The 71,255-nt window shown below is 45.4% G+C and overlaps 2 protein-coding genes and 1 long non-coding RNA gene across 4 annotated transcripts; 2 read left to right on the top strand and 1 right to left on the bottom strand.

Annotated features, from left to right (window-relative positions):
- Positions 1-3,677: 3,677 nt before the first annotated feature.
- Rprml (reprimo like) lies at positions 3,678-4,708 on the top strand. The gene has a single exon (XM_090351625.1). It carries the CDS (start codon positions 3,926-3,928, stop codon positions 4,286-4,288), a length of 363 nt encoding a protein of 120 aa, XP_090207751.1. The 5' UTR covers positions 3,678-3,925; the 3' UTR covers positions 4,289-4,708.
- Positions 4,709-31,259: 26,551 nt separating this feature from the next.
- Gosr2 (golgi SNAP receptor complex member 2) lies at positions 31,260-53,003 on the bottom strand. 2 transcript variants are annotated; one of them, XM_090350020.1, is made up of 6 exons: positions 52,913-53,003; positions 44,667-44,731; positions 42,869-42,977; positions 41,941-42,073; positions 37,531-37,671; positions 31,260-33,716 (listed from the first exon to the last, which is right to left on the bottom strand). In XM_090350020.1, exons 1-6 carry the CDS (start codon positions 52,939-52,941, stop codon positions 33,555-33,557), a joined length of 639 nt encoding a protein of 212 aa, XP_090206146.1. In that variant the 5' UTR covers positions 52,942-53,003; the 3' UTR covers positions 31,260-33,554. The 2 variants fall into 2 exon arrangements, with proteins under 2 accessions (XP_090206146.1, XP_090206147.1); XM_090350021.1 differs by lacking the exon at positions 37,531-37,671.
- Positions 53,004-53,046: 43 nt separating this feature from the next.
- On the top strand, positions 53,047-59,528 carry LOC150051222 (uncharacterized). Its single transcript, XR_016538418.1, has 4 exons — positions 53,047-53,224; positions 57,222-57,500; positions 58,274-58,381; positions 59,293-59,528. It is a non-coding gene; the product is annotated as an uncharacterized LOC150051222 (long non-coding RNA).
- Positions 59,529-71,255: the final 11,727 nt, after the last annotated feature.

Genomic DNA, 71,255 nt, shown 5'->3' with positions numbered 1-71,255 from the left:
CACCCACTCGCTTCCGGTAAGCAGAGCAGGGGCTCACCCACAGAACAAGCTGTGTTTATTTGAATTTTGTACCAGATGTAGTAAAATGTCAGTAGCATCCCTTTGCCAACATGAAATGTGAGACTGTTTGGAAAGGAACTGGGCAGAAGGCAATCTTTGCCTGCTCCAGGAAGAGGCTGCCAAAGGAAGAAAGGAAGAAAAGGAAGGAGAGAAAGGAAGAATGAAAAAGGAAGCAAAGGGAAGGAAGAGAAGGAAGGAAGGAAGGAAGGAAGGAAGGAAGGGAAAATAGGAAGTAAAAAAGAAAGAAGGAAGGAAAGAAAGAAAGGAAGGGAGGAAGAAAGAGGGAGAGGGAGAGAGAGGAGGAAGGGAGGGAGGGGGGGAGAGAGAGAGAGAGAGAGAGAGGGAGAATAGCATAAATAGGATCAAATAGGGGGTTGTTTAAAACCATTTCCCCAAATTAATTCTGTTCAAGGGCTCTCAGGCAGGCATCCCGGAAGTACAGTGTCTTGTCAGACATCTATTTGCATTTTTCTAAGCAGGAGGGGGATATAGTTGAATATGCAAATAAAATCATTTGTACTTCTTCATTACAGTGTGGGGGGGGAGTATTTTATTAATCTCATTTAGAATGTATGTGTTTAACAGTAGCCTCCAAAGCAGACATTTCAGTTCCCACTCACCTAACCAGCCAATGGTGCTAATTAGGGAGGTCTTATCAACCTCTTGGTGAGGGGAAGGGTACTTCATATTGACCCTCACGGGCCAGCCATGCCCCAGGGCCTAGTTCACTAAGAACCAGCTGCAGGGACAGCAGGACATTAGAGCCTCTCCTGGGAAACCAGACTGCCCACATGGCCCTTCCAGAGCCGGGAGATGAAGCTGTCACTGAGGGAGAGATTAAAAATAGTCCCGTGTGGGTGGCAGCTAGGCCCAGAGGCCCCTGCTTCTCCAGAGAAGGGGAGACAACCTGATTTGCACCCCGCAACTCCTCAGCCTTGGACTTCCGGTGTTTCCCTGACAGCCAGATATTCTCCACACTCACGCCTAGCAAATGCTGGTAAGTGTTTGGACTCATTTGTAAGATAACTAAGAGGGTTTAAATCCTGGCAGTGCCCAAATCCAGCTATATGACCTCAAGCAAGATTTTTCAGCTGGGCTGGTGGCTCATGCCTGTAATCCTAGCTACTCAGGAGGCTGAGATCTGAGGATCAAGGTTCAAAGCCAGCCTCAGCACTAAAGACCTGAGACTCGTATCTCCAATTAACCACTAGAAAACTGGAAGTGGCACTGTGGCTCAAGGGGGAGGGTGGTAGCCTTGAGCTGAAGAGCTTAGGGAGCTATCCCAGAGTCCAGAGTCCAAACCCCAGGAATCACACACACAAAAAAATTTCTCCTTTCTGCATTGCCATTTTCTCATCTGTCAGATGGGGTTAGCGACCTTCCACAAGGCTTGCTTGATAAAGAACGGGAGTGAACGCTTCATTCTGCAGCCTCACTCTTTCCTGTCACCAGAGGTTTACCTTCTGGCATATTCTTCAAGAGGGTTCTGAGAGCTGGGTGCTGGTGGCTCACATCTTCAATCCTAGATACTCAGGAAACTGAGATCTGAAGATTGCACCCTGAAGCCAGCCACAGCAGAAAAGTCTATAAGACTCATCTCTAACTACCACCAAAAAAACCCAAAAACAACAACAAAAGATTCAGAAGTAGAAGTGTGGCCCAAGTGGTAGAATACCAAACTTGAGTGAGAAACCTCAGGAACAGCATCCAGGCCTGAGTTCAAGCTCCAGGACTAACAAAAGGACAACAACAACAACAAAAATGATTCTGAGACAAGGCAGCTGCTGTGACATGAGGTGAGTGGAGCAGCCCCAAGGAGAAGCCAATAGCTAATGATAGGAGACTAAGATCTCCCGCCACCAAGTAGCCAAATATGGAGGCTTCTTACTGTCATCCCAGTGAAAGGGCAGTCTGAGGGGTCCATCCGCTACCCTCAATCCAGCTTTCAGGAAGGCTGTGGCCCTGGCCAAGATCGTGACTACAACTTCATGAGGAATTCAGAACCAGAACCACTCAACTAAGTCATTTCCAGATTTCTGGCTCTTAGAAACTGTGTGGGGTTTGCAATGCAGTAATCAAGGGCCCTTGCTTTCCAGGGTTAACACAAGACTGAAGCGTTAATGCACATCCATGGCAACGAAACAGATTGGGTCCAGTGGCCCCAGAAAGGATAGAAGAGAGAAACAGAAAGAATGAACACTGGACAGGAGCAGCTGGCTGTGTTCAGGCAGGAAGGATCCCCATTCCTACCTTGCAGAAATGGCCATACTATGTGTGCCCTCTGATCAAACACCTGCTACGATGACAGCCCAGGAAGCCATCAGCCCTAAATAGCCAGGACTTCATCAGTCAGCTTCCTTCATTTTGTCCCTAGTTGCAAAGTAAAATAAAACTGGAAAAAAGTAAATATAACATCCATATTGTGTGTGTGTGTGTGTGTGTGTGTGTGTGTGTGTGTGTGTATACACACACCCTAGTACTACAGCTTGAACTCAGAACCTAGGCACTGTCTCTTGGTCTTTTTCTCTCAAAATTGGTACTCTACCACTTCAGCCACACCTCCACTTCTGTCTCTTTGCTGGTTAATTGCAGATAAGAGACCACAGACCTTCCTGACCAGGCTGGCTTGGAACTGTGATCCTTATATCTCAGCCTCCTGAGTAGCTAGGATTATAGGCATAAGCCACCAGTGTCTAGTAAATACCTCCTTTCTTTGCAGCATGCATCCATTTTTCAGCTGGATTCAGTCAAAGGCATGGGCTCCAAATCCAGCGTGTATTAAGGTCAGAAAATGGGCAAAGGCCTGAACTGAACACTTCATGAAAGAAATCAAATTTAGTCAAAAGCAGAGGACCAACTGTCCAGATCAAACTGCTTTGCTGAAGAATTTGTACCTCGATGATAACACTGACCTTTGCTAGATGGTAGAATCATGAGATTTTATGGTTTTTTTTTTTTGTAAACCCGTGCTTTTAAACTAATCGACCAAAATTTTTGTCAATTTGTTTCATTAAAGATTAAATAAGATAACCCTTCTGTACATCATCTTTATAATAACAAAAAAATTAAAAATAAAGGGTGGTGTGGGGGGCGGGGGTAGGATGTGGTGACTGAGCCCTGGTTAGAGAGCAGGAAAGGGGCCAGCTCCCCGTGCGCTTCTCCCCTCCACGCCCCCACCCCCTCCATCCCCCACACCGCCTTCCAGCCTTCCAGGTTCAGCGCAGAGGCCAGGGCCACAGCAGCAACCTAAAGCTCACCCAATCTTAAGAGAGCAGACCTCCAGCAGAACTTAACCTGTAAGAACACCAGATACTGGAATGGGCACCTTGGGAAGATTTTCCTGCCCAGGACAGGCAGCCACTTGGTTGGAGGGAGGCGGAGCCGTCGCAGGATCCCGACCCCTTCCAGCCCCTTTTCGCCCGTGGGTGGGTTCTCGACAAAGGCTGCAATTCCGGCGGGATTCCAGCCCTTCCTCCTCTTCCCCCCCGCCCTCCCAACCCTGGTCTTCCCACCCCGACGCCGCTCGGCTGGACTGGGCGGGGCGGGGCGGTTGCCAAGGGGCGGGGCAGCCCGTCAAGCTCGGAGCTCCGTGGGCGACGGCTAGGCGCGCCCCTCTCTCGCCTAGCGCTCCAGCTCCCGCGCCGCCGCCTGTTGCTCGCTCCTCCAGGCCAGCGTTTCTCGCCCAGGTGCCCAGAGCTAGACGAGCCAAGAGAGTGCCCGCGCGTGGGCAGCCTCTCGCCTCCCTCCCCTCCCCGCGCACGAGCGATCCGAGGGCCCGGAGCGTCCCCGCGAGCGCGCGAACGCGGCGAGCCTCCCCGCGTGCGCCCCCCGGACCGCGCGCAGAGACCCCGGGCTCCGAGCGGCGATGAACGCGACCTTCCTCAATCACAGCGGCTTGGAAGAGGTGGGCGGCGCGGGCAGCGGCGCGGGGACCGCGCTGGGGAACCGCAGCCACGGCCTGGGCACGTGGCTGGACTGCTGTCCCGGGGGCGCGCCGCTGGCCGCCAGCGACGGGGTCCCCGCGGGGCTGACGCCCGACGAGCGCAGCCTGTGGGTGTCGCGCGTGGCGCAGATCGCCGTGCTCTGTGTGCTGTCGCTCACCGTGGTCTTCGGCGTCTTCTTCCTGGGCTGCAATCTGCTCATCAAGTCCGAAAGCATGATCAACTTTCTGGTGCAAGAGCGCCGGCCCTCCAAGGACGTGGGCGCCGCCATCCTGGGGCTGTACTGAGCGCCGCGCCCCGCTGCCACGCTGCGCGGGGTCGGTGGGGGGGGCCTCGACGTGCCACCCGGGGCTGTGCTCGCGCGGAACCCGACGTGCCTCGGGGTAACCCCGACCTGGACATCGTGCGACTCGCTGCAGTGGCGGCATGGGACTTCCAAGATCAGCTGGGTCCTGTGTGTACTTCATCGTGGCATGGGGGGGCAGGAGGGTTCTGAACAGGTCTTGTTTTACACAGAGTTGGGGACTCTGGGGCTGAGGTGGCTCGCAGGGGAATTTTGTGTGTGCTGGTGGGGGCGGGTAGTGGGAGGACGGTGGAAGGAGAATCCGGAGTGGTGGTGGAAGTCTTCATGACCTGATTTTGCATCTGAAATGAATTTTGTAATAGTAACAATAGTAATAATAAAAAGCCGTTGGGCTTCCAGCAGATTTCTACCTGTGCTTGGGTGTGTGGGGGGGGAGGGGTCACCTGGGAAGCTGTGGGAGCAGGTGAAGGGAAGAAGGGGTCCTGGAGAAAGAAAAGGGAAAGGTAACTATTTTCTACCCTGACAGTGGAGGATGTAGATTCTTCCAGGTAGACAGACTATTGGTGAGATTAATTAAATCACCCAAACTTTGTGTCCCTTCTGTGAGATGAAACTATCTGTCTCTGTATGTCTGTCTGTCTGTCTGTCTAGCTATCTATGGATTTAGATACATAGGTGAATTGAGTCCAGAAAGGGGAAACAGTAAAATCAGAGTGTCAGGCTACTGAACAAATAAAATTCAATTGCGTTGGAGAAAAAGCTATGTTAAATTTTTTGATTAGGCCTAAAGCCAATCCCAGGTCTTGTTTTACTCTCACGGTTAAGAGAGGTAGGTGAGTGGACTCCACAGAAAATGCCTGGCTGTTAGGTGAGTGATGATGGTGGCAGTGGGGGAGACCCAGAATATTTAAAATGGAGAAGCAGTACCCCCCTCACCAGCTGCAGTCATATTCCAGGGACTCCTGCTACCAGCTGCCCTGAAACCCGGCACCTCCTGAAGAATCCTCTTCCCATGAGTCCGAAAGTACCTTTGGTGCTTGCCTTACTGGCCAAGGGAAAGAAGAGAAAGTGTTCTGTGTACAGAGCTGCTTTCAGCGAGATCTGGACTCCAGGATGGCCTGAGAAGAATCTGGGTTTTGAAACCTGTGCACAGTGCCAGCCCCACCCACCCTGGTATCTGAAAGATTTTTGGGGGGGGGAAGGGGCATGTTCTAGTTGATTCTTCCTGCTCTTTCCTTCATCATGGGTGGAAATGGAGGAGAAGAGGAAGGAAGATGGATGAAGCCTACACTGGCTTTAGGACAAAAAGCAGAGGGAACCTTCTCCTGCCTTTGTTACCACTTTAATAAGAGAGGATATGGTATTAGAAATATCTAAACAAAAGTATAAGTGTCACTGAGTCTGAAGTATCTGGCATCTTCCTGGCTCTTAGAAGTGCTGCATAATGTCCTGTGGCTCCAACCTGACCCAAGGATGCATTCATTCCGTAGAAAGAGATAGGCCAGTGAGGCCAGAGGCCAGAAATCCCTTAAGTATCTTCCCCCACTGTGGAGATTGTTGCTGTGATTTGCAGGTAGCCCGCCTGATGGGGGTGGAGGGGAGCAACCTTGACAGTGTAAGCAACCTAGGCATGTGGCTTCAAGTAGCACAGGTGCCTGGAGTCTGAGTGGCCAGGATGCTGATAAAGCAATCATATCAAACCCCAAATGAGTACAAATGAGGATTTTACTTTTCTGCCTGGCCAGGTTAAGTGAACATTCTGAGAGCTTCCTGTAGTAAATGGTCTGCTACTAAATGTGGCTGGGGCTAGGGGGAGGTGGTTAAGAGTTGAGTTTCCTGAATTTGCTGTCACTGTGTAATATATATCTGTAGCTGGGTGCTGGTGGCTCACACCTACAATTGTAGTTATTCAGGAGGCTGAGATCTGAAGATCACAGTTTAAAACCAGTGAAGGAAGACAAATTTGGGAGAAACTTACCTTCAGCTAATCAAAAATTCAGAAATGGAGGTATGGCTTAATGGTAGACCACCAGTCTTGTGGGAGAGAGCCGAATGAGAGCAGGAGGCCCTGAATTTAAGACTCAGTGCCAGAACACACACACATGCACGCACACACACACACACAAAATGCCTGTAGTACCATTGTGTTTGACACTGTCCCAAGATGTACAGTGTGTACTCAGCACACACACACACACACACACACACACACACCACACACACACACACACTGGTGTGTGTGGTCAGTATGCTTAAACAGGCAGGCATCTGGAAAGACCACAAGAAGGAAATGGCAGTAACAGTGTCATGGGGAGAGGAAGAAGGGGAGAGGTCATACTTATAGCCTTTTTTACTTCTCCCAGTAGTTTGGAGGATTGCAGTTTACTGAGATGCCTTATGTGAACCGCAAGCAAATGTGGGAACACTGCATTATGTTGGAAGAAAGGGCCGGTGAGGCAGGGCACTCCAAAGAAGAGACACATAAGTAGAATCCTGAGCCTTAGACAAGAGAGAAAATGGAGCATGGTTGTCAAAAGCCCTCCTTTGGCTAGATGCTTCGTGGCTTACGCATATCATCCTAGCTACTCAGAAGGCTGAAATGTGAGGATTGAGATTCAAAGCCAGCCTGGGCAAGAAAATCCATGAAATTCCTATTTCCAATTAACCACCAGAAGACTAGAAGTTGAGCTTCAGCTCAAGTGGTAGAGTTCTAGTCTTAGTAAAAAAAAAAAAAAAAAAAATTCTAAGAGACTGTACCCAGGCCTTAAACTTAGGAGTTTAAGCCCCAGTACTGGGTTTGGAAAAAATAAGCCCTCCTCCTACTGGCATCCCTCATTTCTGCACAACATAAGTTCTTCCTACCAAGACCTGTCCACAATATAGAGACCAAATCTCAGACAATTCTGGAGTCAGAAGAGAGAAGCCAAGAAACTGATCTCTGAAATCCTAGCTGCTGTGCTTCCTAGCTCAGGAACTTTGGAGAAGTAGCTCGACTTTTCTGTGCCTCAGTTTCCTCATCTACAAAATGGGTGATGTCGGCCTATAGCTCCCATGACAAATAACAAGGCATGCAAAGTAGCCAGTCCAGGAGAGTCTGGCATTTAATAGCCATCCAAAGATTTTTTTCTTCCGGTCATGGGACTTGAACTGTGGGCCCGGACATTGTCCCTGAGCACTTCAGCTCAAGGCTACTGCCCTACCCCTTGAGGCACGGCACCACTTCTGGTTTTCTAGTGGTTAATTGGAGGTAAGAGTCTTTAGTCTTTAGTGCCTGGGCTGGCTTTGAACTGTGATCCTCAGATCTCAGCCTCCTAAGTAGCTAGGATTACAGGCATGAGACACTGCACCCAGCTCAAAAATAATTAAGATTATTAACTATGATTTTTTTTGCCAGTCTTGAGGCTTGGACTCAGAGCCTAAGCACTGTCCTTGGGCTTCCCTCAAAGCTAGCGCTCTACCACTGGAGCCAGAGCACTACTTCTAGCTTTTCTATGTATACCAAGGAATTAAACCCAGGTCTTTGTGCTTGCTAGGCAAGCACTCTACCCTAGGCCAAACTCCCAGCCCCTAGCTATATTTATTGTATGGACTCCTTCCCAGCAAAAATAGTATTGTTTCACTAAAATAGGATCCCAGGACAGAAAAATAATAATTTATCTTTACCCATTTTGGTAGTTTTTAAAGCATTTTCATAAGCAGGATGGAGATGATGTGTCAAGTGTTCAATTTGTCATGAACTGACTTCTCACTCTAGTGAGGAAGCTTTCCTTACTAATCTCATATAATGGATGAGCAAACAGAGGCCCAAAGCCATTGCCTGACATCCTGCAACTGGATCCTTGGTGAGTAAGAGGAGTAGAGGAGTCAGAAGTTTCCTGATTATAAGAGAAGCTTCCTTTAGTGGACTGACACAAGTCCTTCCTTGCTTTATACTGTGCCAGTGGAGAGCAAAAGTCTGGTCCTAGCCTGCAGCCCCTGAAGCCTTGGGCACTAAGCCCTGGGTGGGGGTGGCTGGGACTAAGTCAAGCTTTTCATGCATTGTTCTCATGGGTCAGGGTTGAACTTGTGGAACAGAGAAAGAGCCTAGGTCACAACATCCACTTGCTGTTGCACTTGTTTGTCCTGTCCAAGTTCACACAGAGGACTGCATAGTTGTGACCCCAGAGCAGTAGTGGATCAAGAGCAGCTTTGAGAACTAGTGATTGATTCAAAGGGAAAGACAAGTGAGGAGTGATGGGTTCCAACAGAAATGCTCTGCAGCCAGAATTCTGATTTTTGGGAATACATGCACATACATGTGAATAATGCACATGCACACACAAAGGACCGGGGGGGGTGGATTTCTGAGTAGCCTGCCTTGATACTAGCTGCCCATCTTCTGTCAATCAAGATCATGCCAAACACATCATAATGTCCACAATGGCCAAATCCCAGTTCCGGCAGGGCAGGCTTCTCCTATGAGAGCAGTCCCTGCTTCTCCTTGCAGAAATAGCTCTGCAGCCTGAGCTTGACATCCTGTGATAGATACATTCCAGTCCATGGGGAACATAGCCACTCAGCTCTCCTAAGATTGTCATGCAAATCACACTCAGAGACAACAGGTGGTAGAGGTTGACATATAACCCTGGGTCTCATTAATGCTTCAGCCGGTGCCAATAATTCCTGAACATGTCTATGGATGCTCCCGGAACTGGTACCCACGAGGTTGGTAAGATGGAGATAGCTCAGTCTCTACCGTTGAGGGCAACTGACATGACTAGAGATGATTGCACACAGACTTGGCCAGCTTGCCTTCTGTATCTCCACAGTTTGAGGGGTGGGCCAGTAACTAGCACTAGCCAGTAGGGTATGGAGTGTGCTGGGATCCTGCAGGCTAGCTGAAATCCTGGGTTTCTCCTGGGACCTCCTTTGCAGGGGAGAAAGCCTGGGACATGGATCCTGGAGGATGACAGTGACAACTGTCTCAGCCAGATAGTCAGAGGCCAACATCTGTCACCATGTTCCAAGCTTCACAGACTTCTGGTCCTCTGCTAAATGGGGCTGGCAGCCATGAACTCCATCTCCAAAGATAAAGCCCAGCAAGGACTCCACGGGTCCTGTATGCAACCTGTATTCCCCCCCATTACTGGAGTCCTGTCCTCTCCTAGCATCTCCTGTCTTGGCCAAGAGCCAGGCTTTGTGTACAAGGACATCTTTACATTTGCATCTTTTAGGGGGAGGAAAGGAGACAGGAAGAATGTGGAGAAAGAGCAGTGAAAAGATAGGATGGAAGAGAAGGCAAAAGAGAAGGAAGAAGATGATGGCAAAACAAAGCAGAAGGCCCAGAGGAGCCTGCCTCCCCTCCTTGCCTTAGGCCCTAGGTTCTGTCAATACACAGACTGAGCTGACCATAGCCATTGCTGTGTCTTAGCAGGAAAATAAGAGAAGCAGCCACACTGAGGCCAATAAGCCTGCCTGGGGTGGTCCTCACCTTCCCTCATGGGGTCTGAGTCTTCTTCCTACCCCACCAATTCCAGGCCACCATAGGAGCAATTCTTCAAAGCCCTGGATCCTGGCCCTCTATCCCTGCTACTTCCTAAAGCATCACCCTCAGCAGAAGAGTGAAGACACCTTCTGTGTGCCTGTGCCCAGCCTTAGAGCAGGTGAGCTCAGCAAAGCCTGGATGAGCAGACAAAGAACATGGGTAGGTGTGGACAGGACATTAAAGCAGAGCCTGGCTCAGAACCTCACTCCTACACTTCCTAGTTATCAGGGAAAATCACCCACCCTCTCAAAGCCTCAGTTTCCTTATCTATAAAATGAGGCACATTCACTAAACTCTGAGTAGTTGGGAAGTTAAATGAGAACATGTCTGGCAATACAGTGAATACCTTGTTTATACTGACGTACTAGAGATTGAACTTAGAGCCTCACACATGATAGGCAAATACTCTACTACATAAACCACATTCCCCAGTCCTTATGTCTCTATCATTTTAGTATTTATGTATTCAGCCAGTTCCGGGGCTTGAACTCTGGGCCTGATGAGTGCTAAGCTCCTTTTGCTTGAGGCTAGTGCTCTACCACTTGAGCCATGGTACCATTTCCAGCTTTTTCTATGATTAATTGGAGGTAAGAGTCTCACGGATTTTCCTGCCTGGGCTGGCTTTGAACTATGGTCCTCAGCCTCCTGAATAGCTGGAACAGTTTTTAGGTGGCATCCACCATCATTTGGCTTCTATTTTATGTTTGAGATAGTCTCACTCATTTGGTCTCATCTGGCTTCAAATTCACAATCTTCCTGCTTTGTTTGCTGTGTAACTGGGATACCATGGACCAGTGGCATCTGTAACAACCTTTCCCAAATCTCCTGCACATCCTCCTCTGGCACCAGCTCTTTCCTTCTGCCTCCCTCAAACCATATCCCTACCCCAGAGCCCCTGGGGTTCTGGTGAGCTTCCATTCAGAAGGGCTAACCTTCTATCTTCTTGCCCAGTACTTTTCCCCCAGTACAGGCAGCACTGAGCCTTTGCTATGGGCAAGCTCCTTCCTGAGGGAAGGGGCTGTCACAGGAAAGGTGGAATTATTTGTGCCCATGGTGCACTTAATGTGAATTGAGCTGCAAAGACTAGAAGTTTTCAGTAGTAATGAGAAGGCAAAACCACCCCCAAGACCACATGCATCCTTTTTTCTAGGCCCTGGGTGCTGTCTTAGTCTGGCTGAAGACCTGGATGAGATATGCTACTTCAAAAATGGGATTTTACATGAACTTTTTTTCTGGGATATATATATGGGCACTCACATATGTACATACAAGAGGGTGAAAAACTCTAATGAATTGCCATGGAGATAAAAATGAGGATGAGGTTACCATGGCAACGGAAGTATCTCTGAAGGCCATATCACCTTGGAGAAGTAGGAAGCTCTCTAGTTAAGTGTTTGTAATGAGGCTAAACCACAGACCTTCTCCTCAAGGTTGGATGTTCTTTCTGTTTCTTGGTTATTCGTTTTGTTTGTCTGTACAGGGGCTTGAACTCAGAGCCTAGAAGCTGTCCCTTAGTTTTTGCACTCATAGCTGGTGCATGACCCTAGAGCCTCACCTCCACTTCCAATATTTTGCTGGATAATTGAGAATAAATCTCATGGATTTTTCCTGCCTGGGCTGGCTTTGAACTGCGATCCTCAAATCTCAATCTCCTGAGTAGCTAGAATTTACAGATGTGAGCCAACACGAGACCGTCTTTCAATTTCTCCTTTGTCTTGTGTTCTCCTCATGAGGAGAGCATGAGATTTTGATTTGGGAGATTCAATTCAAGCCCTACTGTGACACTAAGAAGTTGTGAGGCCACTAGCACAATCATCTTCATTGCAGTATTATTACCACAGCTAAGATATGGAACCAACCCAGATGCCTCTCAGTAAATGAATGGATCAAGAAGATGTGATACTTATACACAATGGAATTCTATGGCATCGCCCCATTCGTAATATGATTTTTGGGAAAAAATCATATTAAGTGAAGCCAGACTCAAAGGAACATAGGCTCAATGGTTTCTCTCATTTGTAATAATTAGTACACATCTAGGACTTTCCTAGCAGAGGATTACAATAGCTGAAAAACCTATATACATAAGGTCATTTAGGATGAGACTAAATGAAATGAATCTCATGTTGTTACTGTAACTGACTTTGTTACCTGGTATTTTATACATACGTTTGTTTATTTGAAATAGGGAAGGGAAGGAGAGGAAACAAGATGATTAGGAGGAGGTGGGGGAGGGAAATGGGGACAAAAACATGAGAAGGAGTATTATTGTGCGAGCAGTAATGCACCTACCACCTGACGAATGTAACCCTCTTTACATTATCCTAACAATAAAAAGAAAAAAAGAAGTTGTGAGGCCAGGCATCTGTGACCCTAGATATGTAATTTCTCTTTCCCTGCATTTCCTCTCATGCAAACAAAGGAAACCGCTCTCCTTTTTTTTTTTTTTTTTTGCCGGTCCTAGGTTTGAGCTCAGGGTCTGAGCACTGTCCTTGGACTTTCTCAAGGCTAGAGCTCTACCACGTGAGCCTCAGCACCACTTCCAGCTTTTTTCTATGTATGTGGTACTGAGGAATTGAACCTGGGTCTTCATGCATGCCAGGCAAGCACTCTACCACTAGGCCAAACTCCAAGCCCACTGCTCTCCATTTTTGTCTTGTTGAGCCAGCCTCCCACCTCTGTCTCCCTGGCAGGAGGACAGGTGAGCTGTCCGTGGTGCTGAGTGCTTGACTGTAGCGCTCCTAGATCATGTTCTGTTCTCAACAGATCTTGGCTGTTCTAGGCATTCTCAGAGCTTGCTTAACTCAGAACATCTCCATGCAAATCCCAGGAGCCTTGGAGGTTCCTGAGAATATACTGTGCTCAAGTACACTAATCAGCAGCCCTCTGCTTACATAGAGTATGTAAAGCCATGGATTCAATTCCCTGCACTGCAAGAAGCCTGGAAACCTATTTGAAGCTGGAGGGGAAAAAATCTAGAGGAACTTGAGGAGGAACTAGAGGAGGAACTAGATGATGTGTCAAGCTTTTGGTGAAGCCATTCCTCTACCATGGGACCTTTTTCCCTCACTTGTGAAGCAGTCACTAGATAATCACTTGATGCCTCATGGATCCAGAAGCTGACTAGAGAGAGCACATAAAGATTCAGCCCTTTCCTCACCCCTCCTGAAGCTCAGCTTCTTCTGTGGGGACTACAGGCAGGTAACAAGGCACAGTTTCCTATTAGGAGCATGTGTTTGTTCTTTCTAGAAGGAAGGGGAAGCAGGAACAGATGCAGCAATCGCATGTTCTCAAATGAGAAATCAACACCAAGGATGATTAGAACTTGTGAAATGTGACAAAATGATCATCAAAATCTCAATTATGTCATCCATCTACTTATCAGATCATCTTTTCCAGAATCCACTTCTCCCCTCAGGATGAAAAAGGAAAAGGGAGAAAACTTAAAGGGAGCTCAAATTAGAAGGGTCACAGACATGGAGATTGCTTTGACATGTCTGTGTATTTTACCCTTCAGTGCCCCTACTTGGCCAGTTAATGCAATAGCTGGAAGCATGGAGTTGAGTTCAAAATCAAAACTCTTGATTTGCTAGACATGATGGTTCATGTTTGCAATCTTATCTACTTGGGAGGTAGAGACCAAGAAGATCATGGTTCAAGGCCAGTCTGAGGGAAAAATGAGTTCTCATTCAAGAAATAACTGGACATTATAGTGTATGCCTAGTGTATTCCAGCTCCCAGCTAAATGATAAGCATAAATAGGAAGATTGAAGTCCACGTCAGCTGGGCACAAACACAATACTCTATTTGAAAATTAACAGAAGCCAAAAGGGCAAGAGAGGCATACCTCCAGGAGAAATGTACCTGCCTATCAACCTCAAAATCCCTAAATTCAAATGTTAGTACCACAAAATAAAGAAGACTCTTTTTTTGCTGAAGTATGGTTGAAGGGATTAAGTAGTATTACTTAAAGAAATGACTTCTAGGCACTGCGAGTCTGGCCTAGTGGTAGAGTGATTGCCTAGCATGCACGAAGACCCAGGTTCGATTCCTCAGTACCACATACTTAGAAAAAAGCTGAAAATGGTGCTATGGCTCAAGTGGTAGAGATCTGGCCTTGAGAAAGCCCCAGGACAGAGCTCAGACCCTGAGTTCAAGCCCCATGACTGGCAAAAAAAGAAATGACTACCAGCAGGCAATATCTAGTATATCTTCTAAGTGATTATTTTGATTATCTACATGTGTATAACAACCTCTCCTTAGATTTTGTGATTCAAAAGAATCATTTTTCTTATCTCTTACGATGCTGGGTGGGTGTGGGTGGGCAGTTCTGTTGCTGTGATGTTGGCTGTGGCTGCTGGCATACTGTGGCTACAATGTCCACATCTAACATCTTGGAAGACTAGTAAGCTGAGCTCAGCCATGATAGCTGGGCCCCTTCTTCTCCTCTACTCTCATGGTGGGTGGTGCCTTCTTGGTGTGGCCTCTCCACTATCTACATAGCAGGAGAGTTCTTACATGGTGCAATTCTTTCTTTCTTTTTTTTTTTGCAAGTCCTGGGCTTGAGCTCGGGGCCTGAGCACTGTCCTTGGACTTTCTCAAGGATAGAGCTCTATCACTTGAGCCTCAGCACAACTTCCAGCTTTTTTCTATGCATGCAGTACTTAGGAGTTGAACTGAAAACATAGAAGTTTCCATCTTTGGCCCCAAATTGTCATATGTTTAATAAATATTGGCATACTTATTAAAATGAGTTACCAGTCCAGATTCAAAGTGGGAGGAGATTAAGAAAGACATGCATATTGGGAGATATGGTTTATTGGGGTATCTGCAATCCTCAGATCCCGTCCTCCTGAGTAGTTAGGATCACAGACTCAAGCCACTGGCATTTGGCCAGTATTGTACTTTTTTTTGCCAGTCTGGGCTTGGACTCAGAGCCTGAGCACTGTCCTTGGGTTCTTTTTTTTTCTTCTCAAGGCTAGAGCTCTATCACTTGAGCCTCAGCACCATTTCTGGCTTTTTTTTTTCTATGTATGTAGTACCAAGGAATTGAACCCCGGTCTTTGTGCATGCTAGGCAAGGGCTCGACCACTAGACCAAACTCCCGGCCCAGTATTGTACATTTAAAATATTTACAGTTGTGAGATCATCATCCCAATCAAGATAGGAAACAGTTCATCTGGAAAGACTCCTTCCTGTTGCCATTTTGTAGCTAATTCTCTCTTCCTTCCTCTGACCTCCAAAGACCACTAATCTATTCTCAGCCTCTGTGATTTTTCTTTTCCTGAATGTCAAATGAATGAAATCATGCAACAAGTCACCTTTTCAATCTGGCTTCTTGCAATTTACCTTCATGCATCCACAGTTGTAGTAATAGTCAATTAGGTGGATGTATCACTCACAAGTCACAAGTTTGATTTCATTGTATTCTCTCTCTCTCTCTCTCCCTCCCTCCCTCCCTCCCTCCCACCCTCCCTCCCTCCTTCCCTTCCTCCTTTTCTCTCTTGCTTTTTTCTTTTTTTGTACTGGTACTGGAGCTTGAATTTAGGGTCTCTCACTCTCACATAGCTTTGTTGCTCAAGAATGGTGTTCTAACATTTGAACCACAACTCAATTTCCATTTTTTTTTGCCTGTTGTGGGGCTTGAACTTAAGACCTGAGCACTGTCCTTGGGCTTTCTCAAGGATAGAGCTCAACCACTTGAGCCACAGCATTACTTTCAGCTTTTTCTATGTATGTGGTACCAAGGAATCAAACCAGGGTCTTTGTGCATGCTAGGCAAGCACTCTACTACTAGGCTAAACTCCCAGCCCCTCTAATTTTTTACTAGTTAATTTGAGATAAAAGTCTTGGGAACTTTCTTGCCTGAGCTAACTTTGAACCTTGATTCTCAGATATTGGTCTTTTGAGTATCAAGTACAGGCACAAGTGACCATCACCCAACTTCATTGTGTTTTTTGAGGTGAGGTTATGCTATGGTGCTCAGGCTGGCTTTGAACTCACATGATTCTCCTGATTCAGCCTCCTGAGTGCTGATATTACAGGTACATCCCACTGTACCTGGCTGGGTCACAGCTTTTTAAATATAAACTTTTATTTTTATCTCTTATGGAAGAATTTTTGGGTTGTAGCTAGGCTTTGGTAACTATGAATAAAGCTAAACATAAATATACATGTACCATTTTTATGTATGTGTGAACAAAAGTTTTCATTTCTCTTGGGCAAAGTGAGATTACTGGGTCATATATGCTTCACTTTATAAGAAACTGCCAGACTGTTTTCTTCAGTGGCTGCTCCATTTTGCAATTTTACCAGTGCTATACAAGTGTTGTGGCTGGTTTGCATCCTCCTCGGCCCCTCAGTATTATTGCTGGACAGTTTTTTTGTCTTGTTTTATTTATTTTTTGGTGTGTGTGCCAACATTGGGGCTTGAACTCAGAGCCTCACACTCTCAGATTTCTTTGGTCAATTGAGCCATACATAGCCTTACATAGGTTAACTGGAGATAAGAATCTTATGGCCTTTCCTGCTCAAGCTGGCTTTAAACCGTGATCCTCAGATCTCCGCCTTCTGAGAAGCTAAGATTACAGGCATGAGCCATCAGTGCCTGGCTAAATTATTGGCATTTTGTATTTGACTTTGTTTGCCTTTTAAGTGTGCCTTGTAGTCTGTGTGGAGTGGGATCTCTCATTAGGAGCTGGCTGTGTCATTTTCCTAATGAATGGTGATCTTGCTTATCTTTTTATGTACTTCTTCGCTATCTTTACATCTTTTTTTGTGTCTTTTGCTCCTTTTTTTAAATGGGCTGCTCTTATTCTTTTTGCTGATCTTTGAGAGATCTTTGGACCACGTCTTCTGGGTAGATACCTCAGAAAGTCACATTCCAGTAGCAGCACCCTGGGTTTGGCCATCAGGAGGATGGAGGACTCAGTGCTGAGAGCCTGAGCACTCTGGAGGTACCCTGTCCAAAAGAGTTTCTACACCCTACTGCTGAGAACAGAATCGGACCACCATAGTCACTGAAAAGCTATTCCAGAAGGGCCCAGACAGCCCTTTTGTTTTGCATCTTTCTCTTCCTGCTCAGTCCAGATGGGAAGGGAAGAAAGTCCACTCTGGGGTGTGGGAGTCGGAGAGGGTGGGGGGAACAAAGGGTCCCTGAGAACCTTCAGGGATGAGAGGACTTTCCATCTTTAGAGACACAAATGGATAGGACATGTTTTGGAGATGGAGAGAGAAACAGCCAGAGACCTTGGAAAAGAAAAAAAATGCTCAAGAAACACTCTAACACTACCCATTCCTGTGCTAAGTTAGTATGAGATATTGCTGGCTAGGAAAATTAGTTTGGAAGTTCTGGGTACCATCTGCTTTGTAGACTCAAGGACAATCACATAGCTAATATGCTTTAAATCTTCATAAGCTCCTGAGAATGGTTTACTTTAAAAACAACAACACTGGACTTTTTAGTGCAGGCAAGACCCAGTAGGGCCTTTTCCTTTGCTCTAAAATCACACAAGTGGTAGAGCACCAGTCCTGAGTAAAATAACCAAGTGTGAGTGCAAGCCCCATTGCTGGCACAAAGAGAAAGAAACATACACACACACACACACACACACACACACACACACACACACACAGAGAGATAGAGAGAGAGAGAGAGAGAGAGAGAGAGAGAGAGAGAGAATAAAGCTGCCTTTTTTACTTCATCCCCCAAATCAAGATGCACAACTTTTTCTTTCCCCCAGATACATTAATGAAAACTGAGCTCTAGGATCTGAAAAAAAAAATACCCAGTAGCTCCTGAGCACTAACTACCAGAGAAAAAAACCCAGAAAACCCTGTGGGGAGGGGTTGAGGAGGGTTGAATTTAGATTTTTCCAAAAAGGAAAGCTGAATGCTTTCCCTTTTCTGAGCCAAACTTCTTTCATATATATATATATATATATATATATATACATATATATATATATATATATATATATATATTGGAAATTGAAGGCTACACACTTTGCTGCCTGCCTTTGAGTTCACGCTGCCAGTCTATCCATCTGCTTGCTGGTGGGAAGCAGATGACACTTCAGCTGCTAAACCAGCCCCTTCCACTTGCCCCTATCTCCCCTCTATCTTTCTGGTCATACTGTAGTTTCCCATCCTATTCTTCATGCTGATTCTCTTCAGCCTAAGAACCATCTCTGCTAGCTGAGGTGATACTTGGGTGTGTCTAGTTTTGTTCTATATGGCTTCTCAAATATCCCTTGACTCTGGGTTGGACATTTCTTTAGGAAAAAGATTTTCCAAAGCCAGGAGCTAGTGGCTCATGTTTATAATCCTAGCTACTCAGGAGGCTGAGATTGTGGTCTGAAGCCAGCCCAGGAAGAAGAGTCTGTGAGACTCTAAGTGACCACCAAAAAGCCCAGAAGTAGAGCTGTGGCTTAAGTGGTAGATCGTAAGCCTTGAGTGATAAAACTAAGGGACAGTGCCCTGGTCCTGAGTTCAAGGCCCAATATCAGCATGCACCCCTTCCCATCCCCACACATAGAGTCTTTTACTTGTCCCTAATGGTTAGTCTGTTCATCTCGAAAAGAACATAGGGAAAGCTTGGGGAATAGGGGTGGAGCAGGCTAGAACTCACGCCTCCCAATCCATGTTACCAGTGAGCCTTTTCTGGGTTATGCTCAAATCCTAAAGCACTTGCACTTCTTCTAGCCTTTGATGTCTCCAAACGTTGGGGCCATCTTCAGTGCCCATTCTCTAAAGCCTCTTGAAGTCAGGAAGAAACTCTTATCCTCCAGACAGGTTATGGGAGTACAGTGCCCTCTGGCCCTGCCTGAGTTTCTGAATAGCACCTGCTCCGGGAATCTTCTAGCCATGAAGACTTCATCTTTAAGGCTCCTAGCAGATCCTGCTGCCAGTGACTCTGCTTCACTTAGGCAGGCTCTGGGTTGCCTGGGTCCCTGCCATTAGTACTTCCCTCCATTTAAGAATAAAAGGAAGCCATTCTCTGAGCCCCCACGCATGTCTCCCACCCTCGGAGTCTTCTTTGCTAGCTCCTGCTGTTACGGCTGTCAGGAGTAGATTTTTGGGTAATTGTTGCTATGGAGACCCTGTCTTGGGTTATTGTGCAAATGTGTCCCATCTTTTTCCTTATTTGGTATGGGATATGGATTCGCAGAAAATGAAGCAGCTGAAGACTCTTTGTGTTTCTCCTTTGCCCTCCAACTTGGCTTATCTGAGCCAAAGCTTCTGGGAAGCCTGCTCATGACCCTTCCTCATTTCCTCCTGGACACACTTGGTCAATCACTGCCAATGGAAAGAAAGCCCTGGATGATTGAGGTCTCTGCTCTGCTAGGGTCACAAATGAGCAGTCCTTAACCAGTGACACAAGCAGCAATATATGCCTAAAGCAGCAGCTAACTCCTGGGGCCATTGATCTTGTGGGAAGACTAAGCCAGTGCTCTCATTAAAGGACAAAGCCTGTGTAAAAGCTGAGAAGTCACTCCGTGAGCTTCCTGAGATTCCAACCCTTCTTGCTTCCATAAGTATACTATATGTGTATCCCCACCACAGTGCCCTGGGCAAGGCCCCTTGCCTCTGTTTCCTGGCATGCTCAGTCTCCATTTGCAGATATCTGGGCCCATTAATACTATTTTTTGGAGTGGGAGTCAGTCCTGGGATTTGAATTTAGGGCCTGAACACTGTCCCTAAGCTCTTCTGCTTGAGGCTAGTGCTCTACCACTTTGAGCCACAGCCCCACTTCTGACTTTTTCTGAATAGTTTATTGGAGATAAGAGTCACACAGACTTTCCTACCTGGGCTGGCTCTGAACTTGAGATCCTCAGATCTCAGCCTCCTGAGTAGCTGGGATTATAGACGTGAGGCACCAGCACCTGGACATTAATACTATTTTTTTGCCAGTCCTGAGCTTGAGCTCAGGGCCTGAGCACTCCCCTTGGACTTTCTCAAGGCTAGAGCTCTACTTTGAGCCACAGCACCATTTCTGGCTTTTTCTATGTATGTGGTACTGAGGAATTGAACCCGGGTCTTCGTGCATGCTAGGCAGGCATTCTACCACTAGGCCAAACTCCCGGCCCCATTAATATTATTTTTATTGTCTATCTCCTGCCCAGGCTGTGGCCCATTTCCCCATGGATTTTCTCTATTGAGGATAAAGAGTCACCTTGCATTTAAAGGCTTTCCTGACCCCCACCTCTCCACATAAATCATCTTCTTGTCCTCGATGCTTCAGCGCCCCTCATCTTTGCTCCCTGCTCTTCATGGTTCTAGAGAGCTCAGCTGACCTCTGGTGGGCATCCAGACCTTCCTCATGTCTATGGCCTTCATGCAAGCAGCTTTGCTTTCCTGTGGTGCTTTCCTTGACTCTCAGGAATGAATTGCCTTCTTCAGCATCTTGCCTTAGTATCTTCCCTCCACAGTGGCTCACTAGTGAAAGGACTTAGTGTTTGGAGTTGGGCCAGGCTTACAAAGACAAGGCAGTGTATTGAAGAGAGAAGGATGGTGGGGTTCTCTTCCACTGGCTTGTCAGCTAGTCAAGGTACTTCCTATCCAACAGGAGCCATGAGACAGCAGACACATGGCCGCCCCCTCAAGTGTGTCTACTTGGATTTGACAAGCTTCCCAATAAAGGGAGTCATTGTTACATAACATTCAAAGAATGGGAGAAATAAGAAAAGCCTGTAAGATAGAACCCTGGCCCCATGTGGAATGTCTATGTTCTACTGCTATCCAGGGAGGGCCAGGGCCTGAGGTGAAATATCACAAGAGTTGCCGAATAACATATCCCGCTTCAGGACCAATCTTGGGCTCTTGATTCGTTCCCCCTATCCCCTACCAGGGTGGTGATGCAATGTATGTGGTGCATCCGATTTGCATTTAGCATCTTATTATGTGGAGTAGTGTAGTAGGCAGAGAACAGATAGGCAAAGACATGGTTTTGCTCTTACGGAGGTTTTCCATCAAGACTCTTTCCCTCTTGAGACATAAATCCACTGCTTAGGTAGGAAAAGGATTTATCCTCTTCCCAAACTGGGATATTGCAAAACTTTAGGTATGGCTCAGTGCAAGGTTAACTGACATTGTTTCTTCTTCCTCCTCCTCTTCCTCTCTCTCATTCTAACTACTTGATGGGTTTCACTCCCATGAAGCCCCTCCACATGTCTGGAATAAAAACTTTAAGGTTAGGATACTATGATCTCAGAAGATTAGAATGATTTTCTCAGATGTCCCTTCTAGCAACTTCTACCTACATCTTATTGACCAGGACTGAATGACATGATAACCTCTAGCTGCAAGAAAGTCTGGAGAATAAGTATCTTTACCTTCATTTGCTCTTGTTAATTAAGAATCAATACTAGTCAGGCAATCAGCAATGTCTAGATGAATACCAAGGGAAGATTCTGATTGGCTCTCTGAGGTTACGTGGTCTGAACCTGTCCAGTCCTCTGATTGGCCAGAATGTTTTGGGTTCTTACCCCTGTGGGAGGAGGCAGCTTAGCGGAGTCTCATGAAATAGGGTTTTGTTACCAGAAGAAGGAGATAAGGACTTGTAGTCTAAAAAGGGGGTGTTGGGCAGATAAACAACATATGCTCGCTTTACAAGAATTTTCCAGCATAGAAACAAAACATACTGAAAAAATAGCTTCAGAAAATAGCTTCAGGACTCTCTCTCCCCCTACCCTCCCTGACGCAACACATACCAAGTTATGTTGTGGGTACCAAATATAGCCACTTGAAGATGACACAGAAAATAGTTTAGAAAATGAAGACTTCCTGGTGGGAGTGATTTTAGAGCTGGATTATGAAGGAGGTGATGTCTAGCAAAGAGAACGGAGGCAGAAACCTTGGGGAAAGTAACACAAAGGAGCCAGGAAGGGACCTGAGAATTCCCACCTGAGACCCTGAGTATTTCCTTCCTGTGGGTGGACATCTGAGCCTCCTCGCCCCTCCCAAAAGAAAACAACAACCTGGAAATGTCCTTTTTCCTGTTGTATCTGTAACTAGCCTTGGGTCAGCATTCCTTTGGCCTGGAAGAATTGACAGGGAAACAGTGAAGACTGCTAAGGCCAAATCCGAGAGGACAGAAGGGCAGAGAATTCCTGGAAATGGGCTGCTAACTCAATTAAGAAATGATCATGCTGAATGCCAGTGGCTCACGCCTGTAATCCTAGCTACTCGGGAGGCTGAGATATGAGAATCATGATTCAAAACCAGCCTGGGCAGGAAAGTTGGTGAGACCCTTATCTCCTTATCTCCAATCAACCACCAAGAAGCCAGAAGTGAAATTGTGGCTCAAGTCTCAAGTGGTAAGGTTAGTAGCCTTGGGGGAGGGAGGGGAGTTCAGGGACAGCACCCAGGCCCCTAAGTTCAAGCCCCAGGACAGGCACAGTAAAAATACAAATTAAAAAGTGACCATGTGAACATTTGGGAGTATTACCCAGTTATATGGCAGCCCTCAGAAAGCCCTATCTTGTGGCTTGATGGTTCACTGTTAAACTTGAGATTCTGAGCTGTGGGCTGGTAAGTCAGTTGGAAGAGGAGCCTGAACCCAGACAGCTAGGGTAGGAATCTTTAAGGATGAACATGTTGGGGACGGATCTTGCTGTTGCCATGGCAACTGACTCTGGGTAGATGAGACATAGCCAAATGTGTAAGTATGGGGAGAATGCCACCCACCACCAGGCTTCACTGTGGGTGGCCAACAGGCCCTGCTGGAACCTGCTGTTCTAATCAGTTTGTGGACTCTGTCCACCTCTATCTGCCTCCTTGGAAGCCTTCACAATTTGGCCTCTGAGGGCTCTGAGGATAATGCCCTCCAACCAGAAAACCCTTTGGTGTGGCAGTGCCACTCTGGGTTGCCTGTTGGGACTATGATGTGGAATATGATGCAGGGCTATAGCTGTGGCCAGAGCCACAGACCAAGGCTGGCAGGATGGCAGGATGGCATTCTTACCCATCAGGATAAGAACATCCCTGACAGCAGGGTAAAGTGGCAGGAACACTGGGTTGTGACCCACACTGATTCCAGATATGTTGTCACTAACTGGCTGGGAAGCCCTTGGCAAGTTGATCTCTCCAGGTTATCAGGCTTGGTGGGACCCAAGAGTCCTTCCAGCCCCATTTATTCTCTGTTTTGGGACTTGAAACCAGGCCAAGTTTTACAGCAGGCTCTATGTCTCCACTCACTGAACTACTCCACCCCAGCACAGAGAGGGCAGTCTAGGCCTTTCTCAGGCCACTGAGCAGGATCTACAGCAGTTAAGATGCTGGGGACCCCCACCCCCCACAGCCCCTCCTCCCACCCTTTGCTGGCCTTTGCTGAGCTCAAGGTGTCTGTGCTCACACAGGAAGTTTTCTGGCTCACAGCTGCCCCAATTGCTTCTAGAGATGGGCCTAATAAGCTGCCTGTTGCAATTTTGTTTCCATTTGTAATAGGTGCTATTTTAATTGGGCCTTTCCCTAGGATAAGCATGAAGGAGAAAGCAATTTGCTGGATGGCTTTTGGCTCTGGCACTGAACATGCATTTAACAATTTCATTTTCTTGGCTCTCCCTTTCTTCCTGTTTTTCCTCTCCTCTCTTCCCCTCCCTCTTGGCCCTGTCACTCTCCCTCTGTTGCCTCCTCAGCCAGTGGCTTCTTCCCAATCCTACAAGGAGCAGCTGAGAGCATGGGCTGGAGTCCAGGAGGGAAGGAAGTGGAGCGGACCTAAACATCTGGCTGGGGGTCAGGGACAGAAAAGAGAGGTGCTACCAATTAATGTGGACCCTTGGACACATTGAAATAGTGAGAAGACAAACATTAAGAAAAAACGCCCAGGGCTGGGAGTTTGGCCTAGTGGTAGAGTGCTTGCCTACCATGCACGAAGATCGAGGTTCGATTCCTTGGTACCACATACATAAAAAAGGTCGTAAGTGGTGCTGAGGCTCAAGTGGTAGACCTTTAGCCTTGAGAAAGTCCAAGGACAGTGCTCAGGCCCTGAGCTCAAGCCCAGGACTGGCAAAAAAACAACAACAAAAAAGTTAAAAATGTTGAATCAGGAGTTTGGCCTAGTGGTAGAGTGCTTGCCTAACATACATAGAAAAAAGCTGCAAGTGGTGCTGTGGCTCAAGTGGTAGAGCTCTAGCCCTGAGAAAAGTCCAAGGACAGTGCTTAGGCCCTAAGTTCAAGCCCCACAACTGGCAAAAAAAAAAAAAGAAAGAAGGAAAGGAAAAGAAAGAAAGAAAGAAAGAAAGAAAGAAAGAAAAAGAAAGAAAGCCCAGTGTGATGGTGCATGTTAGTAATCCCAACTACATACCACATGTAGGTAGGAAGATTGAAATCCAAGGCCAGACCTTAAACAAAAAATCATGAAACCCTATCTGAAAAATGAGTACCTGCATTGCAAGCTTGAAGTGCTGAATTGAAATCCCAGTATGGAAAGAAAGAAAGAAAGAAAGAAAGAAAGAAAGAAAGAAAGAAAGAAAGAAAGAAAGAGAGAAAGAAAGAAAGAGAGAAAGAAAGAGAGAAAGAAAGAAAGAGAAGGAAGAAAGAGAAGGAAGAAAGAGAAGGAAGAAAGAGAAGGAAGGAAGAAAGAAGGAAGGAAAGAAAAGAAAAAAAATGAATTGGAAAAAAAAAGGGAGAAGGGAAAGGGCCCAGGAGCGTGGCCTAGTGGTAGAGTGCTTGCCTAGCATGCATGAAGCTCTAGGTTCAATTCCTCAGTACCACATACACAGAAAATGATGGAAGTGGTGCTGTGGCTCAAATGGTAGAGTGCTAGCTAGCCTTGAGAAAGCCCAAGGACAATGCTCAGGCCCTGAGTTCAAGACTGGCAGGGAAAAAAGGAAAAAATATATCACTTCTGAGTGATGGCTCAAGCCTATAAATCCTAGGTACTGGATAAGTAGAGATTTGGGGTCACAGTTCAAGTCCAGCCCAGGAATAAAAGTCCATGAAGACTTTAACTCAAACATTGCCTGAGTGCCACTGTGTATACTTACTATCCAAACTACAGGATTAACACAATGGCAAGTGCCTGTTACCCCAGCAACTTGTGAAAGCACAAATATAGGATCACAGGCCAGGATGGCCCAGGCTAAAGTGAAATCTTACTTCAAAGATAACTAACATAAAAAGGGGCTGAAGCTGTGTGCTGGTGGCTCACACCTGTAATCTTAGCTACTCAGAAGGCTGAAATTTGAGGATCATGGTTCAAACCAGCCCAGGCAGGAAAGTCTGTGAGACTCATGTCTAAGTAACTACCAGAAAAACCAGAAGTGGCACTGTGGCTCAACATGGTAGAGTACTAGCCTTGAGCTGAAGAACCCAGAGACAGTGTCCTGGCCCAGAGTTCAAGCCCTATGATAAAAAAAAAAAGGTTGAAAAACTCAGCACTGGTAACTCATAAGCTATAGCAATCCTAGCTATTCAAGAGGCTGAGATCTGAGGTTCACAATAGGAAGCCAGCCTGTATAGACAAACCTGTTTGACTCATCTCCAATTACCCAGCAAAAAGGTACAAGTGGAGGTGTGGTTCAAGTAGAAGAATAGTAGAATGACAGCTGTAAACAACAGCAGTAACAACAAATACTGAGCAAGAGCTTGAGGATCTGAGATCCTCCTCCTCCTCCCCCCTCCAAAGAAAACATACAAGAAAGAAAAAATGTCAAGTTCCTTTAGTAAGAAGATCCTACTGCCTTCATTTCAGGATGCCTTTAGGAAACCTAACCTCATCTGTCTCTGAAGTATGGTTTCCTGGCTTCAACACTCCCTGCTCATTCCATTTTCAATCAATATTTATTAAGTGCCTGCTGCGTGCAGACAGGGGATAGAGGAAGGCAGAAGCCTGTTCTCCTTAGCTTCATATATAAGCCCTACCCATCAATCCATGCTCAACCTAACCTGCGTTCTAGCCACAGAATGCTCCTATGCTTTTCCACAGCTATTTACTCAGTTTTTCCCCGTGCCCTAAGATGAGCAGATGCTGCTTCTACCACACCTCTAAGTGCCCCTGTGTGTGTGTGTGTATTATTGTAAGCTCCTTAAGTATCTTCTTATTTAGGAGAGTGTGGCTGGCACCCATGTGCTCATTTCGTCATATTTGTTCTTCTCTTTCTATTGGGAAAGAGGTGTCTTGGAAACTGTGGCTGTCACAGCCCAAGGCAAAATGATGCCTGCGAGTTCTGAGCCTTGATCACATAAGCACGATTCAGATCCCACCCGCCACTCACCCTTAGACCATAGTCACCATGCTATGAGGAAGCCCTGGCTACATGGACCAGCTGGTTGCCGGTGCTTGGGCAGACAACTCCAGGCCAGGCATCAAGCTTATTTGTGAACATTCAGATGATTCTCCTCCTCAGGCTTGGGATCCTCCAGCAGACGTCCCTGCTGTCCCAGAGCAGAGACACAGAGTCCTAGTCATGCCCTGTCCCAAATCCTGATCCTCAGGAACTGTAAGATATGACAAGTAAATGCTGTTGTAAGGCCCTGTGTTTGGTGGTCATAGCATAGTTTGGTGTCACATAGCAATCAATCACTGACTCAGCCAGGGCTGTGAAGAATCGTTTGAATTCCAGAGTCTAACCCCATGACTGGTATCTAGTGATGCCCAGTATTTATTGAATGACTAGAGGAGCAACAGTTTAAGTCTGGTTCTTCTATCATTGTTGGCTCTCCTTCATCTTGTCCCCAAGGTTCTACAGTGCACAAGGAACACAGGTAGGTCCAAGCCGGCTGACACCACTGAGCTAAATCAGCCAGCCCTGAAAAGCTATCCCATACCCAAAGGTTCTTACTGCCAAAGCTCTTTGTATGGTTACTTTTTTGTTTGTTTAATTGCAGCCTAGAATCTCCTTATTGACTTACAAGTTGCCCTTCCCAGATACTGGCTGCATCCTTTCCCAACCTTTCTAGACTCTAGTCTAGAATGATGCCTGGATGGTGCCTAAGGATTATTCACTCCAGCCTCCCAGCCCTTCTCCACCTCCCTACCCTTCCCTCCATTACTGCTTACTGCCCAACCCAGGAAGTCAAAAACTGAGCTCCCACTCCTCCCTCCTCCCTTCTGTCCAGCTGGCCCCTCTTCTGCGGTTACTCCTTCTTTCTCCCCCCAACCTTCTCCCCTCCAGGAAGCTAGCCTCCCCCTCCCGCTCTGCTTGCTGCCCTCTGACATCTCTTGTAATTACTGAATTGACCTTTTTTTTTTTTTTTGGTTCATCATGGGACTTGAACTCTGGGCCTGGGCGCTGTCCCTAAGTTCTCCAGCTCAAGGCTACCGCCTTACCCCTTGAGCCACAGTGCCACTTCTGGTTTTCTAATGGTTAATTGGAGATAAGAGTCTCAGCAACTTTAGTGCCCAGGCTAGCTTTGAACCAAGATTCTCAGATCTCAGCCTGCCAAGTTTCTAGGATTACAAGCGTGAGCCACCATGCCCGGCTTGAATTGACCTTTTATGTGAAAAAGAGGCTTGAACTATTTTTTTCCCCACTTAAGTGAATCTACCAAGGCCTCTCACATCTTTAATTATATGTAAATGGGTGACTTCCAAATGAGTGATCTTAAAACATTTATTCCAAGGTGTGTGTTTAATCTAAGGAAGTGGCCTCAGCTCCCCTTCTGGAATTCAGTGCCTGCCAAAGGGTCTTCTGGAGCCTCTCACCAAGGCAACAGAGGCAGAGAAAGAACTGGTTTCTACAACCAAGTCACCATGGAAAATGAATGAGCCACTCCCTCCCTGTATATAGCAACGAGAATTTAATGGGCACCCAGGAGAACAAGGCATTATCTCTGTGGCTTTATTTTTCCATTTCTACAACAACCTACAGAGATCATGGACAGTGTGATTATTCTGCCCTCCTACAGGGGTGTCCACTCCCCAGGCCCTGGACTCAGGAAGGTCTTAGCAGAGGTGCAGAAAAACACTTAGGATGGAGTGGGTGGGGAGGGGAGTCAGGGGATGAACTCTGCCCAAGTGACACCAAATAGCCCAGGTTGAGAAGGGAAGGGAGAATGGAATTGCTTCCCTTCTGCACAGGCCAGGCCTGCTTGTCTGAATTAACCACTCACTGAAGACTCAGCTCCATGTCAGACTTCTTGGCCTTAGCAACAGGCAGTTCTTCCATGGTCTCTGGGCTGAGTCAAGGAGGCTGCGAACCATGCAGATGATGGATAAGCCTCCTGAGCCTTCCCTCACTGTCTTCAGCAGCTAAAGGCTGATTGGAGCTGATAAACTCCCACAGACCATATGCCATGCCCTTCCTCTTGGCCTTTCCCACTCTTCCTCTCCTCCACACTCAGTAGACATCCATCACCTGGCTGTCTCTAAAAAGCCCTTCCTAATCACTGCTCACAACAGCCATATCCAGCTATCCTCCGAAACCCTTGTTAATTGCCCCCTGGCTGCCACACATGAACAGGGCCAGTTAAATAGGATCAACAGCATTTCACATCTGGAAAAATTAAGAATAGGAGACTCCATGAAAGTCTCAAAGGCCAGGCTCTGCACCAGAGTAAATAGCTCTGGGGAGGAGACCCCAAATCAAGATTTTTTTTTAACTCTTTTGGATTCCAGGAAGTGGCTAAGGCTGAGAATTATTGCTTCAGATCTCTGGAGGCTGTCATAAACACAAGATCATTTGGGCTTCATGCCTACTTGGAAAGGGATATGGGATAGGTACCCTGCTGTAACAGGAAAGCTGAGGCTGAGAGAAGTACATTACAGGTGGTTGCTGCCAGCAAGCTGGGACTGGAAGCCAGGCTCTACTGCCTTTATTGGGGCTTTTGAGCAGTTCCATAATCCCTGCAAAGCCCCCTGAAGTGCTGGGTATTTGCTAGGTTGAAGGACTACCCAGGGCTGTGATCCACTCTCTCTTCCTATCCTGAGCCCAGTCAGGCCCCTCCAGAAGTCACTGGGTCCTGGACACCCTAAAAGAGGGGCCATGGGGGAAAAAAAAGAAAAAGAAAGAAGGACCACGGAATGGTGTGGGCCTCAGAGGCCAACTTCCCTCCCTTCAGTGCCTTGCTTCAGTGCCTTCAGTTTTGACTTTGGCTTATTTAGGATGGCCAACATCCTGTTCACTCCAAACTGAAAGGGCTGACTAACACATTTCTCCTCATGAGGTCCTGCACCTCTTCCGTTTTACTTTACCCATTACTTTTACTAAAAGCCTATGAATCTGTGGCCCATAGCATTTGTAACCTTGAATCTTCTGGCTTCCTCCAAGCCTGGTCACAGTGGCTTTGCTGGACCCTGGCACTACTTCAAAGTGTTCACCTGCCTAGGCTGTGCAAAAGCACCTTCCCAAGTCCATTGAGCCAACTGTTCCTATCCACCCACTAGAGGCAGGGGCCACACTTTTCTGTAATGAGGAATGACCACTATTCCTCAGGAATGACTGTCCTAGAGGCACAGAGTATGGGCAGGATTCTTGAAGGTGATGTGGGATTGTAAGAGGCTGAATGAAACATGGGCCAAAGAATACATTGTGTGCCAAGTGCAGCTATGCAAGGGTGGCAGACAAGGTGCATGGAACCTGGAGCAAGGTGTGGTGGAGAGGACTGGGAGATGTGTTGGATGGGCAGGGAAGGGTTAGCCTGTCACACTGCAGCACTTCACTAATACATAGAGCAGCATCAATTAATGAGGGCGGCACCCACTGGGTGAAGACCTGAGTCTCTCCATGCCACCTGGAAAGTTAGACTTCTTCCCCACTCCAGCAGCCTCCAGCAATGGCTCTCCAATGCAGTCGGAGGGAATGCATTGGCGATGGCCCTGGCTACACATTACAATCATCCAGCCAATGTGTGACACTAAAGAAATCAAGAGAAAATACTCTCGAAGTTCCCAACAGGAGCCTGATGTAGCCTGACACTAGAGGGATAGGAATGAGGCAGACAGGGGGTCACAGAGGTTCTATAATGGAAAGTTTACCAATTGCACTTGGTGGTTTAAGCACTGGATAGACTTAACACCTCCTGCCCTCGATGTCCTAGTCTAAGTCCCTTCTTCCCCATGTGCCACAGGAACATGGCATGGGACGAAGAATAACTACCACAGTGAGAAGTATTTTCCAAGTTTGTTTGTGGTGTGTCTGCCTGCTGAGGGAAGGCAAATCCTAGATCAAGCTGGCCATTTTTGACCACACTTAAGAGCACCAGGAATAGCCCAGAGCTAATGTTCTGCAAGAAAATCTGGATCTAAAGGGAACCCTACCAAATCAAAGAGTGGGGACTGTGGCCAGACCAGCCATAGGTGGTGCTATGTCTCCCCCTGGTGACAAGATATAGGTATATTCCCACCTACCACTTGAAGATGCTCCAAATGTTCTTCCCACACTTGCCTTTCAATTCATTTGAGAATCTATAACCTATGGAATGGTCTGCAGCATATGTCTAAGAGTTCTGCAACCGGTGCTGGTAGTCTCCATGGTACCACACCTCTGGCTGGCCTCCACCAGTGGAGCATCTCCAGGGGAGCACGACAGGCAGCCTGGTGCAGAGCTTGGACCAGACAAAGAGCCAGCTTCCCTATAAGGCCTTCAGAGTCACTAAAGCTCAGTTTCCTTGTCTGCATAAAAGGAATCATATAGGACCTAACTCAGAGGAGCAGGGAGACAAACTGTCTGACAGCTATGTGGAAGCCAACAGTGCTAACCTAGTCTCTGAACATAGGATGAACACACATACACACACACACCTCAGCAATAACATCTGATACTTCTGCAGTAGGACTTCACACACACACACACACACACACACACACACACACACACACACACCTCAGCAATAACATCTGATACTTCTGCAGTAGGACTTTCCAAGGTGTCTGCAGGGCTTTAAGCCTTCCATTTGAGTTTCTATTTCATGTTGACATCCTGCTGTGATTTGATCTATAGTCATTATTTTATATTTCACTATTTTTATTATTTCCTTATTTTGCTGTAAGGTTTACCTGTGGGGCTGGGCATGAAATGAGGGCCTTTGAGTACCAGGCAAGCACCCTATCACTGAGCTACAGATACAGTCCCTGGTTATTACTCCTAACTTGCCTTAACTTCCAGAAAAAGGCCAGCTATACATAAGCTTTATTTTGGACTTGACATATCTTGCCTTTCACAAATATATTCTGGATATATTTCCCAAAGCTAGCATCTATGATTAAGACAAAAGCCTTCTGGTCTGAGACAGAGGCTCTAAAATATGTACATTATAATTACTTAAAAGACATGCCTCTGAAAGCCTTTTGCTTAGAAATCAAAGAGGAGGAATTGGTCATAACAATGAATATCAAATGCTTTCACAAAGTAATTTTCTAAATAAAATAAATCTTGATTTTATTTAGCTGCTGTTCTGAAAACTAAGTATTAATCCAAATTTGCCAGTTAAACCGATCTAAATTCAACAGGGCAAGAAGGTGGTGGGAAGAGGAACCAGTCGTGAAACATACAATATTGAGACTGTTTACTTGGTCTTTTGAATTTGATTTTTCTTAAAGTAGTCGGACCTGGAGTACATGTCCACTTAATAAAGAAGGTTCGGGTTTCCCTTGGCAACTCACCTGTTTCAAAACCACAAAAGGCACACCTAACTCCTGCTCCCAGTGGCTGAGGCTACCTGCCTGGGCTCCCAGGTTAAAACTCATCCAGGTTAGAACTCACTAGAGGGCGCTCCCTCCCCAGCTGCACACAGCCAGGACAGGGTTATTCACAGGGCAATGGGCATGATAGGAGGATAGTCATGTGACAACAGCAGCCTTGGTGTTCAGGGGTCTCAAGAAAGACTGTCTGCTGCTCCCTAACCCCTAACTCCACAAATATTACTCTAAAGCGGAGAGCTCTTGGGTTCTGAAGAAACAGTACAAAGGTCCATCAGCCAAAGATCATTCTTGAAGGCAAGTATGGAAACTGACGTACACAACAGGACTTGGAGTGGGGGCAGGAGAGTGGTCTGCCTTCGAGTTCAAATTCAAATGGCTCAGCTGAAATCCAACGGGTGCCCTCCTGGCAGGATCCTCAGTGCCCAGATGACAGGAGAATCAGGTCTGTACAGTCTAACTCCATTGATGGCCACAAACAGCTCTGTGCCAGACATGATAAAATCTTCAAAGTATCTCCCGAAGTCAGATTACAGTCTGACAATGCTGCAAGCTCTCTGCCCAGGGGGCACAATCTTCACTCTGTAGGGTTGTGAATCCCTTTTGGAAGGAGACAGATTCTTCCTTCTTGGACATCTAGGGCTTATTTGGCCCAAAGGGGTAGAAGTGATGGATATCACACCAGAAATATGAAATCGGTACACAGGAAAGTCATGTTAAAAATCCGTGGCAGTTAAGAAAATTTACCAGAGTATCTATACCACAGATGTGTGAGGAGACCGATATCACTACAGCACATAAGGGAGGTGGAATGAAACGTCTAGTAGGAGGAGGAGGGACAAAACAGAAGACAGTTCAAGCAATAAGGGACAAAGACAGGAGTACATGGAGCAAGCCACTGAGAGGCAGCCTTAATACTGATCAGTTTTCTAGTTCTGGAAAAGGGAGTGCTATTTTGTTCTGCCACAGGGTTACTGAGCTTAGGGTTGGTGGGGCACAAAGGATATCATTGTCTTTCTGGTACTTTCAGCAATTAATCACGTTAGATGGACTTCAAGACAGGCTGGCTTTCTAATAAAATTCCACAACATACTATTACATGGGTGCATCCTTAATCCAAGCTTGACAGAGAAAAAAAAAGGTCCCAGTCCATGACACCGTCAACAGTGACAGCTTCAGAGTGGCCTACCTACCCTGGCTAGGTATATCGGAGGAGGTGATGGGTACTAATGTATTCCAAGGAGAAGCCAAAGAACTACAGATTTGATTGCAACTGGTCGATCTCCAAGCCTTCATTTCACTGCTATTTTCTAAGGAGCAGAAGAAATACCTACTGAAGCTTAGGCATCAGCCTCAAGTCTCTGGATCCTAAGAGCTGATCATTCATTCTAGTGATGAGCAGAAACCATCAATGGCATGGATCTTCCTCCAGATACTGAATACTCCCAGAGAAACAACACTGGCCTCACCTGGGGAAGGAGGAACATCCAGAAACCATTGTGTGGAAAGATTTATACACTATCAGCGATAGCCCCAATGCTTGCTTCCCCTGTGTAGCAGCTTCCAGGGAAGGATGACAAGTGTTAGTAGTTTAGTCACCAACATCGAGTTGTTTTAGGCAGGGGTGGGAGTGGAGGTAGAGGAGACTGGGGTGGTGGCTAGAAGCAAGTAGAGAAAGGATGGGCTGCAGCAGATGCAGGGAAAGGTCTTTTTTTCTTTATCTCTTGCCTGTGCCCCAGCTTATGTATTAGGACTCTTGGATGCTGGGTGATGATGAGATGAACAGCCCTAAATGCAAGCTTCCCTGTGGAAGCCTTCCCAGGAGGGCTGCAGTTGTGTGACAAAGCCACCAAAGTCATCCATCCCTTTCCTCCCCCATGGAGAGTGAACTGGACAACAGGGACTTCTTCTATTTCCTAAGAACCATGCATCTTGATGGCAGTAGCTCTCCTTCCAGGAGGTCACAGCAAACAGAGCAGGTTTGAAACTGGGTCACAAGTACACCCAAGTGGTCTTCACAGGTAAGGCAGGCATACATTTAAAGGCCCCCCCGTCCCTTACAGACTTACAGGCTCACAGGCACACATGCACACTCTCGCACACTCTCGCACAGTGGAGCACTGTCCAGTGCTGGGCGAGGCTGCCTCATGTCAGGTACTGCACCACAAGGAACATGACTGCACAGGTGAGCAGCATCCCTCCAATCATCAAGTACTTGTCCTGGAAGGCCCTCTTCTCAATGAGCCGCATCACTGTGTTGGACAAGCCCAGCATGTTGGCAATGTCAAGAATTTTCTTCTGAGTCCCCTGGAGCAGGAAAGAAGATAAGAAGAAGAAGACCCATCAACCCATGTTGCCAATGGTAAATGTGGGGCTTGTCCAGAGCAGAGAGAAAGCAACACCCAGACCAGATCAACTGGTTTTGATCTATGTACCAGGGCAATAGAATGGGAACGAAAAAAGTCTGTTCCACCATGGTCCTAGAACAACTGGCTACATAGTAAGTTATCACACAGACATATCACATACATAATATTTCATATGTATTCTGTGTGAAAATGAACGTTGGTTCATATTATATATTAAAAATTCAAGATGAGTCACAGAATTAAACATAAAAGCTAAAATTACAATAAAACTCCTAGAGGGAAAAAAGGTATCTAAAAATTAGTAATAATCCAAGTATCCTTTAACCAGAAGAGCAAGCCAGCTGCAGAGTTGGGTACAGTAGCTTGTGCCTATAATCCTTGATACTCATGAGGCCGAGATCGGGAGGGATGTGATCTGAGACAAGCCCCAACAAAAAGTTCACAAGACTTCTTAACCAATAGATAAATCTGAGCATAGTGATATGCAACACAATGGTGTCGTCCAGCTACTCTCAAGTATAAATAGGAAGATTATGGTAAAGGAAAGCCCAGGCCAAAAAAGAAAGAGTCTATTTAAAAAAATGACAAGAGCAAAAAGAGCTAGAAGCATAGTTTAAGTGGTAGAACACTCGCCTAGTAAGCATGAAGCCCTAACTTCAAACCCCACTCCAGAAAAAAATTATGATATATGTACATAACAGAATATTGCTTGTTAATAAAAAGGACCTCGGTTGGGTACTGTGGCTTACTGTAATCCTAGCTACTCAGGAAGCTAAGATCTGAGGACCATGGTTTGAAGCCAGCCCGGGAAGGACAGTTTGTGAGACTCTTAGCTCCATTTAACTGTCAAAAAACTGGAAATGGAGCTATGGCTCAACTGGAAGAATGCTACTCTTGAGCACAAGAGCTCAAGAACAGCATCCAATCCTTGAGTTCAAGCTCCAGGACTGGCACCAAACCCCTCTCCCACCATAACATATATATATATATATATATATATATATATATATATATATATATGAGAGGCAGGTGGACAGCATGATATATATATATTACATATAACCTCATTATCCTAAGTTATCCACATGTAATAACAGGAATAATCTATAAAACATAGAGGGAAAAGCCACATACAAAATAGAGATAGGAGACTTATATACAGTTCAATTATGGGCAAAGGTAATATGTGGTGAAACAAATCAGAAGTGGTTGCCTGGGAGAGACGGGTAGTTTAACTAGAAGGGGCAAAGGTATCTTCAGGGATTATGAAAGCTCAGTGCTTTTATTTAAATATACTGAACTATACAAATAAGATCTACATACATCACTGGATATAAATGACACTCAATAAATAAATTTAACATTAAAATGTTTTGTATTTTTAAAAGGCCACATCAAAAAAGTTCTCCTCAGTTTCCTAGTTCCAATAATCCTTGACACTAACTTATTTGCTTTGTAGAAATTATCTTCAGGGATTCTAGTGAGTGCAATGTGTGGGCCAAAGTCCTTATTTACAAGGAAGGTTTGAAGTAGGAAAAGAAGGAAAGAGAGAAACATATCAAACAGCAACACAATGACCAAAAGCCCCTTCCATAAATGTCAGTACCTATTACCAAAACAAAGCCAATAGCCCAAACCTCCAGTCTGCCCTTCATCGTAAAAGCATGCTCCATTTCTTATCATGTAGCAAATTTCAGGGAGTGTGGAGCAGATCTCATGTCACTATAGACACACATCACCCAGCCTTTAGCACTGGGATGGATGGATATAGCTTATCTCCCCTTTCCCACTTTCTTAAGTGAACATATATTACCAAGCAACTGAGAAAAGAGGCCAGGGAGGGAGAACAGGAGGCATCATGGACAGAAGTCAGCATTCTGCCCCGACGAAGATTAATAGGTCTCAGGAGACCTCAAGAGCTGGGCATGTGGCTCAGTGGGACAGCACTTGCTTGGCCTGTGCAAGGCCCTAGCCCTGGGATGCAATCCCTAGTACCACAAAAAATTATAAGGAGATATCTCATTAAACTTGTCTGTCAGAGGATACCAGAAGAGCTTTTTCATGACAGTGATGGTAAATAACAAAATCTTGCTAAAAATTCTGACTTCCTCTTAAAGTGAAGATTACATCATAGTATGAGGTTTACAGATCAAGATGAAAGGGATCCTAAGTTTTAAAAACTGCAACTATTTTCCACCATTAATGGATCGAAATCAGGATGCTTCAGTCCAGCTCCTTCATGCTCTTTTCAGTGCTACTTTCAAATCATCTAGGCAGAAATTATCTAGAGACAGGTGGAGAGCAGCAAAAGGCAAAAGACAGGCAGCAATGGATGAGCAGAGGTAAGTGAGGTGAAATTTTCCTGGTTCAACTCTAACCATCCAGACATGCAGGTGGTGGGAAGCTTGTGAACTTCCCAGGGATGCCAGACTTCAGTAGGAAGCTAACACCTGCTATACCCCACCAGCTGTGCATCAGTATCACAGGGAATCTTATCCTACAAGGCTTGACTCTTTTGCTGAGCTATGGAAAGGAGAGCAGATTTTTAGAGAAAGTCCAGATCAGTCAGCACACATCCATTTAGATTACTGCAGTGGCTGTTGGGAAAGGGGATCACCCTTTCAGGCCATCTGAAATGCTGCAACTGTTAGCAGATGGCAAATGTCACTGCACCCTGCTTGAGCCTCTCTTGGGGGAAAATTGCAAGGGGCTATTCAGAAATATACTGGAGCCCTGTGGAACTAACAGGCTCCAATAAAAACTAAGATAAACTCATGCTTCTCAGGAACTATTTCTCGCAGCTTAATAGCTGGAGTGCTTCATTTTGGGGGACCACACCCTGATAACCTACACCATATTTGCCATCAAGGTTGACACAGGAAAAGGGCTGAGACTGAAATACCGTGACTGATATCAGAATATACACAATGTTCCTATAAACCACTCCCAGGGGGCTAGAGTCTCAGCAGTGCCAATGAGACAGGGCTTTTCAGAATACCTGTAGTTAAAGAGTAAAGGGTCGCCGGGCCACTGGTAGCAGGTGAACTCCTAGCTGCTCAGAAAGCTGAGATCTGAGGAACAAGATTTGAAGCCAACAGGGAAGTTCATGAGATTCTTTCCTCCAATAAACTATTCCAAAAAAGCTGGAAGTGGCGCCATGGCTCAAGTGGTAGAGTGCTAGCCTTGAGCACAAAGAAGCTCGGGGAAAGTGCCCAGTTCAAGCCCCAGGATTGGCCAAAAAAAACAAACACACATACAAAAACTATCTGGTAGAGCCTGACCTGTACACCTGTCAACTACAAGCAGTACTCCACGGCCTAAACTGACCACCCATGGGGAGTCAGAACTGAAGTACAAAAAAACTCCAGATGACAGCAATCCACAGGTAGGATTCTAAGGGGGGGTCCCTTAGAGTGCTGCCATGTCTTCAGTCTCATGAGAGTGAATTCTATAATAGAACTACTCAGCCTGCTATTTGCTACTATAGTAGCAAATCAATTGCATGAAGGGTCACAAATGAGGAAAGACCTGGATACCAAGAAGCCGCTTTATGGTTCATTTCAAGCAATAGAAAAGGGAATTTGGCAACTTTTAGGCTTATAGTAATTCGACTCCAACAGAAAAGCTTACAAACTTAAGAGCTCGTCTCACCATCATAGTAACACAATCTGGGAACACATAATCAAAATGCAAATGAAGGTTCCAAACTACTGGAGGAGGCCAAAACCAGACACCTCCACTCTGCTCCCCACCTTCAAAGTCAGTCTCTGGGCCCTCAGTCCCTCCAGAATACTGTGCCCGCCTCCAATGAGGTCATCCATGCCGTGGTGAATGTTCTGGAGGGAGGAGTTAAACTGCAATGATTCATCCATGGGTATGGTGGTGTCAGAGTCCTATGAAAGAAACAGGCACTTGATTAACTTGGCTTGCTGGTCAGGTCCTGTGGTGCCACTGTATCTGACTGCACTGTCTTTTGGCCAGAGCCAAACCATAACAGCCAAGGAAATGATGCAAAAATCAGAGAACACAGTGGGGAAGAAATAGCAAGGCAAAATTATAGGGAATCCTCCGTTCACACAGAAAAAGGGGAAATTCCCCAGAATTGTCACTTTACAAATAAGTTGTACTACACAAGCACTGTTTGATTTCAATTTATCATTTTCCCGCCAAAGAAAAGCTATTCCTTCAAGATCTCCCTCGGTGTTTCCTTGAAGACTTCTCTGAGTCCTCAGGAAGATAGCTGTTCCAAGTGTTTCTTTACTTGGCTTCCCTGTAATGTGGTATTAAATGTTTGCTTTTGTTCTTTAGCTATTTTATCTGTAGCTTATCCCTCTGATTAGACTGAGACTGAGGATCAAAGGAATTATGCTTTCTACTGAAAGCCTAAGAGTGTTCCAAGATGGAAACATATTCCTGGGCAGGCAAGAAACATTCGCTAAAGAAATAAGTAGGGGAGGAGGATGTACAGGTTGAGCAGTCCTTATTTGAAATGTTTGGACCCAAAAGCGTCTCAAATTTCAGTCTTTCAGATGGTACAATATCATGTAGACTTTACCAGTTGAGCAGCCCTAATCTAAAACTCTGAAATTGAAAATATTCCTTTGGACTTCAGAGCATTTGGGGTTTGGGAGTTTCAGATTAAGGATATTCAAACTGTGCTTATCAAGTCCATTCCACTAAATAGGCACATTACCCTAAGTCATTCAAACCCTACTCTATGCGGTAGGTACTCTAATCCTTGCCACTTTACATATAAAGAAAATGAGGCCCAAGAACATACAGCTGGTAAGTCCAGTGGGAGTCAGGGGCAGTGGCTCAAACCTGTAACAGCCACCTAGAAGGTTAAAGATTTGGGCACTGTGGTTCAAGGCCAACCAGTCACAGAAGAAACATAATGGCTAAGCATAGTGGAACACACCGGTCATCCTCAGTGACATAGGGTGGCACAAGTAGGAGGATCACAGCCCAAGCCTCATGGGTTAAGATAACCCATGTAAAAAGGGGTTAGAGACATGGCTCAACTTACAGACTGCCTGCCTAGCAAGCTCCAGGCCCTGAGTTCAAAGTACTGCCAAAAAGAAAAAAAGTCCGGCAGGACAAGAATCCCAGAACTCAGGTAGAACCTGCTCTCTTAATCATGATGCAAGAAGAAACATCAAGTCCAATTCTGCTAAGTTCACACTAGAAGTGGACTATGCAGGGGCCGGTCATAGCCAGCTACAACAGGGCTCTCTTCTCCTTCTTGCCTCAACAGTACAAAATCCTAACATGGGCACTGCAGGGACCACCAAAACCCAGCTTCCACTGGTACAAAGAGGTTTAAAGCTCCTTTTCTTTGCTATTCAAGTTCAAAACCATCTTTTTTTTTCTGGGGGGGGTGGTCATGGGGCTTGAACTCAGCCTGGGTACTGTCCCTGAGCTCTTCAGCTCAAGGCTAATGCCTGACCTACACTTAAGCTAAACCCCACTTCCTGTATTCTAGAGGTTAATTGAAGATAAGAGTCTCAGGTCCTTTTGCTCCCAGCTGGCTTTGAATCTTGATCCTCAGATCTCAGCCTCCCGAGGAGTAGCTAGGATTACAGGCGTAAGCCACCACGCACCGGGTCAGAACCATTTTTCATGAAAACATTTTCAACTGTCCCCATTAACTCTTCAAAGGAAGAGTCACATTTGTTAATATTCTCATTCTGTGCAAACAGCTAGTGAAGTGGGTCAAAAAATTCCAGTGTTTAAGAAAGCCATGTGCTACTAAGCTGGGCATAGTGGCTCACACCTGTAATCCTAGCTACTCAGAAGACTGAGATCAGATGATCACAGTTCAAAGCCAGACTGGGCACTAAAGACTGTGAGACTCCTATCTCCAATTAACCACTAGAAAACCAGAAGTGGCACTTTGGCTCAAGGGGTGGGGCAGTAGCCTTGAGCTGAAGTGCTCAGGGATAGCACCCAGGCCCAGAGTTCAAGCCCCACAACTGACCAAAAAAAAAAAAAAAAAAAGCACAGGAAGTATGGGTCAAGTAAGAGAGCACCTACCTGGCAGGCACAGGCCCCAAGTTCAAAGCCCCAGTCCCACCAGGAGCAAAATGGAAAAAAGACTGGCAAGGTGTCGGTGGCTCACATCTGTAATCTTAGCTACTCAGGAGGCTGAGATCTAAGGATAGTGTTTCAAAGCCAGCCCGGCACGAAAATTTCCAATTAATCACCAGAAAACAGGAAGTGACGCTGTAGCTTAAGTGGTAGAGCACTAGCCTTGAGCTGAAGAGCTTAAAGACAGTGCCCAAGCCCAGAATTCAAGCCCCATGACCCACCAAAAAAAAAAAAAAAAAAAAAAAAAAGATTGTCAGACTCAGTGGTATGCAGCAGTAATTGAAGCTACTAGGGAAGAAGAGATTGGTAGGATGGAGTTTCAAAGAAAGCCAGAGTGAAAAAGTTATTAAGTCCTCATTTCAACAAGTAAGGTGAGGCCAACAGCATGGCCTAGCATGCACAAAGACCCAGATTTGAGTCCACAGTACCACATACATAGAAAAAGCCAGAAGTGGTGCTATGGCTCAAGTGGTAGAGCACTAGCCTTGAGAAGTGCCCAAGGGCAGTACTCAGGTCCTGAGTCCAAGCCCAAGGACTCGCAAATAATAAAACAAAAAAACAAACAAAAAACCCAAACAAGTAAGGTGAACGTAGTAGTGTATACTTGTGATCTGAGCTAGGGAGGAGACATGGATAGGAAGATAGAGGTCCAAGGCTATCCCTAGGTAAAAACTGGAAACCTTACCAAAAACGGGGAAAAAAAGGTAAACATGGTCTGACAGTAAGGCTCAGGTGATAAAGTGCCTACTTAGCAAGCACAAGGCCCTGACTTCAAACCTCAGTACTACAAAAACAAAAAAGAAAAGAAAATCAGTTAAAACCACCTCTTCATTTATTTGACAATTTAAACATGACTTTTGTGTTGTTGTTGTTGGTCATGAGGCTTGAACTCTGGGTGTGGGCACTGTCCCTGAGCTCTTCAGCTCAAGGTTACTGCCTTACCCCTTGAGCCACAGCTCCACTTATTTGACAATTTAAATGTAAAATGCATGTTTACAAACACCTTTTATATTCAAATCTGTCTTACCTCTTACCTGAAAATTTTGTATAACTCCAGATGGCAAAATAACCAGGAAGAAGTTTCATTTGGCAAACCATTTCGTGAAGGTTTACCATATGCACAGCATCATATCAGGTTAGTAAGCAGCAAAATAAGCCTGAGAGATCGTCCCAGGTTCTTACCTGAATGTAACACTGGAACTATCAAAAAGCCCATGCAATGGCCTTTTATGTCTTATAGTCTATTACATGTATGAATTGTCCATCCTAACCAGACTGCTCTTGGAGAAACAAAAACTAAACAGACCTGTTCTGATACACTTAGGGAAACATATCACAACTTATCAATGGAGCAACAAGAACTACACATCTGCAAAGTGGGACATTACGTGAATCTTAATGACAAGCTTAGAAAGCTAGTACAACCTTAGAAAAGAAACTCTTCAGCAAGAAACAATGTTTTAAAAAAATCACCTCATTTGTGGGACATCATATAGCCATGTGCAGGAAATGTCACAGGACTATACCGCTACAGTGGCTTCTATATAATCAAACATGAAAATCAACAGGCCATTTTCAAACAGACTCAAGTCATATAGTCCATCAAACACTAAACATCTGTTAACAAATTCCTCCAAATTGCTACAAAGACTAGGGGCAAAAACATTTTAATGCATCTGCCACTGAAACCACACATCCGCACAATAGAACTGCCCGGAGGCAGCTTTGAGGAGCTGCTGTCTCCACAAATGGTCTGAATTCTAATCATCTGTCTCTATCTGATCACAAAAACATTTCGACCACGTGAACTTCCACCTCTACATCAGACCAGTCAAACCAGGTAATTTTCACCTCTTCCCATTCCCTCAATTTTAACTGCTTCCTCTTCAGACTTTGAATTGAAAGGAGAAATTCCTTGTCTAGGCCTAGTCTCAGTGGTAATACACAAAGTCCCCTGTCATTTCCAGTTGGTCTCCTCCTCATCAGCTGGCTTGAGGCACCCTCCTCAAGGGTGAAGCTTAGCAACCAGCAGTCAGCCCTGTCAATGCCTGCTGACACCACTGGGGCTTTCTTACATTAGTGGTAAAGGTGCGAGACAAAAGCTCCTCTCGCTGTCTCTCCTGCTGCTCCCTAGCATATCGTCGGTGCTGGAAGTTTCTGAGAGCAGTCTGCAGGTGCTGGACGTCATACTTCAACTGGTCCACACGACTAGAATTAAGGGAAAGAGAAATTAAGTTCTAGGAATCCAGAGTGGCACAATTGGAGGCAGCTAGGCTTTGTATTTAGGAAAGATGTTTATCCATGATGTTTAAATTAGCTTGTGGTTCAAGTGGGGGGGAGTAATCCCAGCGGCGGTACTTAAGTATCTGGTCTGATTCTAGGTGCATGCCAGCGAGCAGTAACAGGAAGCAGATCTGATGAACCTTTTGTGACCTTCGGATGGATTCTATCAACCCTCCTGGAAGAAGCCTAAGGGCATATTTGAAGTAAAGCCATCAATAAAGTTTCATAAAACTTTCAGTGGCAGGAGTTGGGAGGCAGGTGGTAAGGGTGGTTTCATTTGAATTTTATGGAATATCAAACATTAGATCAGTATTTCATTATAAATACACTGATTGAAGTGATTAAAAGCACAATTTCATCTCAACCCAAGAAGAACAAAGTAGGAATCCAATAACAGCGCCAAATTCGCTGGCAGCATTAGGCTCCAAATGACCAAGAGTCTAGTCAGACAAACGGAACTGGAGGCATATTTTCAAAGTGACACCACAGAGGAAAGAAAGGAATTGCAAGTTTCTAAGGCACATACTTCGCAGGGCTTTTGGGGGTTGAGATAGCATCACTCAAAATTGTGCCTTTTTAGGGATGAGGGGAGTATCTTTGCAAAGTCTTAGTTTTTCAATTTGTACACGGATTTTTAGAATATTCAATAGATTTTCTTAGGAGAAAAGCCTGCCATGATAAGCCTAGGGTGTCAGAGCCAGGTCAGAAGTTAACACTCACAGTTTGGCATTCTGTCTTTTATTAGGGGGCTCCTTGCTTGACAAAATCTCCAGACGTTCTAGACGGCTGAATATCTGGTCTATGCTTGCTTGAATTTCATTTTCTACCACTGCACAAAAAAGAAAAAAGAATAATTGCTGGAAAAAAGATAGTGAACTTAAGTTAGAATGACAAATTAAACTTTTTTCACATCCAATAAATTAACAAGCATGTATTTCACTTCTGACCCATCAAAAGGAAAAGAATATATACACAAATGAATGGAAAAATTTTAAGGTATACTATAAATGATTCAGATATGTGTGTAATATGTATATCTGTGAATGTGTGCATATACATAGCTACACATTACTAGTTTGTATTTAGAAGCTGAAGATAAATCTGCAGAAATGAATTACCTGCTTATAAAATAAACATTTAAATGTTGCTCAAATAAAAATTTGAAGCTAACTTTTCTGATACAGACTGGTCCCAGGTACAGATTATAAAAAGAATCAATTGAATCCTCTCTAATAATGATGTTTAAAAAAAAAAAGTACCGGGGCCGGTAGTTTGGCCTAGTGGTAGAGTGCTTGCCTAGCATGCACGAAGACCCAGGTTCAATTCCTCAGCACCACATACATAGAAAAAAAAGCTGGAAGTGGTGCTGAGGCTCAAGTGGTAGAGTGCTAAGCCTTGAGAAAGTCCAAGGACAGTGTTCAGGCCCTGAGCCCAAGCCCAGGTCTGGCCAAAAAAAAAGTACAAAGGAAAAAGGAGATTAGTATGGAACAATAGGAACAAATTTCTTCAAAGCTTTCTACAAGAATAGGTGTGCTAAGCTGGATTGGAGTTCTCAAAATAGACCAAATATCAATAGCAAAGACTTGGGAAAGAATCTACAGAGGTAAAAAGATGCAACAGCCATTTTCCTTATCCCTTTTGATAAGACAGTCAAAATGACCTCTTTCCACTTCTAATCAAGTAACAATGAGATTATTGAGAAGGCAAACAAAGTCCAACGGACAGAAACTGAATTGTTCACTAAAGAAAGTACCTAGCAGCATTTTTCTCCACCAAGAAGAGACAGCAAGTGGCTCTGCCCCTTCCTAGGTCTTTGCACCTGCCTCAAACACAGTTCAGATAAGCAGGCTGTGGGGTGCAGACCCAAATGCAGAGACGCTTTAGAGCTATGAAAGGAGACAAGGAAACAGAAATGTCCATGGCAAGAACCAGACCGTGGTGATAGGAGCTTCTGTGTAGTCCACACAAGCTGACTCAGAAAAAGGGCCTTTCCTTGGAGCAGGAAAAAAAAATACATACATATACATATATATACATACATGTGTATGTATATATATGTATATATGTGTGTGTATAAATAAAATGTGCATGCTTCTCAAAAGATAGTGTGGGAACTAAACTAATATTGCTATTCATTTCTGAATAATCCTCCTAAAACGCCAGAGTTCTCAGCTCAGAAGTGGTCAGTTCCAGTTTAACATCTCTGAATTTTTATGGACTGCATTCCTCTAATGGCTCAGTAATTAGATTAAGACAGATGGGGAAAAGAACCTCCATTTTCATAGGCCCATGTCAGGTTGAGTGGAGGGGTAATGGGGGATAAGACTTGTGGGATTCCAGAGGGCACAATCAGGGAAATCAGTGACTTTGCCATAGGGGCTTTGTCTCCCCCCATCTCCCAACAAAACTCATTCCACACAGAATCATTAAGCCCCTAGGGCAAAATGCAGGCAGGAAACCCAGCCCATTAGCACTGTGTCATCAGCAAGGACTCTGGTCTCCATAGTTAATTACTCACAATGCACAGACTGCTTGTCTGCCGTCTCCAGGCGTCCCATGTGAGACTGGATCTCGTGGACCTGCCTATCAAAGGAAGAGGGAGGAAATGAGTGAGACAGAAATAATCAACAGCGCTTCAGTCAGGAAAGATAATTTTCTGATGCCAACATATAACTGATCTAAATTGACAGCACTCTGAACTGTGAAATTTGTATGTGGTGCTTTCCGCTACACATTTTGGCATGATTTCTAATATCTGAATGTTAACATTAATACTACTACCAGACAGGCAGCATTTAGTGACTGCTTACTGTAGTCAAGACATTGCTAAGTCAATAACCCTGTGAGGAAAGTACTATCATCATTCTCATTTTATAAATAAAACAACTGAAACCCAGAAAGGTTATGTAACTTGTTTAAGGTCACACAAGTGATAAACCTCAATGAGGATCAGCCAATCCTACTCTCTGTTCTGTGACCCAATGTGCTGAGCACTGGTCTGTACTAGCAAGTGTCAAGGGGCAAAGAAGATATAATCCCTGTCCTTGAGAAACAATGTAATTAGGAATGACAGGCCAGATAGACCTGAAAAAGCCCTGAGAAGATTTATGAGAAAAATCAACACACATAAGTATAAACAAATAGAAAGCTGAGCAGCTGTGCACAGTGGTGTGCAGCAAATAAGGCAGAGGCTGAGAAAGCGTAAGCTGGGAAGTTTTGTGAAAAGAGGGATACTGAGCCACTTCGAAGGGTGATGGGATAGGAGGAAAACAATATATAAAAAGCATGAAGCATGTCATGTAGATTACTAACAAGCCGACCTGCTCGGAGGAAAGGCTGGATTAGGTAACCAGGTGGAGGTAACCAACCATCCAGAAGAAGGCCCTGAAAGACAGGGATCTCCTGCTTGGTAAATACTTTTTCTGGCAATACAAGGGGGCTGCCATCTCATCTGGAAATGCAGCATTGTCCCTGACATTAGACCCCAGAACGTTCTGTGGAGGCTTCCAGGGTCACTCTCAGCCTCAATAATGCCTCCTGGTGTTTATAGTCTCTCCACGTTACAGCCTGCACAAAGCAGGTTTCATTTCCACCTCTGTGGGTACAGGTCAGCAATCCCCTTCCATCATGAGAGTTAAATTGAACAAGGCCAGCCTGGAGTCCAATTCTAGTTTCAGCTTGCCTCTAGTCTTTTCCAGGGCTTCCCTGTAGTTTCTGAGAATGCAGGCCAGCTGTCTGAGGGCTTCTCAAGAGTACTCCTAGGAAAGACATAGGGCCCCTAGAAATAACTAGAAATCATTACCAGAGCCCAAGCCAGACAGATACCTTGGTGAATCTAGGATACTTTGGCATGGGGTGGGGGTGGGGATTAAGAAGGAGGCTGGTGTAGGTCAGTGTGAGACAACCACATGTAGAACATTTGGGTTAGGGTAACCATGGGAATGGCTAGAGAGAGGAATGATGGAAAGTAAAATTAGGACTTTACTGAAGACCTAGATATAGGCAGTGAGGTATACTGCAATGGTGATTTAATAAAGCAAACTGGAAAGTTAGTGAGCAAGACAGGACCAAAAAAAGGAGGGGGGGGGCAAAAAAACCAGCCAAGACAACTACAAAGAAGTATGTGGAAGGGGCCGGGGGTTTGGCCTAGTGGTAAAGTGCTTGCCTAGCATGCACGAAGACCCAGGTTTGATTCCTCGGTACCACATACATAAAAAAAAAGCCAGTGGTGCTGTGGCTCAAGTGGTAGGGCCCTAGCCTTGAGAAAATCCAGGGAGAATGCTCAGGCTCTGAGCTCATGCCCAGGACTGGCAAAAAAAAAAAAAAAAAAAGCATATGGAAGGATGATCAATCTCACCTGCTATTAAGACTTATTAGAAGGCCGTGATAATTAAAGCAATAAGGTAACACTGATGGGAGAAACGGCAATGATAGACAAACCCTGACCCTGACCCTAAAAAGAAGAACAGAGCCCAGAAGTCACACATGTTTGGGAAAGAATGGACTGACAGCTCAGGTTAGTGTCCATATGGGGGGAAAAAAGATACTTCAAGGGCTGGGAGTTTGGCCTAGTGGTAGAGTGCTTGCCTAGCATGCACAAAGACTTGGGTTTGATTCCTCAGTACCACATATATAGAAAAAAAAGCCGGAAGTGGTGCTGAGGCTCAAGTGGTAGAGCTCTAGCCTTGAAAAAGCCCAAGGATAGTGCTCAGGCCCTGATGTCAAGCCCAGGACTGGCAAAAAAAAAAAAAAAAGACACTTCATAGAAAACACACACAGATACGGATGGGGGAAGGGAGAGACTGGCTGAAGTGCAAAAAGGACTCAGGTTAAGGGATCTTACATAAATTACCCTCCATCACATAATCAATGACCAATACATTTGACTACATTAATTTTTAAAAAAGCTTTACCTCCAAGTCATTATAGGGAAAAAAAAAGGTGGCCCAGATTGGAAGATATCTGCAGCAGATAACAGGATTTAGATCCAGAGTATATATATAACTTCTATAAATCAGTGAGAAAAGTGAAGAACTTTTTTTTAATGGGCAAAGGCCAAATGACAGAAATTTAAAAAAAAAAAAAAAGGTTAGATATAGTGTGAATACCTGTAATCCTAGAAGATAAAGGCAGAAAAATGAAGCAGGTTCCAAACCAGCCTGGGTGACACAGTGAGATCCAGTCTCAAAATACAAGAACAAGTGACCAAGGGAAGAAGGTTCAAGGCCAGGTTGAACACACTTGTTATTCCTTGCTGAGGAAACCCTGAGTGGCTGGTTTAGACAGTGTATACCTTTCATCCCAACACAATAGGAGGATTCCAATCCAGGCCTATCTGGGCATAGAACAAGAACCTATCTTGTTGTTTATTTTGCCAGTCCTGGGGTTTGAACTCGGGGCCTGAGCACTGTCCTTGGGCTTTCTCAAGGCTAGCGCTCTACCACTTGAGCCACAACACCACTTTTTCTGTGTATGTGGTACCAAGGAATTGAATCTAGGGCTTCAGGCATGCTAGGAAGGCACTCTACCACCAGGCCATGCTCCTGACCAAGACCCTATCTTAAAAATAATATACAAAGGGGTTGGTGAAGTGGCTCTGATGGTAGAATAGCTGCTTTGCAAGTACAAGGCACTGAGTTTAATCCTCCCCCTGAAAAAAAAGAAAATCCAAATGTCCAATGAATGTATGTTATTTTACCAGTGACTCAATGAATTCAAGTTAAAACCATCGCTCCCAGAGGACTGATAGTTTACTTAAAGCTTGAGAAACACGGGCATTGAAATGGGTGAGGTAAATTACAATTCTCTTATGTGGCTGGTAAGATTACAAATTAATGAAACACTTCACTGGCTTCTTGATGATGTCTAGTAGGATCAAAGAATATATCCATGCAAGAAATGGCACTGCACTACATTTCTAGTAACAGGCCCTAGCAATATTTTGAGGCTTGTCCCAGCAATTTGTGCAAGCCATTAATTCACCATTATGATTCTGATACTCAAAACGTTATTAAAAAAACAAAAAAGCAAGTTTTTACAAGTTTGTGCCAAACTAACGGGGTAGTGAAATCTGACAAGACATGAATCTTACTTATTCCACCACACACTATAAACTTTACTGCAAATTTTCTTTTCCTTGCCTGCTATACTGGAATTTGAGCTTCTACTTGCCTGGAGGTACTACTACTTGAGTCATGCACCCATCCCTTTTTACTTCCGTTATTTTTAGGTATCTTACAGTCCATTGTTTTTGCTCAGATCAAGCCTCAGATTGTGATCTCCCTTACTCAGCCTCTTGAGTAGCTGAGATCACAGGCATGAGTCACCATGCCAGCTTGTGTGTTGAAGGAGGACAGCATCTCTGGAGCTGCCTGAGAGATGACAGGTTTGGAAGCATTTTTAATTCCACTTCTGTCTTTAAATGAATAACCTAAAGCATATGTGAGTTTTGAAATGGATTATATTTCCTATTATGTTTGAAATACTTCAAAAAAATAGGTAGAGCCAGGCTCATGCCTGTAATCCTACCTACTCAGGAAGCTGAGATCTGAGGATCACAGTACAAAGCCAGTGTGGGCACTAAAGTCCATGAGATTCTTATCTCCAATTAGCCACCAGAAAACTGGAGGTGAGACTGTGGCTCACAGGGTAGTAGCCTTGAGCTAAAGAGCTTAGGGACAGCGCCCAGGCACAGAGTTCAAGCCCCATGAACGACAAAAAAATAAAATAATAATAACAATAACAATAAGCTCTCCAGATGGTGCCAATGGTTGAATGAGGATTATCATTCACATATTCATTCATTCATGGAGAAACAGCTTTGTTCCTTGCTGATGTTGCTGACCTGTAATGGAGTTCCAGAACCTAGAACAATTATAAACTATTTCTTCAAGAAGAGAGGGGGACAAAAAAATGAGCCCCTATACTTTTAAGCACAGGGTACATGGACTGCCTTGGGTCTCACAAAATCTCCCTGAGCAAGTCAGACTTGGAGTAAGGAGATCTTGCCAGCCTCATTTCAAGTCTTAGATTCCATGAGGACAGTAGAACAGGTGACAATAATATCTAAGAATATTCTTCAGCTACCTTTGTTTCACAATTTTAAAAGACATTACAAGGAAACATTACCCAATTTTCCCATTGGGTTTCTATTTGCTTTGAATGAATAGATATAACCAATCATCACATTTCATGCTGAGAATAAATGCCAACAACAGAGCAAGTATGAATGGCATGGTAGGAGCTACTGATATGCTAAGTGGAAAATCTGTTTCCGACTGAACTGGGAATTCAGATAACACACTTACAGTCAATAAGGAACAAATGACACCCAAGTACAAATTGGGAGTATAAACCTGAGAAAAACAAGCCTTTGCCCTGTCTAGAATGGGGTCTACATTGGACTTGGGTGAATATACCAGCAAGCAGACAGCCTGTAGGATATGAGCAAGGGATATTGTTACTGTTTTGTTAGGATTTGTTGCTGTTTTTATAGTACTAGGTTTGAGCTCTGGGCCTCACTAGCTTGGCAGGTACTCTATTACTAAGCCATGTCTCTAAGCCTTGCTGTTGCTATTAGGGAGAAAAAAAAAAGTATACAGAAGATGTAGGAAGAATTTTAAATAGAACTTAAATAGAACTATTTAGATGAAAAATAATTTAAATGTAACTCCTCAGTGCCAGTGGCTCATACCTGTAATCCTACTACTCAGGAGGCTGAGGCCTGGAGGATCACAGCTTGAAGCCAGCCTGGGTAGAAAAGTCTGTGAGATTCCAGCTCCAATTAACCAATAAAAACTAGACTGGAGGAGGTATGGCTCAAGTGGTAGAGTGTCAACTAGGAACAAGAAATCCAAGTGAGAAATGGAGGCTGGATCTCAAGCTCAATAATAGTGGGGGAAAAAGTTAATGAAACTCACCAGCCCAGGCTACTTGGGAACTGAAACATGAGGATTATGAGTTTCATTGGACTGGGCCTCAACGTAGATTCTGTCCCCAGAAATAAAATAAATTTTTTTTGCCAGTCTTGGGGCTTGAACTCAGGGCCTGTGCACTGTCCTTGGGCTTTCTCAAAGCTAGATCTCTACCATCTGAGCCTCAGCACCACTTTCGGCTTTTTTCTATGTATGTGGTACTGAGGAATCGAACCTGGGGCCTTCGTGCATGCTAGGCAAGCACTCTACCATGAGGCCAAACTCCTGGCCCCAAAAATTTAAATAAAAGTAATGAGGACCACCTGGTCATTTTCATCTTACCTTTATAGTCAGCCTTTATTTCATGACAATACAAAACAGAAAAAGGAAACAAACAACATCAAAAAACAGAAAAAGGAAAACTTGGTGGTCGGAATGTCCTAACGTATGCAAAGCCCTGGGTTTGATACCCAGCACCACAAGAAAAAGGGATTTGCAAATGAAGGCACCTCCATGACTACTGTAATCTCAAAAATAGAAGTCTGGAGAAAAAGGAAGAGAAAGAGAAAGCAATAGAAGGGATTTTAAAAATTAAAGTATAACATATGCACGTGTTAAGTTTATTTTAAAGGAAAAAACACACATAAAGCCTGCTTATTAAGTCCTCTGTAAGTACATCTTAATGAAAATTAAGTTAAAATGTTGTTTTTACCTTTTTTCTATTTCGCTGCAAAAGGAGTTCAGAAATTTCTAAGATATGTTATTTTAAAACAATTTAATGCTACTTCACTTTTATGAACATGGCAAGAGATAACAAAAGTTCCACTAAAATAATAAGTTCCATTACTGTCATTCAGCAACAGAAGAACTTCAAGGCACCACTACACCCACATGCCTTGGCTACTGTAAAAGATCGGTCCCTTCTTTTCCAAATGACTCAGACTAGTTTTTTCCAAGTCTCTTCCTATAATTTTTGTATTATCAGGATCCTCAACACAAAAACAAATTCAGTTATCAATTATAAGATAGTTTCTCTCTTATTTTTAGCCACCCAAATCCAACATTTCATTCTGAAAGTAAGAAAAACCTAATAAACATTGTTGTTCCTAGTGCACCAAAGAATTGCTCTTCTTGTGAATTCACTGTTTCACTTCATTGTCAGGCCTGGGAAAGTGTTCTTATCAGATTAAATCTACCATCTAGCACCACTGACTCAAACGGCAATTCTAGCTACTCTGGAGTCTGAAATATGAGAATCACAGGCTCTCAGAAGTCAGCCTAGTCAGGAAAGTCAGTGAAGTTTCTTGTCTCCAGTTAACCACCAAAAAGCCAGAAGTACAGCTGTGACTCAAGTAGCAAAATGCTAGCCTTGAGGAAAAAAAAAAAAAAAGCTCAGGGCCAGCACCTAGCCCCTAAGTTTAAGCTTCAAGACTGTTATGTGCATACACACTTATCTACAGCATCCAACTGAAAGTCTTAAAAACAGGATAAGTAGGGGCTGTGTGGCAGCAAATGCATGAAATCCTAGCTACTATGGAGCCAGGTTGAACAAAAAGTGAAACCCCATCTCAATAAGCCATATATGATGGTTCACACTATAATCCCAGCTATGAGAGGAAATAGGATTGAAGCAACAGGCAACCACACACACACCCTATATGTGTGTATGTGTGTGTGTGTATGTGTGTGCCTAAAGACTTTGAAAACTGGGCTTAGATACTTACAAACCAGCACTTGTAACACCATTATTCCCAATAGTCAAAAGGAGTAACCCAATTGTCCATCAATAGATGAATGGACAACAGACTGTTCATTCAGAAAGAGATGAATTCCTGATGCATGCTACCACATAGATGAACTTGAAAACATTATGCTCACAAAAATAAGCCAGACACAGAAGGACAAATATTGTGTGATTCCATTTACAAGTGGTGTGTAAGACAAGAACAGAAAGCAGAACATTAGATAAGGAGGGCTCTGGGTAGGCGGGATGTACGATTGCTAGATAGTAGGTACAAGGTTTCTATTTAGGATGATGGAAAGATTCTGGAGATGGATAGTGGTTATGTGACTGTGGTTTTTGCTTTCATTTTCTTTTTTTTTTCTTTGTGGTATGTGAACTTGTTAGGTGCTCTGTCACTCGAGCCAGGATTCCAGCCCATTAAATCTTGAAGTATGTAATGGTTAAAGTGGTCAGTGCTGTGCTATCTACATATTTAGAGCTCCCCCAAAAAGCAAGCAAATTACAAGAAAAATAAGATGGTCAGTAAGAACCTTATTACTGAACTCAACTGCTCATCAGTCCCCAAACATAGGACGATGTGAATAAATGATACACCAGGGAATTTCAGTTATGAGAAGCTAAGCCAAAGACTGATTTCAATGTCCTTAAAGGACAACCATAGTGAGTGCAACCTATATAACTTCTTTGAATTGGAAGACATCACCTTTAATATATACCAAAGCAGAATAAAAACGCCTTTTTTCGTCCTCCTTCTGACCATCCAACAAAACAGTGCATTCCAGTGACCCAGGATTAGCTACCTCTCCTCAGAAACCTGGAGTATCGAGTAGGCAGGTGTTGAACCAAGGACTACATTAGTGAATGATACTTTCCTTTCATGCAGTCTACCCAGCTGGCAGACGCCAGAAGCCAATCGGCCTCTCGTCCCCAGACCCCAGGCAGAAGCCACTGTGGGCGACTGGCCCGGCCATCCTGTCAAGAGTTGTCAACTTCCGAGGGCCCCAGTTGCAAGGACTGGGCCTCCCCAACGGCGGAGAGCCGAGAACCCGGCCTCACGGGCTGGTCTCGCTTGGCCTAGGACCCTCCCGCACCCCGGCGCTCCCTCACTTGTGCGTTTGTTGGTACAGCGGCTCCATGTCGCCGGCCGTGCTGGTCCCGGCTGCTCCGACTTCCTCGGAACACGTCTTCACAGTCTAGCTTCCGGCTTCCGGCTTCCGGTTTCCGGTTTCAGGACCCTCCTGCCCGCCTGCTGGGGCGTCCGGAGCGCGCCTTCCTGGGAGTGGCTGTGAGACCCCGGAGCCGACAAGCGGGAAACGAGAGCAGGGAGAGAATGGGTGAGGGGTAGCTTGAGGTTTGGCCTCACACAGGACGAGAGCTGTCGGGTTTTTTTGCAAATTCCCAGCTTCAGAATTGAATCAGGTATTGGAAAGGACGGTTGCCGTGAAGGGGAGGTGGGGTGTCTGATGCTGGGTCCTCAGCACATGTCCAACCTGCAGGTTCTTCTCCACTGGCTGGGCCTTAAACCATATAATTTAGGGTCTCGAGAAAACTCTTCCCTAGGGAGCTCGCCTCTGCCTTCAGTGTGTCGTCAGCTCGTTTGCCCAATGCCTGTCTTCCTCTTCCCCTTTCCATCCAGTAAATCCACATCAATAAATGGTTATCATGTATTCTTGTAGGATGCGTTTCTCTCCCCCCCACCCATCCCGTCCCTCCAAGAGGTCCTGTTCGTGTTCTAGGAAAGGAAACAATGTATATACATAAACATTCTAAATCCCACAGAGTCCCAAGAAATCCCAAGAGAATGAGCTGAGCCGGGTGGCTTTGCAGGAGGAGATTCATGCCTTGATCCTTTTTCCACTTTAGTCATTTTTCAAATAACTCACGAGGGCATCGGGGTCTTTTTGTCCTTTGCATATGCTGTTCTCTGTACCATGATATTTCCACCCTCCCTGGCTTATCCCCAGACCCTCCCAAGGGAGGAGATGTTCCTCTTCCTTTGACAAGCTGACTCTTTTTCCAGTATGCTGCACCCCTCCCAGTTTTGCATCCCACCCATGTACAGTCTCTCCTAAATATTAATTTTCCAAGTTACTCTGTATTTTATTGAGCACCTGTTATGTGCCAGGTATAGGAAAGCAAAACACAAGTCGTCAACTCTTCACACTTCTTATGAGAAGTTAGGAGAACTAACCCTACCTTCAAGCTAGTTATCAAGTATCATATATACTATCATTGATACCAGTACCATTTCCCTGGAGAGGAATGAAAAGGATTTTTGGACCAAGTAGCACAAGAATAGGACATTCAAAGAGCAACAGAGTTTTTGTTTTTGTTTTTTGCCAGTCCTGGGCTTGGGCTTAGGGCCTGAGCACCGTCCTTGGGCTTTCTCAAGGCTAGAGCTCTTCCACTTGAGTCACAGCACCACTTCTGGCTTTTTTCTATGTGATACTGAGGTCTTTGTGCATGCTAGGCAAGCACTCTACCACTAGGCCAAACTCCCAGGCCAGCAATAGAGTTTTAACAGTGTCTTGCATATACTAACCATTCCATGTTTCTTCTGTTGGTCTAGTAAAGATGAAGGGCAAAGAGGGCACTGGAGCTAATGGTAGTTTGGAGCAATAATAGTTGTGGAAGATTATAACAGATTATGGGGAGGGGAGTTCTTAAATAGAAAGTTTGGGTTTTCATTTGCAGATTTTTATCATAGAGAAGTAGAAGCTAATAGAGGTTGAGTAACATTTTATTTCTCCAATGATTTTTATTATATATTATTTTCCTGTGGGTTCTGAAGAACCCTGTGAGGTGAAGACAGGTAAGGGAAGAACTGAAGTCTAGAAGACTGTCTCTGTGTCTCATAATCTCTGGCTTTTCTTATGCCTTCTTTCCATCTTGCTGCAATTTCTTTTTCTTGTTTCTGTCAGTTCTGAGGTTTGAACCCAGGGCTTTGTGCTTGCTGGGAAAGCATTCTTCTACTTGAACCATGCGCTGTCCCCTTTTGCTGTAGTTGTTTTTTAATAACTCACAGGGCTTTTGTGTCCTTGCGTCTTTGCATATGCTGTTCTCTGTGCCCTAAGCCCGATCAATTCCCATTCATTCTTCAAGGTGAATTTTGACTTTGCCTCCTTTGGGAAGCAACTTCAATATCAAGGCTGGTGTAGGACCCCCTTCCTGTGTTTCCCCTAGTTACTGATGCTCTTTCTTAGCACTCATTGAAGTGTCCCAATTCTCAGCCTCAATTCTGGGGACAGGAGACATGCCTTTCATCGCTGCACAGCTTGGTTCCTAGTAAAGGACATGTGCTTGTTAAATGTTACCATATGGGTCCCATATAATTGACTCACTTTCCTAAGTATTCTCTCCCCTTGACATTCCTAGAGTCTCGAATTATTTGAAGGTTGATTCTTAGATGATTAAAACCTGTCCACATAGCTGGGCATGGCGGTGCATGCCTGTAATCCCACTACTGAGGCAGGAGGTTGAAAATTTTGAGGCAAACCTTGATAGCAAGACTATCTCAACTCTGCCTCTTCTTAACCCCCATTCTCTCCCCCCCCCAAAAAAAAACCCTATCCTACAGCAGCAAAGCCATTCTAGCTGAAGGAATGATCACTAGGAAACAGTATAGGATTAAAGGAAGTACCTCTTTCTTTAGGTGCTTCTCATCTGTGATCTTGGCCCTCCCCAGGTGGGAGACAGGACCTGTGGCAAAAGCAGCCTGGTTACCTAGACAGGGGCACTGAGGTACAGAGAAATCCATTTGGTGGAGTGGTAGATGGGGATGAGGACCAAGCCACATTCACATGCCACCCTCCAGGCAGTTCCTGTGTCATTGTTTTAGGTTTATTGTGATACTGAAGGTAGAATCCAGGGCCTAATACCTGCTAGGCAAGTGCTTTACCACTGAACCACAGTATCCACTCACGTCCTGCTTTGATGACTCCAAGTGGGCCTTGTCACAATCAACAGGACACCTCTGGATCACTTCTGCTTTGGGCAACAACAGCTTCAGTCTCCCTTCAACAAAGCCTGGGAAACACCACCCAGCCACCTCTGAGTTTGTTCCTTGATCCCTTTAGATTAAAGTTGAGCAGTCAGCAAGCATAACATTTCTGAATTCAGAGGCTGAAGGGAGCTGAGGGAAACAAGCATCTTTGGCCCCTCTAGGACCCACCAGGTGGAGGAGATGTTGCCTCAGGTGCTGGGGAAGTGGGAAGGGGCTTCAAGGGAGCTGCCTTTCTGTGGAGAGTCCATCAGCAAATTGTCTCACAAAGCCACAACAGCCAGGAGCAAAGGAGAGGAGAAAGGTTTTGTCTGAGGAAAGCCAATGTATTGTAAACAGGAGAAAAGGGGCTAGAAAGCCCCACTTATCACTCTCTAATGTGTCCCTAGGTCACTGGGGGATCTGGACCCCTACCAGCAACTCTGAGTCAGGGAAAAAAATTCCCTATTAACTCCATCACTTGTGAGCCAGGCCAGGGCAAAGATCTGGCCTTTTCTTGTGCTAAATGATTCTCATAGGCATTAGACATTTGCAGGGTTCAGCACCATTTCTAGAAAGCCCTCCCTAGATTGGAGAAATGCCATCAAACCCTATTGCTCTTTGAAGTCCCCCCTGCAGCCTGGTGGACATTTCTTGGAAGGAGTAGAGTTCTGAGGGAGGCAGAGGTGGCAGGAGGCTGGAGGCACTTGCAGAAAGAGTGTGGTGGTCTCTTGGATTATCTTAGATATGAGGGACTAAGCAATGTCTCTTAGTGGGGATCTTCTTAAAAAATAATTATTTGGGGCTGGAAATGCAGTCCAGTGATAGAGTACTTGCCTAGCATAGTTTAAAGATTTTTTTAAGTTTCTTGAAAACTCCACTTGTGCAGGTATCTTCATTTATAGAGGAGAAAAACAGAGGGTCAGAGGGGCTGAGTGAAGGGGCCAAAGCTTCTGAGCCACACTGTTCACTACTCCAGCTCTTAAGCACATGTAGCTTGAGAGTACTTCATGTATGGCTCATTTTTTTCCTGGGTCCTAGTGCTTGAGCTCAGTGCCTGGGTGCTGTCCCTGAGCTTCTTTTGCTAAAGTCTAGTACCCTACCACAGAACCACAGCACTACTTCTGCTTTTGCTGAGTAGTTATTGGAGATAAGAGTCACAGATTCTCCTGCCTGGGCTGGCTTCAAACAGTAGTCCTCAGATCTCAGTCTCCTGAGTAGCTAGTATTACCGGCATGAGCCACTGTGCTCAGCTACAAATTGAGATTTTTTGTCTCTATTGTCTATTCACAATGCCCCTGGCTTCCAAAGAGAATGCGAAGCATGTAAAAGTAACTCTAATACTTTCTTTGACTCATGTTGAAGCATTTATATTTAGGATGTATTAAGTTAAAGAAAACATATTACCAAAATTAATTTCACCTCTTTTTCTTTTAGCACTCGGGATCTCACTCAATGCCTCATGCAAGCTAAACATGTATTCTACCACAGAGCTACACCCCACACTGTTCTAGAATCTAAAATTAAGTTTTCAGCTCACATTTGTAGCTTACAATGTAGTTCTGCTGGAGACTGCATATTCTTCCACAGAAGATACTGATTCTTCTCCCAGTGCAGTGAAAACCCAGGGCCTGTACCCGTGAAGACAGGCTGGGCTCTCACTTCTCAAGACTCAATAGGCCCTTCCCGTGGGCTCCAGTGTCAGAGAGTCTCAAGGTAGGACATAAGGGTGATAGATCCTTAACTAATTTTTCCTAAAAGTACTGACTCCCCACTTAGAGCTACTAATTAACTAAAAGGAGGATAAAACCTTAAGTATTCTAACCTCCATTTTGTATCTATGTCTTTTGGCCTGAACCATTCTCTCCTGTAGTCACTCTGTATCCACCTTAAAATCCAAAGGAAACAGACAAGACCAAACCACTGCCAGATACCAGTGCTTGTTATTGTAACAATCCTGATATAATAGATGGTCAGACTGCTTCTGACTCCACCTCTGGCCACTAACTCATCTGAGATGGAGACTATTTATCAATGCAGATCTTTTACCCCCTGTCCATTCTCCTTTGTCTATTTAAACCTATAGCTTATGTCTACACCTCAAAGATGGTTCTGACCTTCATGTAGATATGAGTAGCCAGACCTGCCATGTAAAACTTAGACTTAAGGATCAAGGCAGTCTTCCTTTTGGGGTCAGTGGGGCTTCAGGACCAAATAAGGCACCCAGGGCACAACAGTTTATTTGTTTGTTTGTTTGTTTGTTTGTTTTTGCCAGTCCTGGGCTTGAGCTCGGGGCCTGAGCACTGTCCTTTCATTTTCTCAAGGCTAGAGCTCTACCACTTGAGCCACAGCACCACTTCCGGCTTTTTTCTATGTTATATGGTACTGAGGAATCGAACCCAGGTCTTCGTGGTAGAGGCAAGCACTCTACCACTAGGCCAAACTCCTGGCCCCAACAGCATTTAGGAGACTCTCTCGCTCACTCTCAGCAGGTGCTGACCCTAGGAGTAGTCCTGCTTGCTTCTCTCTGCTGCCTATATCACCAAGATTCAACATGGCATCTTTGGCACAAGCTGTGTGGCTCCAGAGGTCTGCAGGTGAATTCCAGGCAGTCCCCAGGGACAACCCCATCCCCTAGGACAAAAATCCATTCAACAACCATGGGGTGGCCTGTGTTCTTGCCTTTCCCACAATGGGCCTCAGATAAGGCACCCCTAGTCCTCATTCTTCCCAGCTAGGAGTTAGGGCTACCTCCTCTTCCTCTTTCTCTTCCTCCTCCTCCTCCTCCTCTTCCTCCTCCTCCTTTTCCTCCTTTTCCTCCTCCTCCCCCTCCCTCCTCTTCCTTCCTCCATCCCTCCCTCTCAAGCCTCCCTTCAGAAGCCAGTGCACACTAATGGCAATAATTTTGCAGTTTTCAAAGGAAGCACCCTGGACCCTCAGGGCATGGGGCAGGTATCCCTCAGAGGCCTCTTTCTCCTGTAGGCCATGAGACCAACGTGTCCTGACACTGACAGGCTTTTCTGAACAAGCCAGACCTCACAGAGTGAAAAAGGGGTATATAATGAGGGGGACATAAGACTCTACGGGAGGGTCCGGGGCTCATCCATCAAGAACCTTCAACCAGTGGAGCCATAGCCTGCCTGAACACTGGGCTTTCTAAAGGGGCCTTCTGCAGCTTGCCCACCCCGAACCTTTATCTCTTAAAATGAAGCACATTCCAACTGGTGGGGGGTTGGGGATTGGCAACTCAAACTGGACTGGTCCCCAGCCTTCTCTCCCACAGTGCTGGGTGTGAGCTCCCTTGTCTCCCCTCCTCCCAAATGGAGGCTGTGGGTAAGGAACCAGAGAAAAATAGACTCAGATGAGCTTTTTTTGACTGTCTCTATTTTGGGGGCGGGTGGGGAGGGGAAGGCACACAATTTGAAAGGTAATCTGTATGGGTTGTTGTGTGGGTTGTTTTTTGTTTTTGGTGTTTTGTTTTTTTTTTTTTTTTTTCATTTGAATCAAGGGAGCTGCATCACACAGAGGATTTTTAAAGTCTTGCTTAAGCCAAGGGCCAGAGAAGAAAGTAGAAGGACCCTTCAGATAAGATCAGAGAGCCATCTGAGCTGCCCACCCCACACAGCCCAATACCTGCACCTGGCCTGCCCACTTGAAGCTCAAGGTCAGCCAGACCCAGAGATAACCGTGTATACTAATCCTGTTCTTATATGCTGCTTCATTTTCTACAAGTTACTCATGTTTAATCACAATCTAACTATATTTAAGATAATGTTCTGGAAGTAAACCATTGAGGTTCTAAATGACTTCTTTATTACAGTATACTACTATAATTGTGCTATTTTTAGTTATTGTTGTTGTCCTTTTAATGTACCTAACTTATAATTGAAACATTATAAGTATGTGTATATGTATGTGTATGTATAGGAGAAGCATGGTATATGCAAATTTCAGTGCTGTCCAGTTTCAAGGCTTCATGGTAGGCACTATGCACTACTATAGCTAGCCCTTTCGTGCCTCGTATGATCAGGGCATGGACTTTTCTCCTCTTCTTTCCTCTGAAGAAATCCCTGAGTGGAAGGCCAACATCTTGAGATGGGCAGGATTAAGAAAAGTTCCCAGCCCTGGCAACCTGCTCATAGTTACCAGACAGGCCTGAGTTCAAATCCTGGCACAGCCTTCTGCTTCCAGTTGACTTTGGCATACTACTTGAAGTAGCTGGGCCTCAACACCTGTTCTTAATTGTCAAATAATCCTCTTTTTTGCCTCTTTTTTTTTGCCAGTCCTGCAGCTTGATCTCAGAGCTTGGGCTTCTTTTGCTCAAGGATAGCCACAGCACCCCTTCGGCCTCTTTCTGTTTATGTGGTACTGAGAAATCAAACCCAAGGGCTTCTTGCATGCTAGGCAAGCACTCTACCTCTAGGCCACATTCCCAGTCCCTCAAATACTCCTCTTCTATTCTTGTGTCATGAAAAGCCAATTATCTTTGCTTCAGAGAGACCTAAGTTGGATTAATGGCTTGCTGTGCATCCTTAAACAAGTCACATGAGTATTCTGGCCTTTGATTATCTGACCAGTTTTGTGTGTGTGAGAGAGAACTAAACCAAATCATGGGTTGACAGTACCTGATATAATACAGAATTGGTAATTATAGAATTCATCTCTGTATAAATGTGGCATTAGTTATGTGCCAGTCTCCCAAATTGTGCCTGTGACAGCACTTAGCACACATGTGTCACTCAAGTGTTGCTTTTATTTTTGTACCTTTGGAATGGAGAGTTGTACATTAGTATAACAACATATTGAGAGACTGATTTCAAACTCGGGCCTTGCTTCTTCCTACATGGACAATCTCAAGATGTCTGTGTGTTGGCTTTGGGGTGTGTGTGTGTGTGTGTGTGTGTGTGTGTGTACATAACTGGGGATGGAACTCAGCTCAAGGGATAGGTAAGTGCAGTGTCCCTTCATTTTTCCATTCAAGACTAGTGCTCTACCTCTTAAGTCACAGCTCTACTTCCATATTAACTTCTGGTTAATTGGAGATAAAAGAAATAAGACTTTCCTACCTTGGCTGGCTTTGAACTGTGATCCTTAGATTTCAGCCTCCTGAGTGTCTAGAATTATAGGTATGAGCCACCAGTATATAGCTACTTTCTCTGTGCCTTGCCATTCTTATTTGTAAATGGAAAACAATAATAGCATCTTCCTCAAAGTGCTGGTAGGAGGTTTATATACATTCACAATCATAAAAGATACAAGATATATGCTATAGGAATATCTTGTTAAATAAATTTATCCACCAGTTTCACCCACCAGAAATCTTATCACCTATTGACTGTGCCCAGCATGGACCCAGCTGCCCCTGCCCTGTTGGTGCAGGGAAGCCCTGGCTGACCTGGTGTATGTTTTCTTATGGGAGAGGCGAGAGAGCCACACTCCAGAAGGGGCCGGGGTGAAGTCCTTGCTTAGCCTCACACCACACCCTCAGCCCTGGTCCAGAGCCAGGGCTCCTTCCTGGGGCTGGCCTCTTGGCAGTGGGGGCTGGACTGGGCAAGCAAGCTGCTCACCACAGCTCAGGAAGGGAATGACAGGCATGGAAGGATTTGTACCGCCCAGAGGCAACACAAAGGTGGTGCAGGAGGAGCTTCCTCTTCAGGAGGAAGTGAGAAGGTTGGGGCCCACATCCGGCCCTGCCTGTTCCTCCCAGATGTGGTGGAAAGATGGCTTGGCCATTCCATCTCTGCTGGGCAGGGCCTTTCCTTCACACTGGGGCAGGTCCCTTGGAGGAGGCTGGTCTGCAGGGCAGGGCACATACTCACAGGCACAATCTCCTTCTTCCATTCACACACACACACACACACACACACACGCACGCAGGCACGCACGCGCCTGCACAGAGTTGCAGAGGCCACAGGATGAAGCAAATAGTTAATGCGTTGCCTATCTGTTTGGCCTCCCTCTGGGCTATTCCAGGTTGCAGAACCCTACTGTCTGGTTTCCACAGTGGGCTGTTGGGAGTGAAGGCTTAGCTGTCCATGTCCATTTCCCAAGAGTTCAAGATCATGGACTACAGATTTCCCTTTCTTCTATAGCTGCAGATGCCGCCTTCTGCCACCTTGTCAGTGGGGCTTGTTTTCTACTTTATGTGTCACATATACAAAAGGGGACTGCTTATGGCTCTGCATGATAGTACAGTTTCTTCCAGCTGCTGCTCACTCTTGCTGAAATGGGTTATTCCAAACTCCATCTTCACAGGGGATCTTTGGATTCGTGACACCGGCTAGCTAAGAAGCTCAGTAAGGCCAGTGTGCTTCTCCTCTTTATCCAAATGTAGAAACAGACCTTGGGACGAATGGAAATCTGTTCTAAGAGCCCACAGCTGGTCTATGGTAGGTGGAGGAGGCTCAAGAGGAAGGCCCCAAAGAGATGGGGTTACCCATCTTGAAGGAGGAGACTGAGGCAGAGTTCTGCCAGAGACCTGGGAAAAGAAACTGCTTTGGAGATCTATACTTAGGAAGGCCCAATTTTTCCTGTCACCTCCAAGCAGAGTACAGGCCTGTGTTCATACAAAGGCTACAGGAGGGCCCCCTGAGTTCAGAACTTCATGCCTCTGCAGTCTACCCTGATCTTTTTCTTTTGCCAGACCTGAGGCTTGAACTCAGGGCTTGAGCACTGTCCTTGCTTGGGCTTTCTCAAGGCTAGAAATCTACTACTTGAGCCACAGCACCACTTCCAGCTTTTTCTGTGTTACTGAGGAATCGAATCCGGGTCTTTGTACTGCTAGGCAAACATTCAACCACTAGGCCAAACTCCCAGCCCATCTTTTCTTTTGTCGGTCCTGGAGCTTGAACTCTGGGCCTGGTCTCTGTCTCTAAGCTTCTGTTTTGCTCAAGACTATAGCTCTATACTTGAGCCACAGCACCACTTCCAGCTTTTTCTGAGTATATTGATAAGAAGAGTCTCATGGACTTTCCTGAACAGGTTGGCTTTGAACCATGATCCTTAGTTATCAGCTTCCTGACTTGCTAGGATTACAGGTATAAGCCACTGGTACCTGGCTTGATCTTTTCGTTTAAGAAAAAATGAAATCAAGAAGAGTTTCTGGGTTAGGGTTGCTTTGAGAGCTGGCAAACTCCATCCATCCATTCTTTCATCCATCCATTTGTTGAGTATCCACAGTGAGCCAGGTTTGATGTGAAGAGCTAGAAATCCAAGGAGGAAAAAGTTGTGGTCTTTATATTCTAATAGTTTTCAGGAAGATGACAGCCTACTAAGAACACATGTACTTGGAAGTCCTACCTGAGACAATGTAACTAAATGGAAAACATATTATTTCATAATACAAGAAAGCCAGTGGTATGTAGGCATCCAGACTAGTCAGCTAGTGTTCAATGCATGTCATTGAAAACTCAGATTTATTTTTCCATCGTTCTTCTTATCTTCTAATATATCTCATGGTGTCAAGGTGGCTGCCACATTTCTGGAAACTTCAATCCAATATTGGAAGTAAATGAAACATAAGTCTCCCTTCTGAAGAGAAGAGCCTTTCTCCAAGTTCCCAGTAGGTCCTTCCTTCAGCATTTTGTATTACCTGACCATGCTCAAATTTATCAATGCCAAGGCAGGAGGGATGACTGTACCTGACTTAAGTGAACCAGGATTCATTTACTTTGAGCTTGGCAGGGGGAGATGTCTTTGGAGGGATCTTAGGTATCTCAGGTTTGACACCAGGGTTCTGGCCAGATGTCATGGCTCACACTTGCAAGCCTAACTATTCAGGATGCTGGTACTTGAGGGTTGCAGTTCAAAATCAATCTAGACAGGCAAAATACATGAGATGCTCACTTCCAAATAACCAACAGAAAACCCAGTAGTGAAGCTATTGTTCAAGTGGTAGAATGCCAGCCTTGAGTGAAAAGTGCAGGTGAGAGTGTGAAGCCTTGAGTTCTTTTTTTTTGCACACACAAAAAAATGAGATTGTGGGGCCAGGAGTGTGGCCTAGTGGTAGAGTACTTGCCTAGCATGCATGAATCCCTGGGTTTGATTCCTCGGTACCACATACACAGAAAAAATGACATTGTGGCTGGAGTAGTAGAGTGCTAGTCTGGAGCACAGAGAGGCTCAGGGACAGTGCCTGGCCAAGTTCAAGCCCCATGACTGACAAAAAAAATGGGATTATCTCTTTTTTTCCTCACCAAAAAACTGAAAAGAGGAACGTCTGCTGGGCTGGCTATTCATTGTGTCTTTTGGCAACCAGAGGAATGTTTTATGTTTCTCCTCCAGCCACAGAAGCAGCATGGTAATTATCCCCATTTCCTGCCCTTTCTCCTTGCTGCAATGCTGGTTTATTCCCCTGATGGACTGTCTTGCTTGTCCACAAACTTCTTGTTTATTGTTAAGATTTGGCCAAGTAACCAATTTGACCTGCTATCACTTTTGTTTCTTCTATCCCAATCGTGCATACACACGTGCATACGCACGCAATTCCTGCATATAGATTTCTAGAGTTACAACAAACCCCATATTTTCTAAGGGAAATAAGTTCTGTCACATTGGCCCTCATTGTCCCAGACTCCCCCAGATCCATTTCCCACAAGGTTTGCATCTGCAGGTATCTCTGTTTCTTCAGAAACAACTTATGGCCAAAGCTGGGGCTTGACCTCAGTAAGGAAAAACAACACCTAAATTCTTATGGCCTGCTTGGAAGGAAGAGGCTTCAGTGAGCAAAGCTCAGAGCCAGGCTATGTGTAATCCATCACAGTGACTAGGAGGAATCTCAGTGATAAGGTCCTGCTCTGTTCAGCCCCTGGCAGTCCCTGGAAGTCCCTCAGTGTGGACAGAACCAAAGGATTTGTGGCAAAGGACTAAAACTCACTTAGTTACTTACTCATGAATAGCTATCATTACTAGATATGTCCCTTTGGATTCTGAGCACAGCTTTCCTCCATAAGAAGTCTAGAGAGTTCCTCATGCTGTCCACTGTGCTAGAGCCAAGATTCAGCCCTTTATGCAGAGCTCCTGACTCTAACAGGTCTCTTTCTAATAACTTCCTTTACCTTCCGTCACTCAGCCTGCTCACTGTGCTTGAAATGGACTAGGCTTATTCTGCTTATTCAATCAGCCTCCTCTTGCTTCAGTGCCTCCATGTCTTAACTCAGAAGCCAGCTCTTCGGACAAATCTTCCTTGAATACCTATACAAAGCAATCCTTCCACCTTTATTTTTTTTTCCCATTGCATTATAGTTGATCAGAAAAGTCATTGTGCCTGGTTCTTTCTTATCTTCCTCCCTCCCTCAAGAATGCAAGCTCCACTGAAGATGAGACTTTGGACTGTCTTGATTCTCACTCTAAGAGTTCATAGCACAGAGCTTGGTCTGTCAATAGGTTCAGTTATAAATAAATTAATGGTATCTCTGGCCCAGGCCTCTTTTCTGGGATGAAACAAGAAAAAAATAATACATAATTGTGACTGCTAAAGTGCTTGGTAAAGATATCACTCCAGTGCCCTGCAAAGTTAGACACATTCCATTAAGTGAAGAGATGCAAATACAGTCTGTCTTGTAGATGATCCTCCTGCTCTTCCTCCTCCTCCTCCTCTTCCTCCTCCTCTGCCTCCTCCTCCTCCTCCCCTTCCTCCTCCTCCTCCTCCTCCTCCTCATCCTCTAGAGTAATTGTTCTTCCAAAGGACTTAAAAAGTATAAAAGAAGCCAGGTGCCATGGCTCATGCCTGCAATCCTAACTACTCAAGAGGCTGAGATCTGAGGATTGTGGTTCAAAGCTAGCCTGGGCACTAAAGTCCAGGAGACTCTTATCTCCAATTAACCACCAGAAAACTGGACGTGGTGCTGTGACTCAAGGGGTAGGGTGGTAACCTTGAGCTGAAGAGCTCAGAAACAGTGTCCAGGCCCAGAGTTCAAGCCTTATGACCAAAAAAAAAAGTAGGAAAGAATGAGAGAGAGCTGTGTAGTGGCAATGCTATTAAATGACTATTAAGACATCTAATAGTAACAATACCCATCCTGGGTAGCAGGCATTGTGCAGTCTGAATGGCATACAGATGGCTGTGCCCACTTAGTAGATAAGGATCCTGGGTCTCCTGGAGGCTGAGCAACTTGTCCAAGGTCCCTAAGAACTGTGGTTATACTCTTGTACTCTGACTGGAAAGTTGCTGTGTTAGACTTCTCTCTACCTCCAATGTGGGGTAACTATAAGAATTAAATGAAGTAACAACCTAATATCTTCCTAGCATGTTCTAAGTAGCATCTCAGTTTTGAGATATAAATCACATAAAATAAAGTTCATCCTTTCCAAGTATGCAAATCTGTGATTTTCAACAAATTCTCAGAGCTGTGCATTCATCACATCTATAATTCACCATAATTCATTACCACCCCACAAAAACCATACTTATTAGCAATTATTCCTATTCTCCACTCCCAAGTTTTAGACAGCCCCTAATCTATTTTCTATCTCGACAGGCCATATTGATGCTGGTGAGCCTGTGGTATTAGTAATGGATCCCTATAATTTCAGCTTTCTGGCTCAGAATAACCACAAACCTGTGGGTGTTGGCCAAAACTGGATAAAAATGGGAAGAGAAAACTAAGCTCTTAAATGGCAGCCTAGCCTGTCCTATGCACTCGGGCTCTATGTAGCTCTTTCTCTTTGAAGTTCTGTGTTTGTCTGGTGACCCCCCCCCTTTGGTATCAACTAGCTTATGGGTGCTCTGAAGGACCAGTAGGAGGCATATAGTCGGGAGAATTTTACTTCAAGCTGCACAGTCCTGGGGATCCTCAAGAGTATTATTGGTCCAAAGTGCTTCTCCTGGACTGGACTCTGATGGAGGAGTCCAGACCAGTGCTGGGCCTCTCTCTTTCCACATACACCCCCTCAACCAGCAGTGGAATCCAGGATGAATAGGGAACAGTGAGTATCAAGGGCTGCCTTACCCTGGGAAGAATGTCTCTAGGAGACAGCATACCATCTGAACATGGCAAACTGGGTGAAGGTGACTATGGAGTATGACTTGGTCATAACCTGGGCACCAATCAGACCTTTCCGCATCCCTAGAAAAATGAAGACAAGAACTCAGTCCTGACTGAGATGATGGCTCAGATCAGGCCCTGCCCTGACACCTCCTTCCTTCCAGGTCCTTGGATACTTGCTGCTACACAGAGGCTTTTGCAGCAGCAGCTGGTTCTAAACAAGACAGGCATCCGGAAGTAACAGCAATTTCTGTTCCTCCTCCCCTGCTTATCAATTGCCGCTCTGAAAGGTGGGAACAAAAGGGTTTGTGAGCAAAGATGCAGGGAAGATGGGCCAACTATTACTATTTAGAAAATAAAACCTTGTTTGAGGCATGGCTCAAGTAGTTGAGTGCTAGCCATGAGTGAAAAAGCTGAGTGTAAGGCTCTGAGTTCAAGACCTGATACTGATACAAAAAGAGAAAAGGAAGAAGGAGAAGACGAAGACGAAGAAAAAGAAAAAGGAGGAGGAGGAGGAACAGGAGATAGGATAGGAAAGGAAAGAAGAGAAGGGAACAAGGAAAGGAAAGACTAAAGTCACCACCTTTCTAAACTCCTGCAAACCCAAAGCCTGTCAAGAGAATGAAAAGCATGAACAATGGCTGGTGCTGGGTGCATAGAAAAGCCCAGCACTGCATCCAGCATTGCCCATCAGCTTTCTCTATCTTCATGCCAGCCTACCAGGTAAGCACAACTTTGACCATCCCTACCTCATGGATGAAGAGGCCGTGGCCTATGGAAGTTCCCTTTCTCCTAACACCAATAGGGAGGTTATAATTTGCCTGGGGCCTGCGTGGTGAAGCCCTGGACTGCAGCTACCTCCCAGCTGAGTTACTTAGAAGCACTTTGTAAGGGACAGGTTCTCTGCACTAGTTAGCTATTATAAGTCATTGATGGGGCGGGGGCAGGGGATCCCAGCCAGCAGCCCCTGAACTGACCGGTGGTTGAACCCAATCTGGGCTCGCTGCCCTGGGAGCAGGATGCCTCAGGAAAGATGGCCCTGTATCCTCTTGTCCTGGCCTTGTGGCAGCCAAAAGGCCACCTTCTAGTAGACTCTATTGAGGTCCTGGCTGAGGCTTCGCTGGGGAAAGATGTGATTCAGCAGGTTTGGGCAGTTCCAAGATGCTCCTGGTGACTGAGATGCCCTAGAGTGAGTAGGGGAGCACATTGAAGTATAGACCCTTTCCAGGGAGGGTCTGAGAAGCCCCCGACTAATGACTCTCACAGCATTTTGGCCTGCATGGGCCAGGAATTGGCTGAGGGCAGGCCATTAGCTGCAATCCTTCCAGTGCTCACACATGAGAGTAAGAGGGGAGGGGGAGAGAAGGGAAAAGTTGAAAAAGAGCTAATTATTGCTTTTATCAGAACGGTGGGTTGATGGGTCCTGCCCGAGGGCAGCTGGGACTGCATTAAAGATTAAACACCAGGTGAGGGGGAGCAAGGCTTGTCATTCCACAGGAGGGAGGCCTGCAGGCTGCCCCCACTGAGACCTGGTGGCTTGCGGCAGCCTTAGATCTGTCAGCCGAGCCCTCTGTCCCAGCGCCTACCACAGCCACATTCCATTACATTCCACCCGGGGACCCCCACAGCGCCCAGTGCTTCCGCTGCTCTGGGGAGGCTTCTGGAGTCCACTTCTGCTCCCTCCAGGGATGTGGGGTCGGGGCAAGCCTAATTACCCAATTGGTAGGTTTCCTGGCACCTGTCTTAGGGGACTTAATGACTCCTGCTTGTCACCCAGTGACCTCGTGTGTAGAGACTACATCTGAATTATACAAGGTCTGGAAAGGACCCAAGGTCAGGTGATCTGATCCTCTTTGTTATTACAGAACAGCAGGCCAAGACCCAAAGAAGGAAAGGAACCTTGATCAATCACACTGCCCGGTGCTTAGTTCTAGGAGGCTGTATATTGTTTGAAGATGAGGCTACATTTTTTTTTACCAGTCCTGGGGTTTGAGCTCAGAGCCTGAGCACTGTCCTTGGGCTTTCTCAAGGCTAGAGCTCTACCACTTGAGCCACAGCACCATTTCCGGCTTTTTCTATGTGTATGTGGTACTGAGGAATTGAACCCAGGTCTTCATGCATGCACTCTACCACTAGGCCAAACTCCTGGCCCCGGGCTACATTTTTACGCTCACCTTTATGCTTATGTACTGAGTTCAAGGACTGGAGGTGATGAGCTTTGGGCAGTTGAATCCGACTGATTTCAGGATGCCATTGTCACCAGCAGTGTTTGGACTCTAGGTGTTCATTGAGTAAGTGCTGTTGTGTGGATGATCAGATAGTGGAACTTTTGAGAGCACGAATGGAGGTGGGTGTCATGGCCACCACAACTAAAACACCGGTAGCAGACTGCAGGTGCTAATCCAGCAGAACTGGTCTTCATTGTTTCTGTCTTGATGAAGACATCCTCCAAGACATCTCCCTCTCCACAGACACTCAAAACATGAAGGCCTCCATCTGTACCCACTGAGGGAGTCAGGGCTGGAGAGACTCTCAGATCTCAGAGCTAAAGAAAGCAAGCCCAGCCTGCCACTAGTGCCCACACTTGGAATCCTAGCTACTCAGGATGTTGAGATCTGAGGATCATGGTTCAAAGCAAGCCCAGGTAGAAGAGTCTGTGAGACTCTTATCTCTAATTAACCACCAGAAAATAAGAAGTGGAACTGTGGACCAAAGTGGTAGAGTGATAGTCTTGAGCATAAAAGCTCAGAGATATTGCCTAGGTCCTGAGCTCAAGCTCCACTACTGACAAGAAAAAGAAAAAGGCAAGCCTGTGGCAAGGTCTGAGGAGGTCCCTTCTCTATAAATAACAATAACAGAGAGGAAGGGAGTGAGGGAGGGAGGAAGAGAGGGAGGGAGGGAGGGAAAGAGAGAGAGGTAGGGAGGGAAAGATATATATATATATATATATATATATATATATATATATATATATATATAGAGAGAGAGAGAGAGAGAGAGAGAGAGAGAGAGAGAGAGAGAGAGAGAGAGAGAGAGCCTTGTGAATACAAAGGACAGACCAGTTCAAGGACTGGGCTCACTGGATTTGCCAGGAGTCTCTCAGTGGCAGAGCTCTACCACCTGAGACTCCTTTCAGACAGAATGACCAAAGTCCTGTCCCCTTTGGGGAGCTGTCTCTGGATGCCAGGCTGTCTGTTGGCAGCAGTGATGATGAGAGCCCGAGCACTCTTGCTCTCTCATCTCAGGGATTTGACTCTTCTCTTGATGGCTGACAATGGATGTACCCCAATGCAGCCCCCCTCTCTTATCAGCAGGAATCTGGGAGAAGCCCACTGGGAAACAGACCTGCATTCTTCCTCCAGAGGCACCTCCAGCTGGGCAGCCCCTGCCCCTTGTGGAACACTTTAGGCAGAGATGGGAAACCACAAAAATGTTAAGCTGAGATGAAGGAACGTAATGGGCTCTAATCTGAACTGACAGCAGCATTATTAGCCAGCAAAGGGCCTCAGGAACAGTGGAGATAGGCAGGGAAGGATAGGAAGAGAGGTGGAGGAGGAACAGTGGACGAAGACTTGAGAATGAGGCAGAGTTAGCATGGTGGCATGAGAGGGGCTTCCAGGATGACCACAGCAATAGTGGCAATAAGAACAGCAACTGTACTTGTTGACGGGACGAGGTGCCAGCACTGTTCTAAGCCTTTGTACCATCACATATAATCTCCTGATGGAGATATCATCGCTTTTTGTGCATAGCCTAGCAATCAAGGCACTGAGAAGCCTAACAAATTGACAAAGAATGTCAATTCAGGAAATGTAGCAGTGCTCAGGACCTGAGCTCAAGCCCATGACTGGCAAAAAAAAAAGATATGGCTTCTATACTTTTCCAAGAAAGTAGAGAGGAAGCATAGACATCACCTCTTTCTGCCAAGAAGAAGTGGTCCCAGTCCAGAGGTTTTGATCCAAAGAGAATACCTCTGTAACCTAGATGTAGCCAACTCCTGAGGGGATTCTCAACACAGAAGGTTCTAAGATTTGGAGTTGTGTGTAGAAGCCTCTGAGGGGTGAGTAGGGATATTGATCATTCTGCAACAGAGAATTGTCCTGCAGGTGAACAGAGACAAGTGGTGACACAAGTCATGCTTGAGGGCCAGGAAGTGACTGAGCAGCCCCCTGCTAGGCCAAAACATCACAAAGTGATCCTACGAAGGTCACTTGAGCTATGTCTCTTTCCTCATCTGTGACATGGAGGAAGTGACTACAGTACTTTGTTCCCTGTTGGTGACAGTAAGGATAAGGAGTTGCAGCAGGTAAAGCATTTCACTCAGTAATGGAGGCGTAGCCCATGTTCAGAAGCTATAGTTTTTATTACTGTGAGTGCTACCCTCTCCTTAGCCTGTGGTTGCAGGGCTTCTGTTCCTTTCTCAGCTTGGAGGGTTTTTGGTCTATGACAGATAAGCCACGGGACAAGGCAGGAGGCTTGGTCTCTT

This window comes from Megascapheus bottae, chromosome 17 (genome assembly GCF_031878675.1).
Source record: "Megascapheus bottae isolate mThoBot1 chromosome 17, mThoBot2.hap1, whole genome shotgun sequence".
Lineage (NCBI taxonomy): Eukaryota > Metazoa > Chordata > Mammalia > Rodentia > Geomyidae > Megascapheus > Megascapheus bottae.
Note: the sequence above shows the minus strand (reverse complement) of the source record. Positions and strands in the feature narration are given on the sequence as shown.

Bases quoted from the DNA above. Each gene is read 5' to 3' on its own strand.
- Rprml (XM_090351625.1), top strand. From the start codon at position 3,926: ATGAACGCGACCTTCCTCAATCACAGCGGCTTGGAAGAGGTGGGCGGC.
- Gosr2 (XM_090350020.1), bottom strand. From the start codon at position 52,941: ATGGAGCCGCTGTACCAACAAACGCACAA. The intron at 42,978-44,666 runs GTGAGTAATTAA...TTTTTTGTGCAG, and splicing joins AGACAAGCAGTCTGTGCATT to TGGTAGAAAATGAAATTCAA. The intron at 33,717-37,530 runs GTGGGGAGCAGA...TTCCTGCTCCAG, and splicing joins CCCAGAGACTGACTTTGAAG to GGGACTCAGAAGAAAATTCT.